General features: G+C 49.2%; 1 protein-coding gene across 1 annotated transcript; it reads left to right on the forward strand.

The window, feature by feature from the left end:
* The first annotated feature begins 643 nt into the window (after window positions 1-643).
* Window positions 644-52,557, forward strand: IRF5 (interferon regulatory factor 5). The gene is made up of 9 exons (XM_054989416.1): window positions 644-692; window positions 32,091-32,294; window positions 34,009-34,198; window positions 36,225-36,271; window positions 39,708-39,741; window positions 41,630-41,959; window positions 43,957-44,346; window positions 46,351-46,469; window positions 50,582-52,557. The coding sequence occupies exons 2-9, from the start codon at window positions 32,121-32,123 to the stop codon at window positions 50,819-50,821; spliced, it is 1,524 nt and encodes a 507-aa protein (XP_054845391.1). The 5' UTR covers window positions 644-692; window positions 32,091-32,120; the 3' UTR covers window positions 50,822-52,557.
* Window positions 52,558-60,389: the final 7,832 nt, after the last annotated feature.

Consider the following 60,389-nt stretch of genomic DNA (forward strand, 5'->3'; position numbering starts at 1 on the left):
GGTGAGAAAAACAATAATAAGTCACTCCTCCCAGCCCCAACTCCCCGGCTGTATTGTGGGGATAATAATAACGCTGTTCAGGGCTCTGAGCAGACACTCCTCTGTCTAGAAGAGCGCCTAATCCGCCTTGAGTCTCAGTGAGAAAGGCGGACTATAAGTAAGGTGCGGAAGAGAGTGCCCTCAAGTCATAGCTGACTTCTGGCAAGAGACTGAGGGAGGTACTTTGCCATTGCCCGCCTCTGCAACCCTGGAGTTCGTTGCAATAAATAAAATAAAAACAGAAGGACATCGTTGCTGCGGAAAAGAAGCATGGCCCACCAGAGGCTCAAGGCTGGCACAGGTGAGGGGGGCAGGCTCCACGGTGCAGGGGGGCCAATTGCTAGAAATTGGGGGGGGGCAGGTGAGGGCGCAGGTGACAGCTGGAGGAGGGCACCGGTTGGCACAGCCGCTCGGCCAGGGAGGAGCTCCGGGCAGGTGCGCGGCTCCGGGAGTGACGCAGGTGAGCCCCGGCCAGGCGGGACACCCCGCGGCGCAGGGCCCGGCGGCTGCCGACGGGCCGCCGCCGCCGCCCGGAAGGGAGGCACCTGCCCGCCCGCCCGCAGCCCGTCGGGGGCGGGCTGGCTCCTCCCCGCGGAAGCTTCAGTCGGACGCCCAGCCCGGAGCCAGCAGCGGCTGCCGCGACGGGGAGCCAGGTGAGACCGCAGGGGGACCGCCGGCCAGCGCCGCGCCCTGGAGGCGCCCGCGGGCGCCGCCGCCCAGCGGGGGGCAGCAGGCCGGAGAGGGTCGAGGGGTCCCCGCCCGCCCACCCGCCGAGACCCCTCGGGTAGGGCCGTCGAAGCAGGACTGGGGGGCAGGCAGAGGGAGGCCACGGGCTGCACCCTGCGCTGGAGGTGCCGAGGGGGCTTCTGTGCCCACTTGGGGCGGGGGGGTTGGAGCGCTTGGCAGGTCTCCCAGACTCCCGTTGGGATGTCCCCTCCCCTCCCCGCTCGGCCCAGATCCGGTGCGACGCAGACTTCTTAACTAGTCGAATCCAGGAGGTTGCAAGTTGGCGCCTTGCGGGCACCCTGCCTGGCACTCTTCCTTCCCCCACCCAAACCTGGGCTTTGCAGAGATTTTTGCTCTGCTCTGGGAAACTTCGTTGTTGATAGTGTTGCCAACCTCCAGGTGGTGGCTGGAGAGCTAGCTCTCAGAATTTCATCTGATCTGCAGGTGATAGAGATCAGTTCCCCTGGAAAAAATGGATGTCTTGGAAGGTGGGCTCTATGGCATTACACCCTGCTGAGGTCCCTCGCCTCCCCAAACTCCACCCTCTTCAGCCTCCACCCTTCCAAATCTCCAGGAATTTCCCAACCCAGAGCTGGCAACGCCATGTGTCATCAATATGCCAGTATAACTGTTATGCGTATAAATGCTAGTGTTTATTTTTCAAACCCTAAAGCAGCTGGGAGCCAGAGAGGGACTGAAAATAAAAAGGCAGGTATCGCCATGCCCTTGTATAAAGCTATGGTGGAGCTTCCTTTGGAAGACTGCCTGCAGTTGATGGATTGATTGATTGATTGGATTTCTAGCCCGCCCTCCCCACAAGCAGGCTCAGGACGGGTTACAATCATAGATAAATTACAACGACTAAAACCAGTAAAATACAACTCAGTACCAACATGGATTTCAACATTCCAGGTAGTGCTCCCTTCCCCTTTTCTGGTCACCGTATCTCAAAAAGGATATTGCAGAGCTGGAGGAAGTACAGAAGAGGGACACCAAGATGGTTAGGGAGTTGGGGCACCTTTCCTAGGAGGAAAGGTCGACGAGTCTGGGACTTTTCAGTTTAGAAAAAAAGATGATTAAAGGGGGACATGATAGAGGTTTATAAAATGATGCCTGGGGTGGACAAAGTGGATGTTCTCCCTCTTACATAATGCTAGAACTTGGAGGCACCCAGGGCTTTTTTTCAGCGGGAACACGGCGGAGCGGAGTTCTGGCACCTCTTGAAAATGGTCACATGGCCGGTAGCCCCGCCCCCTGATCTCCAGACAGAGGGGAGTTTAGATTGCCCTCCGTGCGTGCAGAGGGCAATCTAAACTCCCCTCTGTCTGGAGATCAGGGGGCGGGGCCACTGGCCATGTGACCATTTTTGCCAAGGGCAATTTAAACTTTAAAAATCATCCCCCTTGTTCTAGCTGACCCAAAGTGACGTCATTGTGCGGTCTTGAGTTCCACCACCTCTTTTCCCAGAAAAAAAAGCCCTGGAGGCACCTGATGTATTTGTTAAGAAATCGGTTTGGGACAAACTAAAGGAAATGCACATCATGGAGGAAAGGTCCATCGGCGGCCACTCGCCCTGGAGTTTGAAGGGGAGCCTCTTTCTACTGAGGCAGCAAATCCTTGAATCTTAGCGTTGGGAGGCAGCAGCATGGGAGGGCCCTGCAGGTTAACTGGTTGGCCGCTGGTTGGTGTCTGAAAAAGGGAACTCCCGCTTTCAAACGTTTTGATCTGAAAATCTTGTTGGTCTCTAAGGTGCCACCAGGCTCAAATCCTGGCCGGCTGTTGTGTAAGGCAGGACTTTGGATCAGGTGGATTGGTGGATTGATGCGCCAAGCTCTCTTTATGTTCTTACCCTTGTGTGTGTTATGTGCCATCGAGTCACCTCCGACCGATGGTGATTCTATGAATGAGAGACCTCCAAAACGTCCTATCATTAACGGACTTGCTCACATCCTGCAAACTGGAGGACGCGGCTTCTTTTTATTGCATCCAGCCATCTCATATTAGGTCTTCCTCTTTTCCTACTGCATTCCACTTTTCCTAGCATTATTGACTTTTCCAGAAAGTCTTGTCTTCTCATGATGTGACCAAAGTACAATAGCCTCGGTTTCCCCATTTTAGCTTCTAGGGAGAATTCAGGATTGATTTGATCTAATACCCACTTATTTGTCTTTTTGGCTGTCCTTAAGAATCAAATTTTATTTTATTTCGTCTATAGTCTGCCTTTCTCAAGACGGATTACAAAATTTAAAACAAAACAATAGAACAGTAGAATATATACAATAAGGGTCATTCATACTAGCCTGCCCAAATGTGAGACAGAACCCCTACTGTCTTTGCCTCCCAATCAGAGATACGGACGCAAGGAGCAGAGCCTGTTTGGTGGTGGTGCCTCTCCTGTAGAACGCAACGCTTGCTGCTGTTGGCCTGCTGCCTGCCCTTCTGAGACTGAGGGGCCAGCTGAAGACATTCCTATTTTCCTTGGTGTTTGGCAGCTAGTGGCTTGAGATAGTGCTTGGTTTTGAATTATGTTCTACTTTTACCCCAGTTTTAGATGTTGTAGGGCCAAGGTAGGCAAATGTGTTGGCCCAAGGGCTGCATGTGGCTTAGCTGGCATCCAACCCAGAGCTGGTCTCGGGAGTGGGATAACCCCCAGATGCGCCCCCCTTTCCTCTCTGTTGCTCTTAATAGCATTTAGCCCTTGAGCAGCATACCAGTTTTTCAGGAGTGCTGGCCCACTAGACAGTTCTGCAGTCTGGGCAAGCTTAACAAACTGTTAAGCAACATGAAGTCCAGATGAAAAACTTCCGTGGGCCAGTTGTGTGTGTGTGTGAAAATGTGTGTGTGTGTATGACTGTGAGAAACTGTGTGACCAGCGGAAATGAAAGGGGCCACGGACGGAATAGTCCAAGCCACATCCTCTTCTTTAAGAGCACAATCTGAGAAGCGTGCTTTCCGTTTTCAGCATATTTTTAGCTGTCTTTAACTTCCAACGAGCTTTGGAATGCTTGTGGCCATTGCCATTCTAAACCACTCGGCGAAGCTGGCCTCCACAATTCCCATTTTCCATTTGGGGATCCGAAACTGCAAAAGAGAGGCTTGTCCAAGTCACCTCAGAGGGGATTTTGAACCTCGGGGCTGCTCATATCTAAATCCAATTATTTGTCTTTTGGGCCCTATAATGAAGTTCCCTCTGGGTCTAAGTACCTGCTCCTCGACATCCCCAGTTCCTTCCTTCCTCTCCCCCCAATGCTAGCGTGGTCTTTGATGTTGCCTATCCGTGTTAATAATTATGGAATTCTTGATCCAATGTATCTTGTTTTAATCTGGAGGCAAAGGCAAGCTCAAGGGAAGCTTATCTCTCAAACGCTGGAAAGACAAACGTTGGGCTCATTTGTGGTTTCAGTACATCCATTCTCTACCGGTTTTGATAATACAGGCTAAGTAAACAGGCTAATGGGGGTGGGGGGCGCTTTCATCATGCATTGTATATTAGTGCACGTAACCCTGCGCATAAATCACTTATGGAGTTCACTGCTCCCAAGATGTGGTGAGGGTCACTGGCTTAGTCGGTTTCGAATTTAAGTGTATGGATAGGTTTGTTGATGGCTAAATGGAACCTCCATGTGTTGAAGCAGTGGGGCAAGGGAGAATTTTCATGCTTTGCTTGTGGGTTCCCAGGAGCTGGACTTCGGTGAATCCTTGTTACGTTCTTATATCAACAAGGACTTAAGAGGGCACGGATAGTGTCGCTTAAGCTGCGTCTCCGGAATTGCTTAGATTTGCAGAAAGCGCGAGAGGAAGGAAGGAGAAGCAAGCGTCTTCACGCAGTGTCCCTCATGAGATTTAGAAAGGAGGGCTGCTTGAAAATAGCAGAAGAGAAACTTTGTCGGAGTTGGCATGGAAACGGCAGCAAGAGCCCCCCCCCCACACACACACACACCGCTGTGGTGAAAGGAAGTCTCCCCTCTCAATGTTTGGGAGGTGGAGGAAAATCCTGCGTTTGGCCCCTGTAGAACATGGGGAGGTAATCTCTTTAAAGCTTATTCAGGTGAGTAGCCATGTTGGTCTGCAGTAGACAAGCAAGGTTCAAGTCCATTAGCGTCTTGAAGACCAAGATTTCCAGAGTATGGGATTTCTAGAGTCAAAGCTCTTTTAAGGTGCTACTGATCTTGGATCTTGCATTTAAAGCAGTGTGTCCCAAACTCCTGATCCAGAGGAGTTAGCCGTGTTTGTAGTAGCAAAATAGTAAAGAGTCCAGTAGCACCTTCAAGACTAACTAACTTTATTGTAGCATAAGCTTTCGAGAACCACAGCTCTCTTCGTCAGATTCATTGTCAGATGCATCTGATGAAGAGAGCTGTGGTTCTCAAAAGCTTATGCTACAGTAAAGTTGCATTTGATGAAGAGAGCTGTGGTTTTCGAAAGCTTATGCTACAGTAAAGTTGCATCTGATGAAGAGAGCTGTGGTTCTCGAAAGCTTATGCTACAATAAAGTTGCATCTGATGAAGAGAGCTGTGGTTCTCAAAAGCTTGTGCTACAATAAAGTTGGTTAGTCTTAAAGATGCTACTGGACTCTTTACTATTTTCTAAACTCCTGAGCCGATGCACACTTGGGTTTTGTGAATTAAATTTGAAGGTGTACTTTGTTTTGTTTTAGAGTGGTGCAGCTGCACCCTCCAAGCAGTTCTGAGATTACCCCCCCCCTCCACATACACACACCCCAGAACGTGTTCGGAACAAAAGGTAGCCATGCAGTTTAAAGGGGAGACTGGCCGTATTGGGGGGGGGGTCTTTCCCCTTGTTACAACCCCTTTTTTCTCTTGGGTAGATTTGGTCTTTAAGCCTTTTCTTACACCCTCTGGGTAGATTGCTGCCACCGGGTATATTATATTCCAAGATATTTTATTTAAATACCTCTTTTTAGTAATGTGCCCAAGGGTCAGGCTTTTTCATGGTACTATGTGGCCCTGAGGATAGGAATGGGATATAGGAATGACAGATACTCTGGGATATAAAAAAACCCCAAAATAAACTTTTATTTTTATAAGAAGTGTATCGGTTTCATATTATTTCTTAAGCTTGATGGTTTCCAAAGAGTAATTCTCAGTTCTTAAAGTTACTTTACTTAAACCCCGTCACACAGATCTTCTCTCAGGCTTCACACACAGCTTGCCTGCTTTTCATATTAATTTCTCTCTCAGTTACAAGTAAGGCCTTTTCTCAGGCACACACACAGTTTGCCTGCTTTTCCCTGACTGAATGTTCTTTCACAAACACAGTTCAGGCTTCCACATGGGTCATATTTCTCTCAGAACTGCTTAAAAATACTCGGGCTGCACACAGCTTGCTTGCTAAAACCGGACTCGATATTTTTCACAGAAATGCTTAAACATGCTAAGGCTGCACGCAGCTTGCCTCTCTTGCCCTGACTGAATCTTTTCTCTCCACTCTCAGGGCCAAGCTACAAGTGATGCCTGACACAGGTTGGACACTTGTCAGCTTCCCTCAAGTGTTGGTGGGAAATGTAGGCAATCCTGGTCTTGCAGCTTGGCTCCCTGACTGCTGTCCAATGGACTTTTCAACTGGCACTTGCCCAACATTCCGCCAAGCTGCCTACATTTCCCATCAAAACTTGAGGGAAGCTGACAAGTGTCCAACCTGTGTCAGGTGTCACTTGTAGCTTGGCCCTCAGTCTAAAACTGCCCTCACTCCGCCCACCCTCTCAGTCATCAACCAATCATCTCACTCACTCCTCCCTCTCTTTCACCCCCACTCTTCACTTATGCCACACCAAGCATTTAAAGACACATGCACACATTTACTTAAAATCATTACACCTTTTCTGTGTTGTGCCATAAATTGCTGGCCCCAAAGTTGCTTTTGCTATTTTGCAGGAAAAAATACCCATACATTTTTCTAGCAAGGATGAAAGCAGGAGGGAGTTTTTGGCAGGAAATCGGCAGGAGGGGAAAGGGTTAATTAGCGCCTCCCTCTCTCTGTTTAAATGAGAACGTGATAATCACAGAGTTAGAATAAGTGGAACTGCATGGAACATCTAGTATACTCTCATAGTTTGTAAGAGGGAAAATTCTCTGCATCTAGATGAGTCTCCTCTCCCTGGTGTTTCTGTATGAGTCATTGTTTGGGGTATGATTTCCCAGCTAGAATGTGGCAAAGGTAGAACAGAGATGCAGCAAGCAACGTCCTGGATACTTTGGGCTCTGTATGTGTGTGAGAGAGTGTGGGGGGGGGCACACGCCCCCATAATCCCTACTTTTGCAAGGCTGTCCTAAGCCGGGCCTGGAGGGCCACGGACTCCCTTGCACCAATCCAAAGCTACAATTTTCCCCAGGCCAGTTTGGCTAGGGATCCTGGCGGTGTTTTGCCATCTTCTGGGCATGGAGCAGGGGTCACGGGGTGTGTGGGGGAGGGGGGAGGTAGCTGTGAATTTCCTGCATTGTGCTGGGGGTTGGACTAGATGACCCTAGAGATCCCTTCCAACCCTAGGATTCTATGATACAGCCATCGAACATGACCATGGCGAAGGGAGTCCAAATGCAAGAGAACGTTTCAGGACTGAATAGCCCCACAATGCTGGGCATCTGGAACCGCAGGAATGGCTTTGACTTTAAAAAGCGGCAGGTGATACGGTTTGAGGTCAGGACCCCAGAGAACAAGGCTGACCCTGTTGATCATGAGAAGGAGGGCAGGAAGGGTTTCATGAATGCTTATTCTTCTGGCCCCTTCTTACACACCCAGTGTAATGCTGGTCGCCACTTCGGGGTCAGGATGCAATTTCCCCCAGGCCAGTTTGGCTGGGGATCCTGAGGGTGTTTTGCCATCTTCTGGACACGGAGTAGGTGTCCCTGGGAGTGTATGGGGGGAGGTAGTTGTGAATTTCTTGCGTTGTGCAGGGGTTGGACTAGATGACCCTGAAGGTCCCTTCCAACCCTATGATTCTCTGATTCTGTGACCCAGGACTGGTACATGGCACTTTGTTGTCCCAAGCAAGGCACACCCATCTTTTCCTGGGTTCCCACTGTCACTGGCCAGGGGGAGAATTGGCATCTGTCCTTTTTGTCTACTAGGACTAAAAAACCGAGGAGGCATTTTCAGTCAGGAAAATGGTGCAGCCAAGAGAGTTAAGGGTAACCTCAACGTGCAGCTCTGAGCTTTATCAAGTCCTGCCAGTGGCTGCTTTTTGCAGCTAAATTACACGATGGGGGATGCTTTGGGCTTGCAATGTCATGTGCATTTTGGATCCTCAATCCGCCCTCAGAGAACCTCAATATTTGGAAAAACTCCAGGGCATAATGCAAGATAACATAAACAGCCCTTTCCCTGCGCTTGCGTCTGATGTAGTCAGCTCTTTCTCCATCACGCTTTCACATGTGTTGTTAAATATGAGGACTAGGCACCTGCCTCTCAAAACAGATGCAGAAATCTTGCTTGTTGCCTTGCTCAACCCTGAAGCACCTTGGACTCTCTTTGGGTCTGGCCTCGCAATCCTCTGAGCGCGTGTCAGCTGTGATGTTCCATGAACCCTTTTTGATTTCCAGCTGTGACCTATGTGGAAATAGGGTTGCCAACTCTGGGTTGGGAAATTCCTGGAGATTTGGGGATGGATCCTGGGGAGTTTAGGGTTAGGGAGAGGAGGGACCTCAGTGGGGTATAATGCCCTAGAGTCCACCCTTCCAAGCAGCCATTTTCTCCAGGGGAAGTGACCACTGTAGCCTGGAGAGCAGTTGTAATTCCAGGAAATCCCCACCTGGATGTTGGCAACCCTTTCCTTTATTAACAGTTAAGTTTCTTCAGTCTGAGGTCTTGCACCAAACGCTGCAGTATTATAAAATCACAGATCATACATCAGTAACAAAGAACAACAAATAAAGGAAAGTTATATCATCAATACCTAATTATCCCATTAATATATAGCAAAGGATAGTCTCAGAGATACTACAATAGATAAAAATTTGGCCACAAGATCACATAACTATGGGGTTAACATCAGCCAGTAGAAGGGATACAGCTCAAGGTTCAATCATTTGGTATTTACTCAAACTGGGAAAGATCCAAAGATCCCGAAATGAAGAGTGATGTTCACAAAATAACAAAATGTGATTAACGGTTTCAATCGTTGTAGCTGGTGATTTTAATGCCCGTATGGGACTGGCAATGAGGCTCTCTTATCACCAGGGTTAGCTGATTTTTTCAACAAAATGAAACCCTCTTGCTGTTCTAGGCTGACGCGGCTGCAAGACAGCTGGAGAGGGCTGACAGCCACAAGGGAGTCGGCCCCAGATGGTGGTTGAGAGGCCTCCTGGAGCAGGTCCCATTGCTTTGCTTCGGCTCCAGGCTCTGGCAGTTGGAGGGATGGACGTTCTCCTTGCGTAACGTCATCCTGTCCAGCTCGCTGGCCCTGCCGATTACTGGCAAGGTATTTCTGACCCTCCACCACTCCTGACCAATGTTTATCTAACCTTTTATGATGCTTGGAATGAAACCTGGGGGGAGAAGAACTGAAGGGGGAGGTAACTGTAGCCCGAGGAGAAGACAATCGCCTGGGATCCAAGGGCTGTTTGCTTAACGCTAAGTGTGAGGATCACTCGAAGTGTTGGGTGGGATTGCCAACAGCTTAAAGACTAGATGTTTGCATCAAAGAACAGCGAGACAATTGAATAAGGGAGGCAGGCAATGCCATTGGCGGTTCATGGTATTTTGACACTTGAAGCAATGGCAGCCCCGATCCCCTCTGGGCACATGGGACTGCCAGCCAGGTCAAAGCCACAAGGTGCCAATCCCCTGTCATGCCGCTGGTAGCTGAAAGCAAATGGCATTCTTGCAATGCTCTTTGAGCCAAGCTAGAACTGACGGATCGAGTGGAGTGCAAGTGGAGCGCAAGTGAACAGGGAGGAATGCATGTGAGTCTGTTCACTTGCCATTCAAGTGTAATTCATCACTTCTAGCTTGGCCCTTTGTTATGCTCAGTGTCTGATGGAGAGACACTGCAGAGAGTCAAGACAGACTGGAGAAAGAGTACTGTGTGGCCCTTGGCCACACCTGGCTTTCTCCTGACCATGATCATAGTGACTGGTGGGCTGCTGTAACATAGAGGTTAAGTGGCTGGGTTGCAAATCAGCACTCTGCTAGTTCAACTCCCACTACTGCCACCAACTGTGCAGGTGGCATTGGGGAAGCCCCTCCTCTCATCCCAGCTCCTCAGCTGTATTGTGGGGATAATAACAACACTGACATTGTTCACCACTCTGAGCGTGGCACTAATCTGTCCAGAAGGACAGTATATAAGTACACTGTTATGAGTTGAGCAACCTTGCCCAGCCATGTTCCCCAGGCTCTAAGTTTAACAACAACAACAAATCAACTGTGCTTCTGTACTGCTCTTCTGGATAGATTAGTGTCCCACTCAGAACAGAGAATGAAGTCTGTGTTGTTACTATCTCCACAATAAAACTGGGGCTGAGAGCAGTGGCTTAGCCCAGGCCGCCTGCAGAGCTCACGGCAGGAGTGGGAGTCAAACCAGCAGAGTTCTGATTTGCAACCCAACCACTTAAACACTGTACTACAGCAGGCTTAGTGGGAGACCTCTTGAGGGCAGGTAACTCACTTTTTGTATCAGAGGAGACTATCTGGAAATATCACACACACAGCTTCCTGCTCTCCCCCCCCCATTTTCTTATTTTCTTATTTTCTTTCTATTTCCTTCTTTCAGCATATTATTTATGTTACTTAGTCCAACAACAACAACAACGTGTGCTTATATACTGCCCTTCTGGACAGATTAGTGCCAACTCAGGTTGCTAAACGAAGTCAGTGATGTTGTTATCCCCACAATCTAGCTGGGGAGCTGGGCTGAGAGGAGGGGCTTTCCCAAGATCACTTGCTGAGCTCATGGCAGGAGTGGGAGTCGAACCAGCAGAGTACTGAGTCACAGCCCAACCACTTAACCACTGTGCTGTCCAAGCAGCCGGCATACTCCACATGCAAACACAGCCCAGAATCTTTTCTAGCTGGAAAGAAGAGGGGGGGATGACAGCAATTTTAACCAAACTTTAAAGAAACAACTTCCTTCTTTAAGCATTCCAACGTAGTTCCTGCTACCCAGTTTTGTATCCCCCCCACAACAGAAAACGTATCCAGCTGCACATTAGAATTAGCTCAGGCTGATCTGGGCCTATCAGGTCATGACAGCTAAAGAGATTGTTGGGGTGGGGGAGTTTGGCCTCTGTGCCCCTTCTTGTGGTCCTTCTGGAAAACAGAAAGTGGGGCTTGGTCTGTGTGATTCACGCTTCTCATGTTCTTATCTGTTCTGGGGGAAAGGGTGTTCTCGATAAGATCACAGCTGCTTCATACTTCTGGAACCATTATTTCCCCCAGAGGCTGATCTCCAGAAGAGAGGAAAACAAATATTTCAGCTAAATGCAGTGAAGGTACTTCCATACATCTTTGCTTCCAAAAATATTAACATTTTCCTTTATCCACTGCTCATCGTTGTTGAGCTGGATTTTGTTGGACTGTTATTTCTTAAAATTGTAACTACCCAAAAGCCTACAGAAGCAGGAAAGAGGTTATTGAAAGAGAGGAGGAAAAAAAGGGGGCCTGGATTCGAATCCCAGGTTCCTTTTGCTGCTTATCCGTCGTGCCACTGCCTCGAAGCCTTGGGCCCAGATCTATAAAATGGAAAGAAGAGGGATGGCCTCAAAACTGTAAAGACTGAGATGTACTTTGCAGATAAGAAGCTCTGTAAAAAGGATTAGACCCAGAGGAGTTAGCCGTGTTAATCTGTAGTTGCAAAATAGTAAAGAGGCCAGTAGAACCTTTAAGACTAACCACCTTTATTGTAGCATAAGCTTTCGAGATGCCATCTGACGAAGAGAGCTGTGGTTCTTGAAAGCTTATGCTACAGTAAAGTTGGTTTGTCTTAAAGGTGCTACTGGACTCTTTTCAACACTGGAAGAAGTTGCCCAGTTGTAGCCGGGAATCTCTTTTCTTCAAGGCTGAAACAGTAAAGTCCAGAAAGCTGTAAAGTCCAGGTATCTGGGGGACGCAAAACTCGAAGTCGAGCTGGCCAAACTGGTTAAGGGGGATCAGGGCCTGAGGGCTGCTGTAAAGTTAAAAACTTTAGAATGCTGTTAAAGGGAGTCTGAGAGGCTGTGATTTAGAGTTTTGGGTTGAGAAGGATGTCAAGAATGCAAGGAGGTCATTTTGAGAAGGTCGTTCGAGCCCCTGGCTTAATTTGGTGGCAGTTTGACTGATGGCGAAGCAGGGAGAAGCAGCTCAGCATAGTCTCTTAAGGCAGCTGGGCATGGTATTGGCCTTTCTTGCTGCAGCATCACAAAGCTGGATTGCCTTCGCTTTGATTTTCTGCATCACCTGGAACTCTTTTCTCACCTTCTGAGATCAAAGGAATTTTTGCTTTAGTAACGCATCACACGTGTTCTCTCATTTTCTAGACTGGATGTGGATGTAACATTTTCCTTTTCAGTGGTTCATAAGTTTTAGGCCATGGAGGTAGCCACGAATGGAAGTGGGCAGAGTAGAATTGGGACACTGAGCCAAGAAAGCTTTTTCCCCAGTAGGAGACTTTTAAAAGCCTTACCTACACTACAAATATCTTTTGATGGTATATGACTTTATCTGGCCTGGCTCCTACCCTGCTAAGCCCTAAGACTTTTCTACTAGAGATTGTCGACCCCCTTCCTTTGTGGGGTGACAGTTCTTGGGGCTCTCTGGGAATAAGGCATGACTGACCGTTGGGTTTGTTGGACAGGAAACATCTTATTTTTCAATGGGTGAGTTTTGCTCTGTTCTCAAAGTCTAGCAAATAAATTGCAATGCTGGTGGGGGGGTGGGAGGTTCCCTCGTGTTCACCTTAGTAGAGCAGTGAGGGAAGAATTGCATGAACACCCCTAATAGCAGCTTGGTGTGAGAAAATGTGCAGGGGGGTTGGAACCAGCAAAGCAGCTGCAAGCTAAGGAAGTGTCCCCCAGCCAGGAATGTGTGGCCTTTGCAAGAAACCCTGGGCTTTGCACACCTAAGCATTATTGCGTTCCCTGAAAGAAATAGGAGCATATTTTAAAAATAGGGAACCGGCTTGTATCTCCTTCCTTCTCATCCTGTCAATAGTTGAAGGCCCCATTCTGTGCTCTGCTGAGCAGCCATGTGTCCCCCTGTTTAAAAGCCAAGGCAGTGTTTTTTCCATCTTTCCATAAAAGATCTTTTAGGAACGCCATAACCGTTTGTAGTTTTGCTACCCCAGTTCAGAATTGGTCTTTGTATCTACAGAATGTGACATGCGCTGCTTGGCGCCTTACCGTTCACGTGCATGAATATATGGCATGTGCACTAGAAACTGGCATCTCCCTCCCCCTTCTCAGAAATGGTAACTTATAGAGAGCTGGGGAAGCGAACTGAACCTTGAAAGAAGGACACTGAGAGCAACTGGAATCAAGGAAATGTGAATGAGGGCATTCCCCATAGGCCAAATAGGAGAATAACGTTCCAGAGACAGATAGCCCAAGCTAGGGACTGTTCTTGGTAAATACGCACACTTGTGCATGTTATAGTTCTGAGGCTCCAAAAGCCTCAGAATACCCACAATCCAGTTGGGGAGCTGGGGCAGAGAGGAGTGGCTGACCCAAGGCCACCTGCTGAGCTCATGGCAGTCACGGGAACTGAACTAGCAGAGTGCTGATCCACAGCCCAACCACTTAACCACTTTGCTGCAGATTCATGGCGTAGGGTGCATGAGGAGCAGGCTGGTCTAGATTGCCTTTCAGAAGACCACTCCCGCTGTGGGCAGAGCATTGGCTGCAGAGTTACACAATACTTTATGGGCAAGATTGGGCCTGATACACTGAGGTGGAAGAGTTTTGGGTACTGTAGAAGCGTGTGGGTTTTTATCCAGCAGAAGACCTACCATCCCTGCCTTCCAGAAAGTGTTCGGTGTAGCAGAAAAGAGCAAGAGTCCAGTAGCACCTATAAGACGAACAACATTTGTGGTAGGGTATGAGCTTTCGTGAGTCACAGCTCACTTCTTCAGAGTATCTGAAGAAGTGAGCTGTGTGACTCTTTTCTGCTGCTCTAGACAGACTAACAAGCTACCCATCTTGACTCATCTAAGGTAGCCAGCTTGATAGAGTTGCAGATGTTGGACTGACCATTTTGAAGATTCAATCCAGCTAATTTTCCTCCGCTGCGCTTGATGCGGATTTCGCACCTAAATTGGGATTCAGCTCCTTTCTGTAGCAATTAATATCTATAGCAAGTATAAAGCAGAAGGGGAGGGATTTTTGTACTAACGGAGAAAGATTTGAAGCCAGTATACAATATGGAGTCTTATCTTGTTAAATGAAGATTATATGCATGAAAACACATCAGATGTTGTACATATATTTTTTTAAAGGAGGTATTTTACCCAAAAGATTTTGTATATTACTTGTAATGCGTATTTGTAATTTTCCTTTGGATCTTTGCCTTGCTCGTGTACTGTCTCTTTTGACAATCCATTTCTCCTAGAAGGTTGCCAACTCTGGCTTGGAAAATTCCTGGAGATTTGGGGGTGGAGTCTGGAGAGGCTGAGGTTTGGATGTGGGAGGGGCCTCAGCGGGGTTTAGTGTCATACAGTCCGCTTTGCTAAGCAGCCATTTTCCCAGAGAGAAACTGATCTCGGCTTCCTAGAATGGTGCCGATGCTCCTGACAAATTATTAAACAGTTTGAGGGACTTCTGGTCAGCTCCGGTGAGCTGGTTGGGGGCCCCAGAGCTCAACTTGCCTACCTCTGTCCTAGACCCTCTTTTTTCCCCTAGCCCTGCACGGAATCCTTTATAACTTGTCAACGCACTCCTTCAGTTCCGGTGCTCAGAAATGAACACCCTTTTCTAAATGAGGTGTTGCTTTGAAAGGCTTGGGAGAGAAATGCTCCTGTTTTGTCCAGCCAAAAATGACGTTGGCTGTTTGTGCTGCAGCATCACAATACTGGCTCATTCTCTGTTTATTTCCCCCTGTGACCTCCAGACCCTCTTCTTATGAAATGTCTAGGCAGTGCTCTTGCTCTCTCTTCTCTAACCAGGGCTCACCCAAGGCTGTACACACCCCAGGCTGGCCAGCCCGAGGGGGTTGGGGCTCATTTGTCTGCTCATGTCAGTCGCTGCAGCAGGAGAAGGGAGGGATTGCATCTGAACACAGAAGTGATGTCACTTACACCCAACGGTAAAGACCATAGTCACTTACACTCTATGGTAAAGACCATAGAGATTTGGCAAGGGTGTCCTAGAGCAACACTTATCTCTTCTAGTTCTGGACATAACTCCCTCTGCAGTCTCCCACAGAGCTGCTCAGCACCGACAACCAAGTGAGCTGCTTGCCCACCAGCCTGGCAACCTGGACAGCAGTGCTCTGAGGATGCTCACCATTGGTGCCCTTGGCACTGCCCCCCCCAAACTCTCTGGCACTCTAGGCAATTTCCTACCTACTGGGTGGGCCACCTCTGTCTCTAACTATACTTTCTGTGCAAAAGCATGTAAATAAATTCATTCCTCACCCTTCCCCTGAAAAATCTGCTTCTAGAAGTGGCAGCTGGAGCCATGGATGTGATTTTGAAGTAGACAGTGCTTTAGTTTAAAGGTTAAAACCTGGCCCTCGACTTTTGCACAGAAAAACAGCTGCTCTGCCCCATTCTGCTCCAGTGGGAGGCTCTGGGCAGTCTTCAAGGGTGGCCCCACAGGCAGAAGACTTTGCACATGACTTATTCTTTGTCCTGTCTTTTGGGGAGCTGGTTTCGTTTCTTCACTGCTCAGCCTCTTTCCTCATTTCAAGAACTAGCCCTTGCACAATGACTCACGCCTCTGGGGAGAACAAAAATCAAGCCCAGCAGACACGCTGGCGGGACTTTCAGTTCCTGCAGCCACCTCAAGAGGCGGAACACTGAGGGGCACATAGGGAACAGCCTCTCCTTTATGGCTCCGGGCACTGGCTTTCCCCATGGCTGGCTCTTTAGGAAGGTGAGGTGCGGTGGTGGGCCTCAGGGCAGGAGATCTGGATGGGGCCTTCCCCTGCTGTCCTCACCTGCCCTTGGGAGTAAGAGCCTGGGAAGCCTTATTGAGCCTGTGCAGGTTGCCCCACCCCAGAATTTAACAACGCTTGGAGAGTGAAGACAGGAAAAGGGCTGTGTGTTGTGCGCACAACACCATGGCTCAGTTGTAGAGCATGCAGAAGATCTCGAGTTCAATCCCCATCATTGCCAGGTAAAAACCCCAAGCCCCAAAACAGGGACTCCTCCGAAGTAAACCAAAAACAAAAGGCAAAAAGGCAATGCCTGTCGTAGGGAAACAACAATCTATAATTTATATATTTTTTTGTTTTAATTTATATAAAGTGCAAAAGGTGCTCAGTAGTGCAAATTGTCACAGTTATGATTCAATTCAATAAATATTCTTAATTTCATCAATATTACAAGCAATAAATAGAAGAGGTTACAGAATTAGAATCAATCATACACCATTGGTAAAAAGTAGGTAAGTATGCAGTCCTCAATAAATATTCAGAAAAATATTATTCTTTTTCCTTTCAGTTGCTTGGAAAGTACTATTGTCGGGTATTCACAAGAAGATATATTCTTCCTTCTTGCCAAGATGTGCATGAAGTCAATAAAGCCTTAGTTCACCAAACTGGTTGCATTTTGAATTTTCCAAAAAACTGGGCAGAGCGAACATTATCACAAACAGTTTCCAAATTGTGTAGCTTTCGACGCAAATTTCCATTGAAAGCTACACCATTTGGAAACTGTTTGTGATAATGTTCATTAAATTGTCATGGTTATAATAAGCCTTTGAAAAAGAGTTAATCACGAAACGGGAATATAATGCTGGCACGCCCCTGTCAGGCTCCGCCCAGTTTTTTGGAAAATTCGAAATGCAACCAGTTTTGTGAACTAAGGCTTTATTGACTTCATGCACATCATGGCAAGAAGGAAGAATACGTTGGGCCTCTTGTGAATTCCCGACAGTAGAAGTACTTTCTAAGCAACTGAAAGGAAAAAGAATAATATTTTTGTGAATATTTATTGAGGACTGCATACTTACCTACTTTTTAGTATGATTGATACTAATTCTGTAACCTCTAATATTTATTGCTTGTAATATTGATGAAATTAAGAATATTTATTGAATTGAATCATAACTGTGACGATTTGCACTCTTGAGCACCTTTTGCACTTTATATAAATTAAAACAAAAATATATGTAAATTATAGATTGTTGTTTCCCTCTGATAGGCATTGCCTTTTTCCCTGCTCTTTTAGGTAAAAACCCCAGGCAGTAGGTGATGTGAAAGACTAACACCCTGAGACTCTTTAGAGCAGCTGCCCATCTTCTTTTTTAAAAATTTTTTTTATTGTACTGATGTATGCATTATATTACCTCCACATACAATCTGTACTTCATGTACATATACATATAGAATAAATGCAACTATCCATACATCCGATACAGACTTGTTTTCCCCCTTTTCTCTTCCCCCCCCCCCCCCGCAGAGGAATGACCATAAGAATCATCTGCTTTATATCTTTAACCATGAGCACACTCTTTGGAGTTTCATTAATATAACATGGTTGGTCCCTCCTCCTCTTACCCATCTTATGTATCTAGACCATTTCTTCCTTATCATTAACGTCTTATTTTCCCATGTCTTATCCTGTTTTAGTATCGATAGAATGTCTGATTGAATCCATTAGTATAAATACCAATTCCATCTTTCCAAAGTCCATTTAGAGGCATCTTTCCATCCATACGCTATTACAGCATGGGCAGCTATGATCATGGCTTTTAACAGGTGCCGTGTGTTACTGTACTTTATTATTCCCCCAGATGCCCATAAATAGGATCTCACTATTTAAATTTATCTCAACATCGCAAAGCTCCTTCTCCTTTTCCAGTATCATTTGCCAGAAGACTGTTGCTTTAGAGCACTCCCACCACAAATGAGCATAATAGCCTTTTATTCTATTACAGTGCCAACAATCCGATTTCATTCCCTTGATCATATACGATAATTGGAAGGGAGTTCTATACCATTTCAGTATTACTTTCATCTCCAGTTCTTTAAATTTTTCCATTTTTATTACCCTTATATCTTTCATTAATTTATCTATCTTCTGATCTGTTAATTTTAGCTCTTTCAGAGCAGCTGCCCATCTGAGTAATCAACGCCTGCCTCAATGGACCAAGAATCTGACCCTTTATAAGCTTCTTGGGTGTTCAAAAGGGTTCTCTCTTCTGACCCTTATCATCAGTGCAGTGATGATAAGAAGGTGCCTCTCGGGGGCTTCACTCTTTTCCAGCCTTTTCTGGCTCCTCCGCGCTTTATTTATTTTATTAAATTTATATTCCCAAGGCTCAGAGCGGATCACAACAGCATCATAGATACAATAAAATTATGATGGCCTAAATTAAAGCATCGATTAGCTTCTAGCTGCAGTTGGCAAGAATGGACAGGCGGGAAGGTGCCTGAGAAATCCGCGAGCGTCCCCAGAGTGCTGTATTGATAACCAAGCCAGTCAAACCCTCAGTCGCAGGCACTTAAAATGTACTGAAACTGCAAAGTCGCATTGAGGGATGGAGCGTGCAGTGTTTGGGGTTTGTCCAGTCTGTCTAGACATTTTAATGATGGTGGCGTGCTCCGTAATTCTTTCAGGGAAAAAAAGACGGTTAGGATACAGCAGAGGAAAGGTATCTTTGTAGCTGTTCTAAGAAACATTGACTCACACTTCTTAGGAACTCCGAATGATGGTTTCTTTCTCAGAGTAGAACCCAATCTCAATCTCAGAGTAGGAACCAATCCACGGGATCCAAGTTAGGGATGCCAACTCCAGCCTAGGGAATTCCAGGATATTTGGGGGCAGTGCCTGTGGAGGGGGAGATTTAAGGATGGATTTCACCTAGAATATATGGAATACTATGGAGTCCGCCCTCATTTTCTCCAGGAGAACTAATGACTTTAAGTCTGGAAATCATTTGGAATTCCGGGAGAACCCAGTCCCCATCCGGGGATCAGCAACCCTGACTCAGCCCGGGTCTGATGCACTTCTGGCAGCCCAATTAGCCAGAAACTCCCTGGATGACGCACTGGGAGGGAGTGTCCGTCATCTTTCCATTCCAAAGGAGAGATCAGAATGGCACCGGCCCAGATGGAGGATGGACTGCAAGCAGGGTCCCTGAGAGAAGCATTGCAAAGTGGGCTCTGGGCAGGCCAAAGGGGGAGAGAGAGGAAGGCCAAGCCCCAGGAAGTATTCAGTAATGATTGCAAAGGAGTTCCACTCCAGTCTGCTTGAACAAAATAAAGGTTTTGCTTCCCAGGCACCAAAAAGCCTAACCTTTCTTTCCTTATGGGCTTTTGTGAGTCACAGCCCGCTTTGTCAAGTAAACCTGAGCTGTGAATCACGAAAACTCATAGGGAAAGAAATGTAGTTAGTCTTTCTGGTGCCCTTTAACTTTTATTTTGCCATTCAACAACCTTCCCTATTCTGGGACATCGTCGCACAGGATTCCTTTCTTGGTATGGCTGCAGGTGCCCTCCCCGGTGAGAGCAGAGATACATCTGACAGCTCTGGCTGCGTTTCGGTCCAGGGCGACTTCCCGTTCAATAAGAGGCGCCTCTCCTACGTCTGCCCGGCTGAGAGAGGTGGAAGGGCTGGCCATTTGCCGCTCTAGGCAAGGCTGCGCTCGCTCAACCCAAACGGAGAGGCTCACCCTTCTGTGCTCATCCCACAACATGGAAGGCCTGGGAAGCCTTGGTTTCCAACCTTGGCTGGAGCTGGGGTACGGTTGCCAACCTGCAGGTGGGGCCTGGAGCGCTCCTGGAATTGCAACGGATCTGCAGAGTACAGAGATCAGTTCCCCTGGAGAAAATGGCAGCTTCGGCGGGTGGACTCTAGGGCATTTACTAAGGGCCTCCCCCTCCTCAGGATCCACCCTCAAATCTCCAGGAATTCCCTGATCTAGAGGTGGCAAACCAAACACAAGGCCTTGAGTTCCAGAAACAGTACCTCAGAGCTCATGTCAGGGAGGCTGTAAGGTTATGGGGAGTGGTGGACAAGATGGCTTCCCTTGGTGAACCTTAGGGTTGCCAGGTCTACCCTCCCGCCGGGAGGGTTGGGGACCCAGCTCTTACCTCATACCAGCAGCGTGTCGATCTTCGCACGTGCACTCCGGAGCCGGTGTGCTGATGTCACTTCCAGAAGTGATGTCACCACACCACCTGTGACAGCACTCCTGCGCTCCTCACAGGGCCATTCGGCCCATTTGGGGCCCAACCTGGCCCCAAACAAAGCGCGGGAATGCTCCCACGGCTGGCACGATGATATCACTTCTGGAACTGACACCGCCACACTGATTGGGAGCGTGCGCACAGTGTGGGTTCCTGAGGTGCCTGCTGATGGCGGGCAACCTCCGGAAGCTTGCTTCCTCCTGCCAATCACTGGGCGATCAGTGAATGAAGGGGCAGATCCCTGGGAGTTACCCCCCACCACCGGGCACCTGGGAGTTCTAGCTGAGCCTCCCCCATGCATATGTTTAGGTGCATGCACACACATGCGCACCCCTTCCAGCAGGAGGGGCACAGTGTGAATTGTCCCCCTTGACTTCCTGTTGGGGTATGAAAGCTCTCCCAACAGCAGGCCTTCCTCTGAGCCAGGAGCCACATCTTAACGAATTTGGTGCTAAACAATTCCAAAGATTTCGTTCCGAACAGACTCAGTCCATGGTTTGAAAACCACAGGCCTAAAGGTGGGCACCTTAGTTGACTGGAATCATAATTTTTAAAAGGATGAGGCGGGGGGCAGCTTTGGCCTTTGCTGAGAGGTGTGTCGGAGGAGGCCGCCCTTTCTTGTGAGGGTTGCCCAAGCATGTGTGCAGGCCAAAGCATGGCACCCTGAGAAGCCGAGGGGCCCGCATCCGACGGCCTAAGAGGAAAAAGCAGCTTGGATGCCGGTGTGGAAAAATCCCAGGCCTGTGTAATAAGTAGCCAGCGTGACTAAATCTGAAGGTTAAGGGCTTCTTAAGCCCGGCTGGCCCTCCTGGAATTCCTCGGCCTAAGGAGCAGCTATTTCCTGCTCGCCTAACCAGTCTCGGAGCAGCGGCAAAAGCTCCTGGCTGCGTGTGAATCCCTAGCAGCCAGATAAGCAGCATCTCCTCAGGTCTGTTGCAAACAGGCGCCACGTGAGCAGAGTTGCCAACTCTGGGGTGGGAAATTCCTGGAGATTTGGAGGTGAAGCCTAGGGAGGGTGGAGTTTGAGGAAGAAGGGACCTCCGTGGGATATAATGCCGTAGATTCTACCCTACAAAGCTGCTATTTTCTCCAGGGGAACTGATTTCTCTTGCCTGGAGACCAATTGTAAGACGGTGAGATCTTCAGAGACCACTTGGAGGGTGGCAACCCTTAGTGGAATCCTGTGCCACGTTCTCCTACTTTAAGTGTATATTCTTACCTGGCTTCTTTCTGCTATCAGACCTGCTCGGTCACCCCTCCCTCGCCAATGGGCATCGGCCCCTCCTGTCATATGCTGGTGTGCTAGAATTGGTGACTTTTGCGGCTGTAGCAAAGGAACTGAGTGGGGGTATGTTTGGGAGCAGGGCTTTTTTTCAGCTGGAACGTGGTGGAATGGAGTTCCGGCACCTCTTGAAAATGGTCACATGGCTGGTGGCCCCGCCCCCTGATCTCCAGACAGAGGGGAGTTTAGATTGCCTTCCACGCCGTGGCGCAGAGGACAATCTAAACTCCCCTCTGTCTGGAGATCAGTGGGCGGGGCCACCGGCCATGTGACCATTTTCACCGAGGGCGATTTAAACTTTTTAAAAACTCCCCCCTTGTTCCAGCTGACCTAAAGTGACGTCATTGCGCGGTCCTAAAAGTGTGTGCACACTTTGTGTGTGCGCATGTGGTGCCAGGGCACCACTTCCTGCCAGGCAACCCACTGAGTTCCACCACCTCTTTTCCCAGGAAAGAAAGCCCTGCTTGGGAGGATCCAAAGATCCTCTCAAGGGATTCAGCTCCCTGAGTGCTCAGAAGTCCACCAGACGCTCTGCAACTCCAGATAAGCCATGTGTTTTAGCCGTTGTGGCTAATAACAGATTGGTCTGTGAAGCTGTTGCGTTCACCCTGAAAGCCCCCCAAGTGAGTGCCCTTCGATACTTCCTGTGGCAGTCATTGCAAACTTCTCACCTAGGGTTTCCAGCTCCAACTTGGGAAATTCCTGGAGATCTGGAGGGTGAAACCTGGAGAAAGTGGGGTTTGGGGAGGGAAAGGACCTTGGCATGGCATAACTCCATAGAGTCCACCCCCACCCCCAAAGTAGCCATTTTCTCCAGGTGAACTGATCTCTGTGGTTTGGAGACCAGTTGTCATTCCAGGAGATCTCCAGCCACTACCTGCAGACTGGTAACCCTATTCTCACCGGGGCCTGGCAATATCTCAATTGATTTCCAGCCTACAAAGATCAGTTCCCCTGGAGGAAATGGCAGCTTTGTAGGGTGGAGTCTTTGGCATCCCATTCCACTGAGGCCCCTCCCTTTCCCAGGCACCACCCCCAAATCTCAGCTTCTCCACCCGTAGCTAGCAACCCTGCGTGGCAGAGAGTCCCCCGGCTGAAGGTAGCACCTGTAGTCATATGCAGGCACAATGTTTCTTTCCTGGTTTGTACCAAGCAGCTGTAATTAGTTTTGGCTGTAAGTCTCCTTGGAAGCAACCTTAAGCCGGTCTACTGAGCACCCCACTCTGGTCTACTCAGTGGGGCTTACTCCAAGGAAAGTGTTCTGAAGGGGGCTCTCCTAGCGTGAGGTGCGTTTAGTAGTGCTTGCTGTTTTCTTTTTGCAGTCATAGGCAGCCTGGAATGCATGGAGTTTGATGAGAGGGCTGCATGTGTGAACCAGTTGTTAGGGTTTGGTGCTAGAAGCACCAAGAGGCTGTAGACTGCAAGGGCAGTCCTGGTATAAAAAAGGAGAGTTCAACATGTTCCCAAGCTGTGAGCCAGATTTCATTCTGATCACAAAGGACAGCACCTTTAAGACTAACCAACTTTATTGTAGCATCAGCTTTCGAGAACCACAGCTCTGTTCGTCAGATGCATCATCAGCTTTTGAGAACCACAGCTCTCTTCGTCAGATGCATCTGACAAAGAGAGCTGTGGTTCTCTAAAGCTTCTGCTTACAATGAAGTTGGTTAGTCTTAAAGGTGCCACTGGATTCTTTACTATTTTGCAACCACAGACTAACACAGCTAACTCCTCTGGATCTAGTTTTCAGCAGCATTCAATAGAGAGCCCTCAAAAACAACCAGAGGCCTGGCAGGAACACACCCTCTCCCACCCAAAGTCTGCTTAGCTATTTCTCTGCTATATGGACCTGCTAACCAAAGTTGCAGTCCTATCAGCTAACGCTTCCAGTAAATTGCTAAGCACCATTGGGGTCAGGAGAAAAACTTGTCCAGGCTGGCCTGGAGTTGGCTCCCAGGCCCCCACCTTTACTTTATCACAATGCCTAGATGCAATCTGTCTTGCGTCTCAGTTGTTCCTGTGCCCCTCGAAGTTTGTGGGGTTTCACCTTCTAAAAAAGAATTCTGGCCCATTCAGAAAACTTTCCTTGGTCATTTAGAAGCTTTGTCTACTTCGTTAAAGTCCTTGGCTCCTCTTCCCCAGGCCTCAAGATGACCCATGTCCCCAGCATGTTTTTCTTTTGGGGGGGGGGCAAAGGCAATATGTCATTTAGACAAGAGCAAGAGTCCAGGAGCACTTATAAGACTAACAACATTTGTGATAGAATATGAGCTTTCGTGAGTCACAAAGCACTTCTTTAGGTATCTGGAGAAGAGAGCTGTGACTCTCGAAAGCTCATACCCTTCCACAAATGTTGTTAGTCTTATAGGTGCTCCCGGACTCTTGTTCTTTTCTGTTGTTACAGACAGGCTAACATGGCTACCCATCTTGAGATATATCACCTAGTGAGTTTGTGGCTGAGATGTGAACTGGGCAGCCAGCTGTCATGCTATGATTTGGGTTGCCAACCTCTAGGTGGGGCCTGGAGATTGGGTATCACCTTCAGAGATCAGCTCCCCTGGCGGAAATGGCTGCTTTGGAGGGGGGGACAATATGGCTTTATACCCCACTGAGGTCCCTCTCCTCCCAAAACCATGCCATCCCCAAGCTCCACCTCCCAAATCTCCAGGAATTTCCCAACCTGGAGCTGGCAACCATAGCCACATTAGGTCTTGTTCACTGATCAGAAGGTTTGACCTTAGTATAGAGCTTGCATGGGGAACCCGGTGGCCTTGTCAAAGCGTCGCCTACTACCCTGGTCATAGATCCAGAAGAGTTAGCCATGTTAGTCTGTAGTTGCAAAATAGTAAAGAATCCAGTAGCACCTTTAAGACTAACCAACTTTATTGTAGCATAAGCTTTCGAGAACCACAGCTCTCTTCGTCAGATGCATTGTTACCTTTCGAGAACCACAGCTCTCTGACAAATCTGACAAAGAGAGCTGTGGTTCTTGGAAACTGACGATGCATCTGATGTAGTTCTTGAAAGCTTATGCTACAATAAAGTTGGTTAGTCTTAAAGGTGCTACTGGATTCTTTACTATTTTGCAACTACAGATTAACATGGCTAACTCTTCTGGATCTATGACCAGGGTAGTAGGCGACGCTTTGACAAGGCCACCGGGTTCCCCATGCAAGCTCTATACTAAGGTCAAACCTTCTGATCAGTGAACAAGACCTAATGTGGCTATGGTTGCCAGCTCCAGGTTGGGAAATTCCTGGAGATTTGGGAGGTGGAGCTTGGGGATGGCATGGTTTTGGGAGGAGTTGGTTAGTCTTAGAGGTGCTACTGGACTCTTTACTATTTTGCTACTACCCTGGGTGTGACATGCAATGGTTGCGTGGCCCCAAGGGAGGCTTTTCAAGGTGGGAAAAGCAGCCCAGCTCACCAGCTGCCAAGTCTTCAGAAGGCACAAGAGAAATGTGGGCGGCAACTAAATATGTGGGGCTTGGGCTAAATTTGCCCTGGCGTGTGCGAGGCAGCAGCTGAGTCTCGGGGACTGCCCCGCTGCCTGCTAGAGTGGTGCAGTCACACCTGCGGAACCAGAATTTGGAGGTTTTGAGTCATCCCAGAAGATTAGAGAAGGCTGTGAGTGAAACAAAAAAGTGTGGGATGCCTGAGAGAGCCTGCAGAGAGACTGAGACGGGCAGAAAAAGGAACCATTTTCGGTGGCATTAAACAAAGGCTTGGATAGAAATCGTAACGCTCCCCTCGACCTTTGTAGACTCTTGTTTTCCGGGCACAGCCTATTGAGGGAGGCGTTGGTAAGTTCCTGAACCAGCACCTCGCAAACAGCTGAGAACAGATTGAGACTGGATATCGGAAGGTGCGTCATAGTAAGAAAAGGGACAGGGCTTCTGTGAGGGTTGCCAACTTCAGTTTGGGAAGTACCTGGAGATTTAGGGGTGTGCCTTAGGGAGGGTGGAGTTTGAGGTAGGGAGAGAGTTGAGTGGAGACGTGGTGCCGTGGAGTCCATTCTCCAAAGCTGCCGTTTTCTTCAGGGGGATTGAGCTCGGTAGTCTGGAGATCGGTTGTAATTTTGGGAGATCCTCAGGACCCACCCGGGGGTTGGTAAACCAAGTTTCTGCTGCGCAGCTTAGCTGGCTCCGTCGATTCAAACTGCTGGACCTTCTGCTTCTTGAGTGCACAATTTTGAAGCTTTTTTATGGTCAGGAGAGTAAAGAGGCAAACCTGCTTGTGGAAGATACCCTGAAATCACCTTGCCACCACCAAAAAGGCCGTGTTTCTGCTCTGGTAGCTGCTCACCTCACCTACGACAGGAGGGGCATCTGGGGCACAGCCTTGGCTGAGGATTTCAGGGGATGGGTGAAGCCAGTCCTTTGAAAATCTAGGTGAGTCTTGTCTAGAGCTGTGGCTTTGGGATTCAAGGGCAGAGGGAGTTACAGAAGTGGGGAAGGTTGCCCCACTTAGGAAGGTTGCCAACCTTCAGGTGGGGTCTGGAGTACTCCTGGAATTCCAAGTGATCGCTAGACTACAGAGAGCTGTTCCTATGGAAAACACGGCAGCTTTGGAGGGCACATTCTATGACATTAGATCTCCTCTGAGCTCCTTCCCCCCCCCCTTTTCCCAGGCCTCGCCTCCAATTCTGCAAGTATTTTCTAATCTGGAATTGGCATCTATTAAAAAAATGGTTAAATGTGTCTCAGTGTTTCACTGTTTGGCATTTCTTGCCATCAGTGTTTGACTTCTATCATAGGGTTGCCAGCTCCAGGGAGGGAAATTCTTGGAGATTGTGGGGGAGGGTGGGGTTTGGGCCGGGGAGGGACCTCAGCTGGGTATAAGTCCACCTTCCAAGGCAGCCATTTCCTCCAGGGGAACTGAGCTCTGTTGCCTGGCAATCAGTTGCAATTCCAGGAGATCACCAGCCACCACCTGGAGGTTGGCAACCATATCATATCCTCACAGCTTCATTTTCAGCCTCACTTGCAGCTCTTTGATTCTACAGCTTGGCGGCCTAGCCCCAAAGGGCTTTTTTTCAGCAGGAACGCAGTGGAACGGAGTTCCGGCACCTGTTAAAAATGGTCACATGGGCGGTGGCCCCGCCCCCGATCTCCAGACAGAGGGGAGTTTAGATGGCCCTCCGCGCAGTGGCGCAGAGGGCCATCTAAACTCCCCTCTGTCTGGAGATCAGGGGGCGGGGGCAGGGCCCATGTGACCATTTTCGCCAAGGGCAATTTAAACTTTCAAAAACTCCCCCCTTGTTCCAGCTGACCCAAAGTGACGTCATTGTGCGGTCCCAGAAGTGTGTGCGCACTTTGCGTGTGCGCATGTGGTACCAGGGCACCATTCCCACCTGGATGTGCCCCCTGTGCTGGCAACCCACTGAGTTCCACCACCTCTTTTCCCAGAAAAAAAGCCCTGTTTATATCTAATGCTTCGCTTATACCACAAACTTCATAGCTTCGTCACAGCATCCTTATGTTACGAATTGCTTAGGTTCTGTTATCTGGGCACGTCCCATCATGGCATTAGAGAAGTGAGGAATTACTTTGTTCGACTGGCATTGTAGACTGCTGCTGTTTGGGGAGGCTCTTGACAAAGCATATCCGAAACAGGAGCGTAGCTGGCATCCCTGTTGAGCTCTTCACAGCGTGGGGATTCTTCCTGGCGGAATTGGGGGTCCCTTCCTGACCACAGTTGGGAAGTCATCTGTGCTGGAACCACCTAAGCAAAGAACAATCAAGAGTGAAGTAAAGATTCAGAATTACATGGGATGGATCCAGGAACTTTTGGGACTCCCATCCTTGGCCAGTTTGTTCATCTAACTGATTGTAAATGTTTCTACTTCCACTGTTATGGTTTGTTAGTGGATATGAACGAATAACCATCATCTATGGAAAGCATTAGTTATTTTTGTAATGAATATAATTTGTAATTTAACAGATTGACTGTGCTATTGTGCTCTTTAAATTGTTGAATTTCTTTATCAGGTTGTTGTAACCGCGGCAGGTTCTTTTTCTCCTTTAGGTTCTGTTTCAGCATTTCTTCAACTCTGTGTTGGATTCTTGCTCATGCTCTGTCTTTTTAAAACTTGTATTTATTTACTCTATGGCATTCTGTATGGAAATGTTCCTGATACTGATTGTACTGATCTCTCACTGTGTAATCCGCCTTGTGTCTCAGTAAGAAAGACGGACTGAAAATGACATGTGTGTGTGTTTGGGGGGGTGCCCTCAAGTCATAGCTGACTTATGGCGACCCCTGCTGGAGTTTTCATGGCAAGAGACTATCAGAGACGGTTTGCCATTGCCTGCCTCTGTAACCCTGGTCTTCCTTGGAGGTCTCCCGTCCAATTACTAACCAAGGCTGACCCTACTTAGCTTCTGAGATCTGATGAGAACAGGCTCACCTGTGCTATTCAGGTCAGGGCATAAATGACATAAATTAAATAAATTAAATACATCTTTGGGACTGTCATTCCATGCACCCGCTACTAGCCAAGGGCTTGTCCCCCAGTTCTTGGTGAGTGAGTTGAAGCGCAAACTCAAATTTCGTTTAAATTGTTGTTATACCTTTTTGATGTTTTGCTGTAGTTGTTTGATGTTTTGGGGGTTTTGTCCCTGTGAAATGCTTTGGGGTTTCATGGCAGGTAGCCGTGCTCACCTGTAGTAGAAGAACAAGATTCAGGTCCAGTAGCACCTTAGAGACCAACTAGATATCCCGGCTAAGAGCTTTTGAGAGTCAGCGCTCCCTTCATCAGCTTGGAGGAGAGTGCAGCTAAAAAGGCAGAGTGTGAATAATGACCTGCCAAGGACTTCATTTGGGAAGGAGGCAATCGTGATCCGTCTCTCTCCAAAGCTGGCAACTGGATTGAAACCTTCCTGGGCTCACAGCCAGGCAGCTCCTGCCGCCTCTCGTCCACTGGCAGGCCTGGTGTCCCTCCCTCCCACTCTGGGGCACAAACCTGCACAGCCGGAGCCTCTGCCAAGATCCCTGCGTGGGCATGAGCGGCGGGCAGGCCACGAGCCTCTCCCAGCCAAGCGGAAGGAAGCGCCTGCCCTGTATTCTGGCCCACGCTTGGATGCCTGATGGTGGCCTATGCAAGCGAGGCCACAGGGGAAGGCGTGCTGTCTTAGAGCTGGTGTGGGATACGGTGTGTGCTGTGAGCCAGGAAAAGGAAGATCCTGAGACTATAGGCTCAGTGGCAGAACCCATGCCATGTAGAAAGTCCAGGAGTTCTGTCGGGTAGAGAGGATCATGGAGAACAAGACAGCCTCTCCCCATATATTCCCCGGAGGACTCTCCGATCAGGGGACAAACAGCTGTTGGTGGTCCCTGGCCCCAAGGAGGCCCGCCTAGCCTCAACTAGAGCCAGGGCCTTTTCAGTCCTGGCTCCCACCTGGTGGAACGCTCCATCTGCCGAGAACAGGGCCCGGCAGGACCTACTATCCTTTCACCGGGCCTGCAAGACTGAGTTGTTCCGCCAGGCATATGGCTGAGGCTGGGCTTCTGCCGGCCTGAAAAAAAAGGGGTGTATAAAATCTTAACCCTCCCTGTGAAGGCTGTCCACCATCCTGTTTTAAATGTGTATTAATAGAAATACACTGCTGTTTTAATGTCGATGAATTTTTATTGTATTTTAATACGTTGTTATCCACCCTAAGCCCACCCGCAGGGAGGGCGGAATAGAAATTTGAAATAAATAAATAAATAAATAAAATAGCAAATGCCCTTGGACAGCATATCTGACCAAGGGAGCTCTGACTCTCAAAAGCTCATACCCTGGGCATCTTTAAGGTGCTACCGGACACGAATCTTGCCCTTGGAGAGCAGTTTCAGTGGACGCTACTGGGCTAGTGGGTCCCATTGCCTGACTCAGTCGAAGGCAATTTAACTTTTATGAACGTGTATCCCCCATCTCAATGAAAACGTTTCCGAGGCACGTGTTCCTAAATGCATCCACTGTGTCACTGAGGCCTGCCTGCCCCTTTTGGCTAACAGCATCAACTCCTTGGGACGTCCTGCTGGTATCTGCAAACAGCTGGGCTTTCTTAAGCGCTCTCCCTTCAGGGTGGGACAGTCTGCTCAAGACAGCCTGCTGGGGCTCCTTTTGGCTGGTTGTTCATGAAGCCTGCCTGACTCTGTGAGTTATTTTTCTTAAGATCTCAGTATAGACAATTGCATTTCAGGTCAGATTTATTTTTTGGACTTGGATTTTAGAATCTTGGGTTTTGGTGAAGTCTCTAAAGTTGTGACAAGCACTGGCTTGAATCATAAAGCACCCCCCCCCTTTTTACACAAAGGGGGTTTGCTTTATGATTTTTTTTCTTTTCGGTTTTTAGGAGGGGTGGGATAAAAATGTTTGAAATGAATAAAGTGCCCCTAGGCGAGCTGCAGGCTTGGATCCAAAGAAGTCCCAGCAGAACTTAATAGCAGGAACAGACATTTCCCACCTCCCCTCGCCCACTGCACCCCCTCCGTCCCCAGGGTTGCAGGCGATGTGGGAGTCTGCCCTCCGCAGCAAGAACCAGGTTGAAATCAAAGCCCTTATCTCGGAGCCATTCCCCTCGTCTCTAAAATGGCGATAATTCCAGTCAGCCTTCCGGCATTATTCTAGGTATATCCAGAATCAGGTGTGTGCTCAATTGCCGTGTGCTATATACCTTACACTGTCTTTGGATGGTGTGTATTATAATGTGGTCGTAGATCCAGAGGAGTTAGCTGGAGTTGCAAAATAGTAAAGAGTCCAGTAGCACCTTTAAGACTAACCCACTTTATTGTAGCCTAAGCTTTCGAGAACCACAGCTCTCTTCATCGGAGGCATCGTCAGCTTTCGAGAACCACAGCTCTCTTCGTCAGATGCGTCTGACGAAAAGAGCTGATGAAGAGAGCATCTGACAAAGAGAGCTGTGATTCTCGAAAGCTGATGATGCCTCTGATGAAGAGAGCTGTGGTTCTTGAAAGCTAAGGATGCCTCTGATAAAGAGAGCTGTAGTTCTCAAAAGCTGACGATGCATCTGACAAAGAGAGCTGTGGTTTTCAAAAGCTGACGATGCCTCTGACGAAGAGAGCTGTGGTTCTCAAAAGCTGACGATGCCTCTGACGAAGAGAGCTGTGGTTTTCAAAAGCTGACAATGCATCTGACGAAGAGAGCTGTGGTTCTCAAAAGCTGACGATGCCTCTGACGAAGAGAGCTGTGGTTCTCAAAAGCTGACGATGCATCTGACGAAGAGAGCTGTGGTTCTCAAAAGCTGACGATGCCTCTGACGAAGAGAGCTGTGGTTCTCAAAAGCTTATGCTACAATAAAATGGGTTCATCTTAAAGGTGCTACTAGACTCTTTGCTATTATAATGTGAGAATTCTCCTCTGCTGGGACATTGGGATGAACATCTGGAGAGCTAGAAAACCCTCCAGTTTTTATTTCGTATCGGAGTGGTGAAATTTACTAGACAAGGGTTGGATCCCAGAGATACGTTCTGCGAGCGGAGGTGCTTTTTCCTCCCTTGGAAAGGGTTCGCCAATGCAAGAGGAAGGCTGCTTTATTTCCATCAAGGGAAGAAAGCACTTCCTAAATCCAAAAAAAGGCTTGGGGTGGTGGTGGTGCTGTGAAGTATCTCTGTACTGATTCACATCCTCGTTTTTTTAAAAACATAAACCATGTGCATGAATAGAGGTGCACATTTTGCTTTGTGGTGAAATGATTTGCATCTGGAAGACCTGTGGGGGGACACAACATTTGCCCCCTTTAACCCAGGCCCTGAGGAGGACAGCAAGGTCTTGGGGGGTTGGGGGTGGAGGCGAGTGTGTTTTCTCCCCCCCCCACCCTCCGCCGGGTGTTTGGATTGCAGCTTCTGTCTCAGTACTGAAATGGTGGATTTCAGTTCATGCCATGCTTTGCAAAGAAGGAAGGGTGCACCTTTCTTGAGCAACAGAAATCACTTCTGGCTTGGCTGAATCAGCTTCAGTTCACCTACAGGAGGAGGAAGAAATTACCTCTCTCACCCTGTCAGCAACCATGCAAAACACCATGTGCCAAAAATTACCGCCTGATAACCGTCTCCATCTGTCGACTACCTTCTTTTGGACTGTGTGGTGAGGCTGCTGCCAGGTGTCCTTCGTGCACAATCCGCTCCTCTTGCCCTTAGGAGACAATTTATTTCCTTTTTATTCACCTCTCCCTGCATGGCTCACTCTTCCTTTACTTTATCTTCACAACACCCCTGTGAGGTAGGTTAGGCTGGGAGAGGCTGATTGGCCCAAGGTAGGCCCACAAGATTCATGGCAGAGTCCAGCTTTGGAGCCAGATCTCCCAAGGCCTAGGCAGACAATCTAGCTGCTACTGGCTCTGAGGGCCAAACTACAAGTGACGCCTGACACTAGTTGGACACTTGTCAGCTTCCTTCAAGTTTTGATGGGAAATGTAGGCAATCCTGGTCTTGCAGCTTGGCTCTCTGACTGCTGTCCAACGGACTTTTCAACTGTCACTTGTCCTACATTCCGCCAAGCTGCCTACATTTCCCATCAAAACTTGAGGGAAGCTGACAAGGGTCCAACCTGTGTCAGGCATCACTTGTAGTTTGGCCCTCAGTCAGCAGCCACAACTTGGCAGCTCTTCTCTCTCAAAGGTCAGCTAGTCCAGCAACCTTCCATACATACAAGCTGAGAAAGGCAGAGAGCATTGCAGAAGAGCTGCACCCGACTTCTTGCACTGTTTGGCCACATTTGTGTGTTCTGACGTTCCCCCCCCCTTTTCTTTTCAGGTTGGGGTCCCGGCAGCCAGCCGCGTCGCCATGAGCTCCCAACCTCGTCGCATTCGTCTGAAGCCCTGGTTAGTGGCGCAAGTGAACAGTGGTCAATACCCGGGTCTGTACTGGGTGGAACCTGAGCGGAAACGCTTCTGCATCCCCTGGCGCCATGCCACGCGGCACATCCCCAGCCAAGAAGACGAGAACACCATTTTCAAGGTCTGTGAGGTCCGGGAGGGCCTGGGCCAGGAAGGAAAGGGGGCACGGTCTTGCTGCTCAGTCTCCCCCCCACACACACACACACACAGTCTCTCTATGCGAGAACTCTTACACGAGGACACTCAAGTGAAGAGATATGCAATGTTAGCCGGGAAGCGTAGTTCAAAAAGACAGAGACAAAGGCTCTGACAATTTCCCCTCTCTACAGAACTGCAAAGATTGTTCCCCTGCGGGTTTGTTAATTTCATCTTTGCCTGGGGAAGGGGAGGTGCAGGGCTTTTTTTCAGCTGGAACGCATGGAACGGAGTTCCAGCACCTCTTGAAAATGGTCACATGGCTGGTGGCCCCGCCCCCTGATCTCCAGACAGAGGGGAGTTGAGATTGCCCTCTGCGCCACCGCACGGAGGGCAATCTAAATTCCCCTCTGTCTGGAGATCAGGGGGTGGGGCCACCAGCCATGTGACCATTTTCGCCTAGGGTGATTTAAACTTTAAAAAACTCCCCCCTTGTTCCAGCTGCCCCAAAGTGATGTCATTGTGCGGTCCTGAGTTAAACCACCTCTTTTCCCAGAAAAAAAAACCTGCAGGTGAAATTGACAGAGCCTTGGAGGAGGCAAAAGGAAATTAACAAACCCTCTGAGCAGTGATCTTTGCCTGCTTTGTAGAGAGGGGAAATTGACAGAGCCTTTGCCTCTTGTCTTTTTGAACTACGCTTCCCGACTAACATTGCGTCTCCCTTCACTTGAGCGTCCTCGTGTAAGAGGTCTCGTGTGGAAAGACTAACAGTATCCTGCAAACAGCTGCCCAATGGCTCTTTCCCAATGGGCGATGCTTGTGAATTCCACCACAGTCAGAACCGTGGGTCCAGTCTGCCGGGTCCGTCTGTTGCAGCCAAAACAACCTATTGGTGCCTGAAGAGTTTGCACCAAATTTTGGCATGCCGAAGCTTATGCCAGAATAGGTTTGTTAGTTTTCTTTAAAAAATTGTTGGCTCTGGAGTTTCAACCAGACTAGAACAAACTGGAAATGGAGCCACACCAGATTCCACTATGTCAGAGCTTCGTTCAGCATCATAGGACCCTGTGCGCATTGAACATGGCGGGCGCCAGGAATGGGGTTTCTGGGACCTTTGATCTGGGTTCACAGAGGCAGGAGGAGCCTGCTTCTGATAGCAGAGGATTTACTGGGGAGGAATTCTACAAAACTGGAGCCATTGCAAAAAAGCAGGAGCTGTTTAAGGTTGCTTCCACGTGGGGGCAATTCCCTGTTTTGTCCATGGAATCCCCTCACCTCTGTCATCCTCCCCCCCCCCCCAGGATGCAAAGAGGAAATTAGCAATCCCTCTGAACAGCCATCTCCTGGGCTCTGTAGAGAGGGGAAATTGACAAAGTCTTCCGATTTCTTTTAAAACTCCGCTTCCCATCTAACTCCCTTCACGTGCGTGTCCTTGTGTAGTTCGTCTTTTGTAGCTTAGCTCTCAGTTCCAGTTTGTAGAAGAGCAGGCGATCTTTTTACTCTCCATGGCTAAGCGGTGTGTTTATCAGTGGCTCCTGAAGATGCTGTTTTTACTACCTTCTCAGGATGTAAATTATTGTTTTAGAGTCTCTTCAAATGAAGCAAGTTTGGGGGAAAAAATGCCTTGCTTCTATATTTGGGTTGGGAGCCTTGCCGGGGGTGGAAAGGTGGTATATAAATGAGTTCCCTGCCTCTTGCAGGCCTGGGCCAAAGAGACCGGTAAGTTCAATGAAGGAGTGGACGAACCGGATCCTGCCAAGTGGAAAGCCAACTTGCGCTGTGCCCTCAACAAGAGCCGCGAGTTCAACCTCATCTACGATGGGACCAAGGACACCCCCATGCAGCCTTACAAGATCTACGAGGTTTGCGACGTGCCGCAGCCCAACGGAGGTAACCAGCCAGCCCGTGAAGACTCAGTGCCGTTTCTTTGCAGATGCTCTCTCTCCTTTCTGGGGCTTCCCTTCTGGCTGCTTCTCACAGTCTTTTGGGGAGGGATGAGGGAGCGCCCTGTGCAGGGAGTAAAATATTGAAGCCGGTATCCAGTCGGACAAAAATGGCTTTCCATCCTTTTTCTCCAGAGAGTTGCAGAGGCTGTATGTTTCGATTCCTGGGGCTGAATCCTGTAGATCCATTCTGCTATAGGTTGATGCTTTCCCTAACTTAAGAGGCCTTTTGAATAAGGGGAAGCTCCATCTGCCAAAGATGGCACTTTCCCCCAGCTCCACGGATCCTCAGGAACCAACCCATTATTTCTTTTTTAATTTTTTTTTAATTCATAGAATTAAAAGTCCAATAAAAAGGGCAGAAAGCAAAAATTTAAAAAAGGATAGTAAAAAACTTACAAGAAGAAGAAGAGAAAACAGCTTAGAAACAAAAGAAAACAATAATACATATTTCATTTCCATTCTTCTCTACAACACTTATCTCTTTTAACAAACATCGTACTTAAAATTTAACCTCTCCAAAATTTTCTTTCCCACTACTTCCTCCCTTCTATTTGTTTTTTCCCAGATTTATCTTCTCAAAAATCAAAGCCTCCGATCATCAAATAATTTTTCCTTGTCTCATGCAGAAAGTCAATAAGGGAATTCCCGTTAGCCAAAAAAGTAGACAATGGCCATTTCTACACGGCTTATCTGCTTGAGTTATGTCTGGGCAGATCGTGCAAAAAACGTGGTAGATCGCGTTTTTTCACGCGAGATTTGCGCGACGTCATGTGACGTCATGTAACCACTATACCAAAGTTAAACATCTGGGTGAGTGGATACGGAGCCAGATTGGTGAAGTGGTTAAGAGCGGCAGGACTCTAATCTGGAGAGCCAGGTTTGATTCCCCACTCCTCTGCTTGAAGCCAGCTGGGTGACCTTGGGGCTTTCACAGCTCTCTCAGAGCTCTCTCAGCCTCACCCACCTCACAGGGTGATTGTTGTGGGGATAATAGTAACACACTTTGTAAACCGCTCTGAGTGGGCATTAAGTCATCCTGAAGGGCAGTATATAAATAGAATGTTGTCCTTACTACTACTACTACTACCATCATCATCATCATCATCATCATGATTCAGTGTGGTTGTAAAGATAAAATGGAGGCAAGGAGAACTCTAAACTTCTCAGAAGAAAGGTGGAATAAAAATGGGATGGCTTTTATTTCCTTCAACTCTCTGGGGGTGGGGGGAATCTCTCTCTCTCTCTCTCTCTCTCTCTCTCTGGGCTTTCTCTCGCTTAAGGAACCCACTTCCTCCTTGCTGGCCTTCTGTCCTGCCACATATTTTCTATCCTTTCAAGCCAAAGCACATCTTTGGGGACAGCCCAAGGGCACAAATGCTTGAAGCAGTCTCATTATAGACCTCAGCAAAGACAGTGTGGTGTAGTGGTTAGAGGGCTGAACTAGGCCTGAAGAACCCCAGATTCGAATTTCTGCTCGGTCCCAATGCTCACTGGATAACTTTGGGTCTACCCCCCACCCCATGTCAGCCTAATGCACCTCACAAGGTTGTCATGAGAATATAATGGAGGAAAGGGAGCCCAAATGAGATCTGGGAGGCAAACCCCCTGGATCATATGCCGTTCCACAAAGGACTCTGAGGCCCAACGTTTGTCTTTCTGTCCCACCCCTTGCTGTCCTGTCAACCTCCTGCTAAAGTTTTGATGCAGCTCACGTTCCTAGTTCCTCGTATTCAATCTTCCCATCTCTCTGCACTGATTCTGGGCGTTCCCAACTGCCAGTCGAACATCCTTTCTGCGACATAAAAGAGCAGATGTTAGTCTCCTGGAAAATCATTTTTTCCCCCTCCCCATAGAGCGTCCCGAGCACATTGTGGAAAGAGGTTGTGAGAGTATCGGTTGGAGATGCTTCCAGTAACGAGCAACGCTTGGCCTTTGCTGTTTCTTACCTTTTCCTGCTCTTTATCTTTCAGAGACTTTTGTCGGAGATGAACCTGCTGGAGGTGAAGAAGAGGAGGAGGTGAGCGTTGGTGTCTCAGCAGCAGCTGGAACGCGGGGGAATGGAGTTCCGGCACCTCTAGAAAATGGTCACATGGCCGGTGGCCCCGCCCCCTGATCTCCAGACAGAGGGGAGTTTAGATTGCCCTCTGTGCCAGCGGCACAGAGGGCAATGTCAACTTCCCTCTGTCTGGAGATCAGGGGGCAGGGCCACTGGCCATGTGACCATTTTCAACAAGGGTGATTTAAACTTTAAAAAACTCCCCCCTTGTTCCAGCTGACCCAAAGTGACGTCATTGTGCGGTCCTGAATTCCACCACTGAGTTCCACCACCTCTTTTCCCAGAAAAAAAGCCCTGGCGACAGGACATGTTTGTAAGCAGGATTACAGTACCAAATAGTAGAGTGGCTTGTGAGAAGAAGCAGGAAAGCCGCTTGATGGGGCCAGCCACAGACAAGCCCAGGGCTTATACATACTCGAGGGACTCTCCAGATAAGCAGGGGGGAAAGTCCTTGTAGATCATCTCAAAGCAAAAGCACCCTGCTTTCTCCCCAGTACAGCCAGATGAGGACTGTGCACGCTTTAAGAGGCATAGACTGTTGAAAGTGGTGGAGAGGGAGGGGAGACGGAAATCAGGTTGTTCAAGTCCCTGAATCCAGGGAGATTTTGGAGATGGGGGTGAGATTTCTCAGCAGTCTTACTTATTTATGTTATTCATAGTCCACCTTTCTCACTGAGACTCAAGGTGGATTACACAGGGTCTCTCTAAATGAGACATCTGACACGTGAAGAACGTGTCAGGAGATGCAATGGTAGCCGAGAAGGGTAGTTTAAAAAGTCAGAGCCGGTGGCAGGGCAAAGGCTTTGCTATACACTGGGGCTGTGTGAAGGGGCTGTGAAATGCAAGAAGGGAAACTTCAGCCCATTAGAACCTCTCTAGGTCCAAATCCAGCTCTGGAAGGCAGCTCCAGCCCATTTCCATTCCTTGCTGCCCTCTGGCTGCCATCCCACCCAGTTTTAGACTAGAGCGGTGAAATTGACAGAGCCTTTGGGGAGGCAAAACTGAAATTAACAAACCCTCTGAGCAGCACCAGCCTTGTATTGTCGAAGGCTTTCACGGCCGGAGAACGATGGTTGTTGGGGGTTTTCCGGGCTGTATTGCCGTGGTCTTGGACAAGGCACCAGCCTTGTCTTTTTAAACTACGCTTCCTGGCTAACGCTGCATCTCCTTACACTTAACGAACACGCGCCGAGGATTCTCATATAGACAGACTCTAGTGTGGGACAGTACAGCCATTTTCAAAGACTTTTCAATACACATGCAATAAGGTGCAAACATGCAAATTTGCAAAGATTTAAAGCCAGCAGAAATCCAATAGAGAGTTGAAGAAATGCTGAAATAGAGCATTTCTTTAAATATTTGAGCATCTCTTGAAATATTTGAAAGGCTGTCATTTGGAGGAGGGCAAGGAGCTGTTGCAGTTGGCAGCAGAGGGTAGGACCCGAAGCAACAGGCTTAAATTACATGCACAAAGGTACCGGCTGGATATTAGGAAAAACTTTTTCACGGTCAGAGTAGTTCAAAAGTGGAATCAGCTGCCTAGGGAGGTGGTGAGCTCCCCCTCACTGGCAGTTTTCAAGAAGAGGCTGGATGAATATTTGTCAGAGATACTTTAGGCTGATCCTGCACTGGGCAGGGGGTTGGACTAGATGATCTGTATGGCCCCTTCCAACTCTATGATTCTATGATTCATTAGCAATTTTTAAGATTGACATAGTAAACAACATAGAACTACCCAAGAGGATTATATTTACAGTGATAGCAGTAATTTCTATAGTCACTCCCTATCCCTTTACCGATGCATCTCTTTGAGTCAGCTTCCCTTGATTTCTTGTGCCCTACCAAACTTGTCAGTCCTTCCAGTTGCTGCCTGAGTAGCTGACCCCAAAGGTGGGCCATCCACAGAGATGGCCAAGGTTTTACTTGGCTGGAAGTGAAGAAGAGGAAACGAGGGCTCTGGCCTCCTCACCCGCCCTCCCACGAACTGACAATATCGTAGAGAGTGAGATTGGGGTCGAGGGGATTTCTCAGGGATTCAAAAGCCCCTGTGATTCTTCGCAGGCCTCCAATCTGTCCCTACATTCAGTGAAGCAATGGATTTTCTCTCCCCTAAAGGGCTGTAATGTTGTCAGGCTTTCAAGCCTTAAGACATGAGGGCCGTTTCATCCAGTCTTGTGTTTCCATTGGAGGCCTCCCAAATCGTGGCAAAGTCCTCCCCTTGGCTCTTAGGTAGACTGTCTCTGCCTGTGGAAGTTCCGTTCTCTGGCTACTAGGTATCGAGTGTGCATTATGACAAACTGGTTCCAACAAACCCAGTAGTGGGTGGTTCCAAACTATAAGCCCTTTGAGCTGATTTTGTGCACGCATCCCTTTGTGCAGTGCTGTAGCGCCCTCCCCTGCAACAGCGACTGACTGCAGCTACAGAGGAAGCTGGGCAGGGGCAGAATGCTGTCAGATGCAATAATGCTTTGATTGCGATTGCATTCAGGGAAGCAGAAGAGTGAAAAGTGGAATGCAGGCATTCCACTTTTCCTCAGACCTGCCTGAGGAGGTCAGGAAAGCCCCCACCCTCCTGGCTTTCCGCAAACGATGGAAAACCGAACTATTCAAAAAGGCTTTTTACTCAGATGGGAGGGCTGTATTGTAGGGAGGGGGTCTCAGATGCTTCACTTAGGGACCGTAGACTTCATCACTATATTGCCTTACATATTGTGGGTTGCTTTAAATATGTACTCCTATATACCACCTGTGCTCCATGTTGTCTAATGTCAGTCCTATAATTGATTATGTTCTGCTTCAGTATTTTTTTTTCTACTCTGCACTGGATTCTTACTAATACTATGTCTTTTAAACTTGTATCTATTTACCCTATGGCATTGTTTATGGAACTGTCCTTGATACTGCATTGAAATGTACTTGATACTGATTGTACTAATCGCATGCTGTGTAATCCTCCTTGAGTCTCAGTGAGAAAAGCGGACTATAAATGACGTCAATAAAATAAATAAATAAAATAAATGTGCCAGGAGCTTTGTCAGGATTCTCTGTTAAAGGTAAAATAGAAAAGAGTCCAGTAGCACCTTTAAGGCGAACCAACTTAACTGTAGCATAAGCTTTCGGGAACCACAGCTCTCTTCGTGCATCTGACAAAGAGAGCTGTGGTTCTCGAAAGCTTATGCTACAGTAAAGTTGGTTCGTCTTAAAGATGCTACTGGACTCTTTTCTATTATGCTACTACAGACTAACACAGCTAACTCCTCTGGATCTGTTAAAAGTGGGATTTACAAATAATAGCCGTTCCAGACAAAAGGGCTAGCGTGGAAGCACTTAAAGGCGCCGGCTGCTCTTTGTGGTCTTCCTTTCTGCCTATCACTAACATCAATTACCTGATTTACAGTTACAGAAGATGATGCCCACGTTGAGGATTGCAGGTGGGTGTTGGAACTGCTGGAGGGAGGGGAGGAGACTGTGGCTGTGGGGCAGGAAGAATCAAGGGGGGGGGATGCTGTCCTGTTTGGGCGGGGTTCTTGGTGCCCTGCACCTTCCCATCTCTAGAGACGCCCCCGAATTTTTGTCTTGGATGAGCAACACTATAGAAGCCCTTCCTGGAGGAAGCATGGGCCGTTTCCACACTATTCTCCTTCATCCGGAACGGGGTGCAACGTCGCAAAACAACCGCGGAAGATAGCGTCTTCCTGCGCGAGTTTTGCGCAATGTTGCGCCCCATTTCAGATGAAGGTGAGTAGTGTGGAAACAGCCATGGTGAGGCTGGAAGTGAAATCCATAAATATGATGCCACAAACATGGTACAACCAATATGCTGGTCCTGAGCCAACAGAAATTATGTGTAACTCCTTCAGCTTTCAGTGGAATGTAGTCGTGACCAACTATAACTGGATGGGGGCCAAAGCTTAGGCAGGGCTTTTTTTCAGTGGGAATGTGGTGGAACGGAGTTCCGGAACCTCTTGAAAACGGTCACATGGGTGGTGGCCCCGCCCCCTGCTCTCCAGGCAGAGGGGAGGTTAGATTGCCCTCTGTGCCGCTTGGCGGCTTGGAGGGCAATCTCAACTCCCCTCTGTCTGGAGATCAGGGGGCGGGGCCACCACCCATGTGACCGTTTTCTCCGAGGGCAACCCACTGAGTACCACCACCTCTTTTCCCAGAAAAAAAGGCCTGAGCTTAGGTATTATAAATGTATTGTATGAGAATATGAATATAACACATATTGGGCTCTTTGTTTCAGTTGTACTTTCGCAGAAAAACTGCACACTGGGTTGTGCCCATAAGCATTCATGCTGTTTCTTTGCCAACTCAAATTTTATTTATTTAACAAATTAAATTTATATTCCGCTCTCCCTGCAAGCAGGCTCAGAGCAGAATCACAGTCATGTAATGGACACAATCAAAACATGGTAGCATACATTAAAACATCAGCCAGTATAATAATCCGTTAAAACAGCCGCGCACATATTGCAAACGATTCTGTGTTTGCAAAATGATCTGTAGGAAATGCCTGTTCTGGTTACCTTCAAGAATTCCAGAAATCTCTAGGCAGGTCTCTTGGGTAATGTTGGGGCGGGTGAATGTGGCTAGCGTGAGGGGTCGGGACAAAGAGCGGCATATTGAGCTCTTCAAGAAAAGTCATGTCGTTTGGCTGAGACCATTAGGGACCACTGCCTAACTATTGTCCCTAACTAGGACAATATATGCAGCAGCCTGTCAAAGCAGACCTGGTCAGTCTCCAGATGGCGAGGCCTCCCCCGGAGCAGCCCCACACAGGCCACTTTGAACTTCCTAATATGGAAGACGTAAACCCAAATGAAAGGAAATGAGAATTGGAGGTTAATACATTTATAGTTTTGTTAATATTTTCATTTCAGTATGGAATAAGTCATGTTTTCAAAATGGCAGGTGGAAATCCAGCTTGCCCAGAGGCTCAGTAAGAGCAGCTGGTCAGGTGGAGCAGCGCCGCGCACCCTCTCTTAGGCCGGAGGCGTAATTCTGTAAAGCCCGTTTAGGAGCTGAATCCTGCTTAGGGTGATGGAGCGCAAATTTAAGACGCTGACAGGCAGCCAGCCAGTAGGTTTTTGCACACCAGCTTTGTGTAGGAGCAGTCTACCTGCACAGTGTGAACATGGAATTTTGGCAGCTCCACCAGTGGGTGCAAAGTGTGTTTGTGTGTAGCAGTGACTCAATAAAACTCTGCTGCTCCCTTCTTTAGTCTTTTGTGGTCAAGGTTGTATACGTGGATGGAGCGGGGGGGGGGCTCCCAGGTCCGCTGTTGCTGTATCATCCCTGGCTTGACTCGCTTCTCTGCAGACTCTGGCCACGGCGTGGAGCCGCTCCCTCCCTACCCGTGGCTGAAGCAAGAGATCCCCTACTCCAGCTCTTGCGGCAACGGGTCTTTCCCACACTTGGGGCCTCCAGATGTCCCCGGCATGTCTCCGCCTCCTCCCCCCGTCGGACCTCCCTCGGCATTCGCAGTAGGACGGGAGCCCACAGCGCCAAACTTTGCCGAAACTGCCGACCAGATGCGGCTAGCATCCCTCGTCCCTGGGGCTGTGGAGCCTTTGCCCCAGGCCGCCTGCCCTGTGGCACCCATGGAGCAGTTCATTCCCAGCTTGCTGATCAGCCCCCACATGCTACCACGTAAGACTTCTTATGGGGAGGCTTGGTCCGTGGTCTTGAGGTGGGCAGAAATGTGGAAAGTTGAGATGCCGTGGAGTCACAGGTCTGACATGCAGTTTCCCCCAAGAAAAAGTGTGACATTATTCCCCCAACTCCCCAGCAAATGTGTGAACATCTCTTGAGCTGGTTTGATTGATGATATCTTTGTGGGGTTAACAGTGCTGGGCCAGTTCTCCCAAGTGACTTTTGGGGCGGCACAATTAGGGGGGATGGATCCTCTGCAGGGGATCTGTGGCACCAGAATGGACTGGCATCCACTCCTGGACCCACAACAGGCCTACAAAGGGATGGGGGAACCAGTACCTTGCCCGTCCCTGTGACAATGATCCTCAAGCAGTTATCAAGGGCTTCTAGATCAGGGATCCCCAACCTTTTTAAGCCTGCAGGCGCATTTGGAATTTTGAGAGGGGTAGTGATAGGGTTGCCAACCTCCAGGTGGTGGCTGGAAATCTCCTGGAATTACAACTGATCTCCAGGCCACAGAAGTCAATTCTCCAGGAGAAAATGGCAGCTTTGGAGGAAGGACTCTATGGGATTATATCCTGCTGAGTTTCTTCCCCTCCTCAAACTCTGCCCTCTCCAGGCTCTACCCTCCAAATCTCCAGGAATTTCCCAACCTGGAGTTGGCAAACCTAGGCGGTGAGCACCATCCCAAAATAGCTGCCCCAGGAGGCAGAGCTGAATGGAACAGCTCGCTCTGTCACACCTCCTGTGAATAAGGACAGCCAGCAGGGGAAATGGAGCCACACGACGATGGAGGAAAGCCCAGGTGCTTTACCAGTCCTGATCCACCAGTGGAAAGCCCACTTATTTGAATGAGGGCAGCCTGCCATACAGTGGTCTCTCCCACTTTCTGAAAGGTGTGGTGGGGGGCCAAGGGAAGTACTGGAACCTGCGGGAACCACATTGGCGAATCCTGTTCTATAGAGATCTACAGTGCCTGCCAGTGGGGGGCAATCTCCCAGCAGTTTACCTTCTTGCCCACCAGTTGCTGGTTACCGGTGGGAGATTTTGGACCACCTGGTGATCACCCGCCACCAGGCATGCCGGGAATGTGTGTGGCGTGCACGCTCCTGGGGGGGCATGACGTCACTTCCTGATGTGATGTCATTGCACTGGCCACAGGCATGCTCCCGCACTTCGTTGGGGCCAAATTTGGCCCCAAACAGGCCAGAATTAGCTCCACACAAAGTGTGGGAGCACACTTGTGGGCAGCGTGATGATGTCACTTCCTGGAAGTGAGATCATCACATAAGTGCCGGGAGCATGCACAAAGCACGAGCATAGATGAGGCACGTGATAAGTGCCACGTCCCCCCCTCCCACGGGGAGGGTATAGGGACCTGGCAACCTTACCCTTATAGATGCTTAGAACACCCTGAATCTGTTACCTTTTCAAAACCCTTGGACAGGGGGGGTGGGCAATTGTTTTGGCTCGGGGGCCACTTTGTGGGAGCGGAGGTTAGCGGAGGGCCGCACCTTTTAAAATGATTGCATTCATTAGTTAACTTTGCATTTCAGAAAAGGTATAAATTGTATCATAAAAATCAATAAATATAAATTAAATAAAATAGTGGTAGTTTTATTCTATTTATTTATTGTGCTAATTTCATATCATCTATAGCTGCAAGCACATTTAATTTGTTCTGACTGTCTTGGCGGGCCACAAAAAACTCTGTAGCGTGCTGCATGTGGCCCGCGGGCCGCAATTTGCCCACCCCTGCCCTGGGAGGTAGGCTGTTCTGCTAGCTCTTATGTTGCGGGGATGCGTGTGTGTGAAGCTTAAAATGAGGGCGTTGCCTAAGGCCACAGAGTGAGAGGCGAGACTCGAACCAGGGACTCCCCCACTTAGCCACTTCACCAGCTCTCAAGATGGGGATGCAAAGGGGGGCAGGATGAGGGGGGAGTTTTGAGGTTTGCAGTAATGGTGAAACCGCCTCTGCTGCCCTTCTCCCCCAGTGACGGACCTCGACATCAAGTTCCAGTACCGGGGCCGCTCCGTGGGCAACCTGACGATCAGCAACCCGCACGGCTGCCGCCTTTTCTACAGCAACTTGGAGCCTACTCAGGAGCAGGTGGACCTCTTTGGGCCGTTGACGCTGGAGCAGGTGCGCTTCCCCAGCACGGAGGCCGTGCCCAGCGAGAAGCAGCGCTTCTACACCAACCAGCTGCTGGACGTCTTGGATCGGGGCCTCATCCTGGAGCTGCAGGGCCAGGACATTTACGCCATCCGCCTGTGCCAGTGCAAAGTGTTCTGGACCGGGCCGTGTGCCGGGGAGCTGGCCGGCCCCAACCCCATCGAGCGCGAGAAGAAAATCAAGCTCTTCAGCTTGGAGAGTTTCCTCAACGGTGAGAGAGGACGTCGGCACTCCACGCCCCACACCGAGGATCCTAGCCGTACCCACAAATCTGCCCCCTCCCTGGTCACTGACGCCTCGCTGGAGGAGGGAGGTCAAAATGCAGTCAAGGCTGTGACATTCTGCACATGCTCAGAGGCATTCTCTTTCAGTTCCCGGCTGAGTGTCCCTCTAACTTCTGGAAACGACTCCTGAGCTAGACAGCTAGAGTCCTCCTCTACTTTTATAGGGCAACTTTGGGCAGGTCTCTTTTGCTGATTGCTTCACAGCCATGGGGGAAAGTGGGAGGGGGTTGACTCATGCTTTTTGATCAGTCTCCCCCATTTCTATATAGGAGGGGGATTTTGACTGAGAAAAGGGCTGAGGCAGAAAGAGTGTAGCACCTGTATCCCCCCAAACAGGTGTATTGAACTAAAAAACCATTACTGCTAAGGGACACTCCACATCCCATTCAGTTTGATCCTTACAACAGCCCCTGTAACTTCAGAGGAGTTAGCCGTGTTAATCTGTAGTTGCAAAATAGTAAAGAGTCCAGTAGCACCTTTAAGACTAACCAGCTTTATTGTAGCATAAGCTTTCGAGAAACACATCTCTGTCAGATCTTTTGGGTGGGATTTAAACTTCAAATTTGTTGCAGCTTTCAAGGGTCCATGGAATATCTCCCCTGTTCATGAACCACTTTGCCATGTCTGCTCCTTTCCTTTGTTGTCCTCCCCCCGTCCTCAAAACTGAGGTGATGAGCCCCCTGGAACAGGGACCTGGGACTTGTTTTAGCCAAGGGTATCAGCTGCAGTGACTCTTAACACCACTGGTGTTTCAGTTGCCTTGCCCTCTAAAAGTAGAGGAAGACTCTAGCTGTCTAGCTCAGGAGTCTTTTCTAGAAGTTAGAGGTCCAGAGGAGTTAGCCGTGTTAGTCTGTAGTAGCAAAATAGTTGCACCTTTAAGACTAACCAACTTTACTGTAGCATAAGCTTTCGAGAATCACAGTTCTCTTCGTCAGATGCAACAAGAAGTTAGAGGGACACTCAGCAGGGAACTGAAAGAGAATGCCTCTGAGCATGTGCAGAATGTCACAGCCTTGCCTGTGACTGATTGCACTTTGACCCCATCCTCCTCCATCCCATGTGTTGGGGTCTCTGCTGAAATGAATGGACAGCTTTTGCAAACGGGGAACCCCATGTATGTACTAGTGTTACTCTACGTGCTTTGGAATCTCTGGTGTGGGTAACCCAAGTGTGTTCTTTTCCATCAGCTTGTGGTCACATCACCCCTGCCCAGCCCAGACCCTTGTCCCCCACATTTTTCTCTCGCCACACCTGCCATTTTCAAACATTATTACATATAATCATATATTAACAAATCATAACAAACAAGCCTGTAATTTCTGCCTGCTTAATGTTTTAAATTACATCTTTCCGTTGTGAAGAGTGCCTTCAAGTTATAATTGACTTATGGCAACCCCTGGCACGGGGTTTTCATGGCAAGAGAGTTACAGTAGTTTGCCACTGCCTGCCTCTGCAACCCTGGTCTTCGGTGGAGGTCTCCCATCCAGTTACTAACCAAGGCCGACCGTGCTTAGCTTGAGATCTGACAAGATCAGACTCACCTGGGCTATGCAGGTGTGGGCATATCTTTTTTATAGACTCCTTATGGTGGAAGATGAAGAGTTATTGAGTGTTAAATAGCAAAAGATATAAATGGATTCCATGTGGCATCAGAAGCATCCACGCTCACTTGATTTGTTTTGCTAATTTAATCTGATGAATTAATTTTTCCAACAGAGTTATATTCCACCGGTGTTTGACCAACATAGTAGTTTTTGTTGTGGATTTCCATTGTTTAGCTTTGACAGAACTTACTGTTTTTTAAAAAAACATTGATTACTGTTTTTTTGTGCTGATTTCTGGTTTTCTTTTGAGAATTAATTTAATCCACCATTTTCTTTGCCTCTTTTCTCTCTTCAATTTCTGCTGTTCCCTTTTTCTGGCTTCTGCAGGACTCATCATGTTCCAGAAAGGACAGAGCACCGTGCCTCCACCCTATGAGATTTTCTTCTGTTTTGGAGAAGAATGGCCGGACCACAAGCCAAAGGAAAAGAAGCTGATCACAGTCCAGGTGTGTGTGTCTGTGTGTGTGTGTAGGGGGATGAGGCCTCTGTCAGATCTTTTTTTAAAAAATAAATTTTATTAAACTTAAATTTCAATGCATCTATCAAAGCATCAGAATGACAGTAAATACACACCACAGTAAAACAGCAGCATTGGAACCCCAACAGACAAAAACAACATAACAAAAAACCAAAGAAAATGACAACCAAACACCAGACGGAATAAACACCGGCAATCCCAGGTAGACCTCACGGGGAATCATATTCCAGAATGGTGGTGCTACAACCGTGGAGGCCCTGCTCTAAAGCCCAGAGGAGACTCTGGAGCAGATTTCAGAGGATGGGCAGGCCCCACACAGGTACAAAAAGCCTGATAAGGGACTATTTGATAGGATTCTAGCAAATAAAGGGAAAGCGAATCCAAAGACAGCAATTGGGTTGCCTTTCAAGGTAAAAGTGATCTGTCAATAAGCAGTAGAAAAGAGCAAGAGTCCAGTAGCACCTATAAGACTAACAAAATTTGTGGCAGGGTATAAGCTTTCGTGAGCTACAGCTCTGTATCTGAAGAAATGAGCTGTGGCTCACGAAAGCTCACACCCTTCCACAAATTTTGTTAGTCTCACAGGTGCTACTGGACTCTTGCTCTTTTTTACTGCTACAGACAGACTAACGTGGCTACCCATCTTGATCTATCAATAAGCAGTACAAGCAAACGAAGCTATCAGTATCCAAGTGAAATTAGAGGGCTGGTCTTGCCTCTAGCTGGGGCAATGGAAGTGTTTGCTTTCTATGAAGGAATACTTTTGCAAGCCCTGTTCCCTCTTGGTCTGGAAGCTCAGAAAAATCCCGGGGCCATGTCAGGTCTCAGCCTTGTGCTGCCACTCCTTTCCCTTACTCCCGGGGTGTACCAACTTCTGTCTTGAAAGCAACTGCTGCCTCCCAAAAATCTGAAAGATCTCCTGCTAGACGGATTTGTACCTCTGCCACTCTGGCTGTTTCCACACGTCCTTAAAGGGACACCCCACTCACTGAACGCCACCGGCTTTTCCCCTTCACTCCACACGTCTCCGATTTCAAAACGGTAGCAAGCTGTTTGGCTTCCGTTTTTTTGGCACCTTTTCTGACAACGCACTTTCCCACGGTCCCCGAAAAGGCATCGACAAAACAGAAGCCAAATAGCCTGCTACCATTTTGAAATCGGAGACGTGTGGTGTGAAGGGGAAAAGCCGGCGGCGTTCAGTGAGTATCTGCATTTCCATTTAAAGGATCCTCCTAGTTGCCACATCTCCTGCTTCGCTTATACTGGCTAGCATGGGTACAGTCTTTCGCACTTCCACACATTTGTGCCTTAGGGATGGAGAGCTCATCTACTTCCCTCTTGTTCACTGCTGTTTGAAAAGTAGAACCAAATAGGCATGGCATATTTACAGAGATCAGGGCCTGAGCTTTCAAAATATAAGGGAGTTTAATAAACAAGAATATAAAGAGCATACATGGCCACTTCAATTATCGAGCTGAGCAAGGATATAAAGAAAAGGTGTGTTCGGTGGGTGGCCACGTTGGTCTGCAGTAGAACACAGGATTTGAGTCCAGTGGCACCTTAGAGACCAACAAGATTTTTAGAGTGTAAGCTTTCGAGATTTAGAGCTCCCTTCTTCAGACCAAAGTGAAAACACACAGTCCTCTAAATCCTAAACTCTGTTCTTAAACTAAGCAATGTTTAATGGGGACAGGCTCTTGAAGCTGCAGCATTTAAAAGTCCATCATTTCCTTAAATCGCAGAGTTGGGACTTCTCTCCATTGTCCCTCGACACATGGACAAGATGGAGTCTCTAGATAAAGATTTACCTTGCAATCCTATGAAGAATTACTCCAGTCTAAGGCCATTGACTTCAATGGGCTTAGACTGGAGTAAGTCTGCATAGGATTGCACTATTAGTCCAGCATGGCTTGGGCCTATCCCAGGAAGATAAACAAAGAGAAGAAAGCATAAGAGGACTTCTCTCTCATGTCCCGAGATTATATAAACTTTCCTGGGGTATCCATCCTATTTTGGGATTCATTCTGGCCCTTGTACCCAAAAAGAAAAGCACAAAAGCCTTTTGGCTTTTCCGCTCTCTGTTCTTTAGATGTGACATTCTAGCAGAGGTATTAAATGGTAAACCTTTTGTCTCACTCGCCAGATCCAATTTTACCTGTAAGCCTTGAAGAGTTTCCTCCTCGGGGTTAGATGACTCATGCCACACACACCCCTCCATCTTTCTTTTCTGCTAGCTACAAATTTGCAAACCAAAGAGTGGAAAACCACACCTCAAGGGACCCTGAATAACATTCAAAGCTGTGACAAAATGTGAAGGTGACACCACACCCGAAAAAAAAGAGAACTATTTGTATTATGCTTTAACAAGCAATAAGATTGTATAATATCAGTATGAATTTGTCTGTCACTTGGCTGTTTGTCTATTAATCGACTGTTGTTTCACTGTATATCCTTGCATTTTATAGTGTGCATTATTAGTGTATGAATTGTGTAAGTATTTTTGCATGAGATTGTAAATTATTTATCGTTACTATATGCACGAGGTCACTTTAAATTCTAAAAATATACTTTAAAAGATCCTTCACGTTCTGTCACCAAGGGTCCCTTGGGTGTGGTTTTCCACTCTTTGGTTTGCTGTTATTTCTAAGGACGCTTCTGTTATTTATTAAGATACAAACTTGCAGCCGGGCTCCAGTACACAGAGTTCAGTACCAACTTTTGGGAATATCCATGTGAATATGGAGGGCATTTCTACACACTTCGAATTTTTAAAAAGGTTTCTAGCCATCTTTATTAAAAAGGAAATCCCAAAGCAATAAGAACAGTTTTGCTTAAGGTCTGAAAAATCGGAAGTTGGGGGTTATTTGGAGGGGAAGGAGATGGACCTTTCTCCTGGCACATTTTTGTTTTGTTTTTTAATATATTTTTTATTTTAAGAAAAAAAGTTAGAGAATAGAGGGGATACAGAAAAGAAAAAAGAGGATTATATAACGTGATTGTATAGCTCTAAAATAATTATATATAACAGAACAAGGCTTTTTTTCTGGGAAAAGTGGTGGTGGAACTCAGTGGGTTGCCCTCGGCGAAAATGGTCACATGGCCAGTGGCCCCGCCCCCTGATCTCCAGACAGAGAGGAGTTTAGATTGCCCTCCACACCAATCCAACGGCGTGGAGGGCCATCTCAACTCCCCTCTGTCTGGAGATCAGGGGGCGGGGCCACCGGCCATGTGACCATTTTCAAGAGGTTCCGGAACTCCGTTCCACCGCATTCCAGCTGAAAAAAAGCCCTGTAACAGAATATATAAAACAGGAAATGTTTCTTCCCAACAGCTTCCTGGTCAATTGTTGAGATCTTTCCTCTTGCTTTGCCAGTAAAATATTAGAGATCCAGGAAAGGTCACAATTAGGGCTGGAAAGCGATGACCATTAGGGAGGACAATTCTACCCCTAACTCTGGATTGTGTGATTCCAAATCTTTTGCACAATAGCCACAACTTTACCGCACCCTTTTCTAGTTCTTTTTATGGACTCACTGTGGTGTACTGTGGCAATGAGTTACTTAGGTCACGGAAAGCATCAAGCAGAGATTTTATTTAAGCCAAGGGGAGAGCCCCATACAATCATAGAGCCCCATACAATCATAGATCCAGAGGAGTTAGACATGTTAGTCTGTAGTTGCAAAATAGTAGAGTCCAGTAGCATCTTTAAGACTAACCAACTTTATTGTAGTGTAAGCTTTCAAGAAAAACAGCTCTGTGTTTCTCGAAAGCTTACACTACAATAAAGTTGCATCTGACAGAGAGCTGTGGTTCTCGAAAGCTTATGCTACAATAAATTTGGTTAGTCTTAAAGGTGCTGCTGGACTCTTTACTACTGTACAATCATGTAGGTCAACCCTCATACCCATTCCTAATCAAGAATGTAATGTCTCCCCCACAGCTCATTCCAGTTGCTTTTTTGGGTTTGCAGAGGTAATGCTAATGAAAAATGAACTTTTGTGGAGTGTGAGTTTGCAGGAGGGGACAAGGAAAGAGTTGGAGCTTATTCTTTCTTCTCTGACTCTCCTCCCTCAACCGTAGGTGGTCCCGGTAGCTGCCCGCCTTCTCTTGGAAATGTTCTCTGGGGAACTGTCCTGGTCAGCTGACAGCGTCCACCTCCAAATCTCGCACCCGGATCTCAAGGACAAGATGGTGAAGCAGTTCAAGGAACTGCACCAGCTCTGGCAAACGCAGCAGAACATCCAGCTCCAGGCCTTAGAGCCGACAGGGCCAGACACGTGGCCGATGCAGACCAACGCCGCTGACCAGATGCACCACTGAAGGGCACACGGGGCAGTCTTGCAGTCACCAGCATGGCACTGGGGCATCCTGTGGTTAGGCTGGACTCGGCAGGAACCCCCTCTTCTGAGCCGCGCACAGTGAAGCCATTTGACAGAAGCTGTAGGCCGAGGGCTGAAGTGCTATTTCCAGCTATTCTAAAAGGATAAAAGAGGCAGCTGGAAGGGGGGAAGGGAGAAGCAGGAGAAACTTGTGGGAGCCGGTAGGCTGGTCTTGTGCTCAGAACTGCACAGCCCATCCCTTACCCTGCTGTCTCCTAAAAGCAGACAAGTTTGCTAGATGTCAAAATTGCCATGTTGGACTATTCCTCTGCTTCCAAGAGGGGACAGCCAGGTGGTCCAAGGAAGCCCTTGAGGAGGACTTGAAGGCGAGAGCTCATTCTAGCGACGTGAGAAGCAGAAACCTCGCGGAGGGCAGCAGCTGGACTTGCTTGCCGAGGAGGAGCTCGTGCCCAGGGGCTGCTGCCGTCCCTAGTTTGTGTTACAGAGTGACTAAAAAGCCTGGATAGAAAGGAGGCTGGGGGAGAGGGACTTCAGAAGCCACGCGGCCTTCAGCCCTCTTCTCCCTGCCCCCCTCCTTCGGTTGGTGCAGGCAGCAGCCCCCTCCCACCCCTTTTGGAGACACTGACCCTGCAAACTGTCTAAAGTAGCCCACCCCTCTGGCCCAGACCTCGATGTGCCCACGGACTCCCTGCACAACAGGCGCCGAATGAACGTTTGGAAACAAAAACCACCACGTTGCTAGTCCTTATGAATGGGAGGAAGCTGTGCTTGCCAAAGTAGAGCACGCTGGAATTTTACGAGTCAGGGAGGCCTTTGAGGAGCTATTGAGCAGTCAGGTGTGGAGGGGGGGGGGCAGTTCATTCACTCTCGTTTTCAACCAGTGTTTGCCAGAGGGGATCTGACTCTTGCCTCCTCCCCTGCCTCCAGTGGTTTTCTTACAGACCAATACTGCTTTTGGAAGTGGATTAAGATGCTTTGGAGCAGAACAGTGTTATAAGGCAAGACAGCTGTGTGGTTTTATCCCCAACTGTGTATAGTCTATTTGAAGGACAAAGACAGACACACACCCCTTCCCTACCCTACGTAGTTATGGATGTGGATACTCCGTCCTATCACGGTCGGTCTGCCCGCCCGCCCTCTGCGACCTCTTTCCCTGCCTGGTGTCACTAGATTATGCTGTGGAATGTATAACGTGTGCAAATGGGAGCACTTCCGAGTGCAGAAATTCAGGGCTTCTTTTGCAGGCTGGGGAGTCACAGCGGTGCACCGAAGGAGAAAGGACAGCCTGCTGCTATTCTTCAAGCTTGGGGATTGTGGCCCAAGAATGGAGAAGGCTGCTCATGGCCGGGGATTTGAGCAGTCTGGTGCAGAGGCTGTGAATTCTCTCGCTCTTACATGCAGCTGCCTCAATGCACAGGGCTGAAGGGAAGATTACAGCTCTAACCCCCTGTCCCTGCTAGAGTCAGACTGCAAATTCCACCAGGCCCAGCACGGAGGGCAGGGCAGCGGCACCCTGATTTTTCCCCTTGGACATTCTGGGTCAGGCCCAGCCGAAACACGCCACCCTCAGCCACAGAAGCCAGGAGGGCCAAGGTTCCCTCCACCCACCGACAGATTCAGGCAGCTGCCACCAATAGCTACAGAACTCGAGTTCCGCCTGGACTCAGGCCTGGAGCATGCTGGCCTTATCTGTGAAATAAAAGCAATGACTACTTTGCCAGTGGCCAAGCACCTGTTTTTTCCATTAGCAACCAAGGCGCTAGGAGAAAAACCAGGCAGGGCTTGCCTTTCCAGGTACACAAACTTCGTTCCTTGCAAGCAAGACAGCATGGAAGGGGGGGGGAGCACAGCATTGGTGGCACTAGTAGCCCTGTTACCGCCCCCGCCCCCCCCCCCCGGTGTGTGAGCCCCAACTTGTTACTGTGGGTGATGCAGGACAGAGAATGCTGTTGCCTTAAACTGAGTCAGACTATTGATTTGATCTATCAAGTTCTGGCTTACTTATTTTTTTATGTCATTTATATTCCACCTTTCTCACTGAGATTCAAGGCTATGCTGATGGGGAGTGGCTCTCTGGGGTCTCAGACAGCGCTGCCCCAGCACCTACTTTCTTGTCCTTTCAACGGGAGATGCCAGGGAATGTAAAGCCACGGCGTCCTCCAGGCGCCCAGCGGCAGGACTGGGGATTCAGGCAACGGGTGCCCCCACCCACCTTAAGATCACACACACACACACACACACTGAAACGCCAAATTCCATCACGAGCTAAAAAGCTCATGAACCCTGGTGACAAAAAGGGCTTTGGCACAGCAGACCCGGGTTCCCTTTCCGTCACCTGCTCCCACTCCGGCTATTCCGAGCTGCCTTCAGTGCCTGCAGCAATGGCTTCTAGCCAAGTGCGGAGTTTCTCACAGGGGCAGGGCTGGAAGCAAGGTTGATGGGCCCAGCCCTGGTTGAAGTTCTTCGCTCCATTAAAAACAAAAGCCGAGGGAGGTCCTCGTAGTGGCCAAGCTACAGAAGAGGGTGCAAGTAAGGAAAGAGATGCCTGGCGAAGGAGCCCACATCAGCCCAAGTGGGATTACTCTGAGAGTAAACACCTTCTGCCTCCTCTCAGGCTACCTGGAGAAAGTTTCTCCCCCTTAAGCATGATGAACAGCTTCCATGTCAGTGATTGCTCAGAATCCAGGAAAAGGGGCTTCAACGAACGCTTGGATCTCTCTCCGCTGCTCAGCTCCCCCCCTTCTGTGCCCTAGATGTAAACACAAGACACTCCCTCCTCCTCCGTGCCCCCTGCCTCCTGGGGCATAACCCTCCCCCTCTTCCCCACGAGCTCTGTGGTTAGCGAGCTTCCCTCCCTGGTTCCGGACTCAGCCCTCCACTACATGCAAGGTTCCCCCTTCCGTTTTATTCTCATACCCACCCCATAAAGTAGCTTAAAGCAGAGAGGCGGTGCCTGCCCAGTGAGCCTGAGGCCGGGGCCAAAGCTTGGCTCTATAACCCTGCTGCTGCAGTGGACAACCACGGGTGCTATCTACGAGCTGAGAGGACGCTTGCTGCCTTCCACCAAAATCAGCTCCTTGGTCCCGCTGGGCTTCAGCCTGCCTTGAACTGGAGGCAACTCTCCAAGGCGTTCCCTTTGCTGAAATCTGACAAGCCAGGCGCTCTGCCACTGAGCCAGCACAGAAGTGTCTGCCGCACGGGAACCGAGGAAAGGTGGTCCCAGGTGCCAGACAGGACAAAGGAAGAATTTAATGCCTGCCTCCCTGATTGGATGGTGGAAATCACCCAAGATGTTCTCCGCCTCAGAGGGAGAAGATCAAAGTAAAGCCAGGATGGCTGCTCGGGGTAGAAAATTGGGTTTTCTGGCTCACGTGACAGCCATTTCTTCCCCCCAGGACAAGGAGCTTTTTATTTTTTTAAAAAAAATGGCATTAGAATATTGTTGCATCAATACACCTTTTTCTTTATATTTCCACAAAGGAAAGGGCTACAGCCTTACTTAAAAAAAAATCTGGGAATTCAGCAAACCTGATACAGCGATCACAATAATGATGTATCGATGTAACAATACTTTAGTGCCTATTTTTTTTTAAAAAAATGCAAAAGCACTTTTGGCCCAGAGGAGGGGGAAGGTGGCCATTTAATATTATTAATTAATTTATTATTAATTAATATATTAGATTTTTAGTCCGTCCTCCCCACTGAATGGGATCAGGGCAGAGCGCAACATTTTAATTTACATAAAAACACATAAAAGCAGGTAAAACATTACAACAAAATTTAAAACACTACATACTATAAAAAAACTTCCCCTGAGATGGCGATAGAAGAGTTACTTCATTTCAGACTTGGCCCATATATCCATATCTATAGATATATATAGGGTGGTGGACAGATCTTTTCAAGTCAAGTCATGTATGGCCGGTGGGGGCCCAGCCCAGCCTCCCCCATATGCCTGGCGGAACATCTGTGTCTTACAGGCCGGGTGGAAGGGTAATAAATCCTGTCCGGCCCTGGTTTCATCAGATAGAGAGTTCCACCAGGCCGGTGCCAGGACAGAAAAGGCCCCGGCTCTGGTCGAGGCCAGGCGAGCCTCCCTAGGACCGGGGACCACCAAAAGTTTTTTGTGTGTAGAACAAAGTGTTCATCTTCGTTCTTCTGTGCCTCCACACATGGGTACTGCGCACGCGCAGGCCAGCCGCCGGAAGATTTTTTTATCGCTTTCCCAGCTCCGAAGGGGCCGTTTGCCGCGCGCCTCAGCGACCGTTTCCCGCCCAAACGGTCACATGCTCCTCAGCGGCCAACGGCCCCTTCCCTCAGTTCTCCCTTGCCGCCGCTCAACCAACACACAGAGCCATAGCCCCGATAAGACTAGAGCCATAGCCCAGTTCTCTTCTTGCCGCCGCTTGAGGAGAACGTTCGCTTGTAGCTCCGTGTTTTTTCCTGTGCCTTTGGATTGCTTTCTCGTGCTTGACTTGGATTCTGAACTTGACCTTTCTTCTGCTTCGTGATTTGGACTGACTGATTTGGTAGTGTATCGATCCGGACTGTATTTGACTTCGCGTTTTGGCTTGCCCCTCGGAATGGCTTCTACAGCCCTGTTTAAGCACTGTGCCCAGTGCCGTGCTAAAATGGCCCAAACGGATGGGCATAGCCTTTGCCTGCTTTGTCTGGGGGAGGAACATGTAGTCCCCACTTGTAAGATCTGCCAGGGCTTTACGCATAAAGCCAGGCAGGAGCGGTCTGCCCGCCTCAAGGCTTCACTGTGGCAGCGGGTCTTGGACGCCCCTGGGCCCTCCGAGGCGGAGAAACCTGGGGCCGCGGAGAAGGCTGGCCGAACCTCCACCCATGTCGGGAGCCGGTCGCGAGCGGGCTCTGTAGCCTCTTCAAAATCGGTGGCTACATCCCGCCCGGCGGACAAGCCTGCATCGAGGGCAAGCTCGGTGGCGAGGTCTGCGAAGTCCCCGCACAAGTCGGCGTCGGTGAGGTCGGAACCGGGGAGGTCGACTCCGAGGCCGGAACCTGGAGAGTCGGAACCGATACGATCAGCCCCGGCGTCGATCGAAAGGCCTGCGTCAGTCCCGGGACCGGAGACTGCGCGAAAGGCGTCAATCAAGAGGACATCGGTTCCGAAAGCTTCCTCCGATTCGGTGCCGAAGAAGAAGGCTAAGAAGACCAAACATCGTTCTCGGTCCCCTCGGCGCCGGCCTGCAGAGGAGGTGGTCCTGGTGTCTCCACCTACGCCGTCGCCTCACCTAGACTCCCCTGACCGTCCCCTCCTTGAGGAAGAGGTGCCGGATCCCGGGGCCTATGTGGTCCTGTCGAGTGGGCGGCGTTCGCCAACACCGGAATCGAGCCCGGCTCCGCGTCGTCGGATCCGAGAGGCGACCAGGGATCCTTCGCCTGCACAGTCTGCCCGTAGTCAGCGGTACTGGTCGGAGGGGAGTGTCGGATCCGAGCGAGTCGGATCCGAACGGTCTGTGGCTGCGCGTCATCGACAGGCTACAGATCTACCTGAGGCCTTTCGGTGCCAGTGGAAAGGGGCTCCGCCTGGCTTCAGATCGTCGGATCCGGGGCCGTCGTCGTCTAGCCGTCGTGAGTGGTTGCCCCCACCCTTCCCAGGAGACGAAGTATCAGCTCTTCCGTCTGATGAGGATGACGAGGATGTGGGGTCCGGCTACCGCTCTGAGTCGTTCTCTGAACCATCCCCAGACGACAATGTTGGTCCATCCACCAGCTCTCCCTTCGAGGACCTGCGGATTTATGCAGACCAAATGGCCCGCATGTCCAAGGCCTTGGAGATTGACGTATCTTCCGTGGTCCCGAAGACGAAAGACAAGCTGCTGTGCAGAATCTATGGAGAGAACCCGGCTACAGTAGGTTTTCCTATGTTGGAGGGCTTGGAGGAGATCATCGACAAGGTCTGGAAGTCACCATCTGACCTGCCTGCCACGTCCAAACGCATCGAACAGATGTATAAGATCAAACAAGGGACGTGGCAGTCTCTCATCAAGCACCCTCCACCATCATCCTTGATAGCCGAGGAGATTCAGCACAAGAAGTCGGGGTCCTCCTCCGTACCACCGGATAAGGAGGGAAAGAAAATGGACGCACTGGGTAGGCGTCAGTACTCAGTCGCTGCTTTAGCCCTCCGGATAGCCAACTATCAAACAATTATGGCGGGCTATCAGCTCTACCTATGGGAGAAGCTAGCCAACTATGTCACTGACCTCCCTGCTGACAAGAAGGCGGTGGTGTCGTTGCTGCAGACGGAGGCAGTACGATTATCAAAACAACAGATGAATGCTGGAAGTCATGCAGCTGACACGGCGGCTCGGGGTATGGCATCAGCAGTGCTTCTGAGGAGACACTCGTGGTTGCGGTCAACTGCCCTCCCGCAGGAGGTGAGGGCCAAGATTGAACGTCTGCCCTTCGAGGGTGACTCCCTCTTCTCTACCACCACCGACGAGGCGCTTAAGAAGAAGAAGGAGGACCGGCAAACAGCTCGCTCCCTGGGGGTCACTCCGGCGGACAGGTCCACGTTCAAATCTCGGTACTCGTCGAGGTATAATCCCTACCAGTACCGCAGCAGATACCAACCCCGTCCGTACTATCCGCAGTATCCTACTTCGCAGCGCCAGTATACCCCAGCTCAACACCAAGGCAGGAGGCGTAGGCCGTTCAAGCCCCGCTCGTCTCAACCTCCACCCCAGCAGAAAGATCCGCAAGGGGCTGGAAGGCAGTTCTGAAGACCCGGCCCTGCGGCAGCCCTGAACTTTTCGGACAGACTCAGTCCTTTTTTGTCTGAATGGGAGTCAATAACATCTGACTCATGGGTCTTAACAATTGTTGATAAGGGGTACGGGCTGGAATTCACTGAACTGCCGATGTGTACTTCACCGCTGAGTGCGGTGAATAATACCTTGGTTGAGCTGGAGGATGAAATTCGGTCCCTCTTGGCTAAGGGTGCTGTGGAAGAGGTGCCCTTTGTGGAATCTGTGAGGGGTTTCTTTTCCCGGTTCTTCCTAGTCCCTAAGAAGGATGGGGGTCTACGTCCAATTTTGGATCTTAGGGGCCTAAATGCCTTTCTAAGGGTCACCAAGTTTAAAATGATCACACTGCCTGCTATAATTGCCCTTTTGAGGAAGGGGGATTGGTTCGCTGTCCTGGATTTAAAGGACGCGTATTTCCACGTGGGGATCTTGGAGGAGCACAGGAAATTTCTGTGCTTCGTTTACAAGCAGCGGGTATTCCGTTACAAGGTTCTCCCCTTCGGCCTTTCCACAGCCCCACGTGTGTTTACTAAGTGCGTGGCTCCTGTGGTTTCCTTTCTTCGAGAGCAGGGCTGTACCATCTATCCCTATCTCGACGATTGGCTCATAACGGCGAGCTCGGAGGCTAAGCTTCTGCAAGATGTGGCATTGGTGCTAGACACTTGCGAACGATTAGGCCTCCTGGTTAACTTTGAAAAATCTAAGCTGACACCTAGCCGTGTTGTGCCTTATATTGGGGCAGTGTTCGACTCAGGGGAGGCCAAGGCTTTATTGCCTCCAGAGCGGGCACGTTCTTTGAAGAGACTGGTAACCCTGTTTAGACGGAATCGCTATCAGCCAGTGCGCATGATTCAATGCTTGTTAGGGCATATGGCTGCTGCGACTCCGGTGGTCCCTTTTGCGAGGCTGCGGATGCGCCCGCTTCAGAATTGGTTTGTGAGGAGATACAATGCTTTACAGCATCCTCCGACTGCTAAATTCTCTGTTCCCAGAGCCGTTATATCCTCTCTGAACTGGTGGTTGTCGGATGTTAATTTGTTTAAGGGGACCCCATTTGGTTTCCATCATCCCGAGTTCTCCGTAACCACGGACGCCTCTCTGCAGGGGTGGGGGGCTTTCTGTGGGGAGCTGTGTGTTCAGGATGTTTGGTCTGAGAGAGAAAGGGGTCTCCATATTAATGTGCTTGAACTGAGGGCTGTTCGTTTTGCACTTATGTCGTTCACAGCAATCTTGCAGAACCATCAGGTGCTGGTGCAGACGGACAACACTACCGCTATGTATTACCTGAACCAACAGGGCGGCACGGTGTCCATGATCCTCTGCAGGGAGGCCACGCTCATTTGGGAATGGGCAATCAGGAATGGGGTGACGCTTCGCGCCATTCATGTAGCTGGGTCGGACAATGTGCAGGCGGACACTCTCAGCAGGGTGCACATGCTGAATCACGAATGGGGGCTCAACGCAAAGTACGCTGGGCCGATCTTTCGGAAGTGGGGTCGCCCGAGCATAGACGTGTTTGCGACGTCGTCAAACACCAAGGCCGAGGTCTTTTGTTCTCGGGCAGGGAGCGATCCCCTCTCTATTGGGGATGCCTTCCAATTTACTTGGGCCCGGGGACTACATTACATGTTTCCGCCCGTCCCTCTCATACCCAGGGTGCTGTGCAAGGTGGAGAGGGACAACACGGACTGCATCTTAGTGGCTCCGTTCTGGCCACGGCAGCTCTGGTTCCCGAAGCTGCTGGAGATGTCCGGCCGAACTTACGTGGCCCTTCCGCCCCGGAGGGATCTCCTCCTACACGGGGAGCTCTTTCACCACGAGCCCAGGAAACTACACCTGACCGCTTGGCGGATTCGGCCCCGTCCCTAGGTTTCTCTGAGCCCGTCAGGAAGGTCCTACTGAACGCTAGGAAGCCCTCCACACGGCATGCCTACAAGGCAAAGTGGAGTAGGTTTGAGGCTTGGGCTGCCTCTAGGAAGGTGGCGCCTATGGATAGCCCCTTGGGGATGGTCTTAGACTATCTTTGCGAGCTGAAAGACCAGGGCCTTAGTGTAGCATCTCTGAAGGTGCACCTTGCGGCCATCTCTGCATTCCATGATCGGGTGGATGGCTGCACGGTTTTCTCTCACCATAAGTCTCGCCAGTTTTTGAAGGGGATGCTTAATCTTTACCCGCCTGTGTCGCCCCCTGTGCCCCAGTGGTCTCTCTCACTAGTCCTGGCCAGGTTGATGTTGCCCCCTTTTGAGCCTTTGGCTACGTGCCCTCTGGACTTGCTCTCCTACAAGGTGGCATTCCTCGTGGCGATCACTTCTGCCAGACGGGTCAGCGAGCTGGCTGCTCTTAGGGCAGACCCCCCGTTCCTTCGCTTTCATGCGAATAAGGTGGTCTCGCGACCGTGTCTTTCGTTCCTGCCCAAGGTGGTGTCAACCTTCCACCTTTCACAAGAGATTTCTCTGCCTGTATTTTTCCCTGAAGCTTCAACTAAAGGGGAAAAGGCCCTCCACAGTTTGGATCTGCGGAGGGCTTTGGCTTTCTATTTGGAGAGGACAAGGGTGTTCAGGAACAGTCCCTACCTTTTTGTGTGTTTCGGGGCGAAGGACAAGGGCCGCAGGGCGTCTGCACAGACGGTGTCCCGTTGGATTGTGACAGCCATTGTGAAGGCCTATGCCACGGCTAAGGTGGACTGTCCTTTGGGTGTCAGGGCTCACTCCACACGGTCCCAGGCGACGTCTTCGGCACTGCTCAAGGGTATACCTTTAGCTAATATTTGCAGGG

This window comes from Eublepharis macularius, chromosome 9 (assembly GCF_028583425.1).
Source record: "Eublepharis macularius isolate TG4126 chromosome 9, MPM_Emac_v1.0, whole genome shotgun sequence".
Classification (NCBI taxonomy): domain Eukaryota; kingdom Metazoa; phylum Chordata; class Lepidosauria; order Squamata; family Eublepharidae; genus Eublepharis; species Eublepharis macularius.

Coding starts and splice junctions, on each gene's coding strand:
- IRF5 (XM_054989416.1), top strand. CDS start 32,121: ATGAGCTCCCAACCTCGTCGCATTCGTCTGAAGCCCTGGTTAGTGGCG. Junction 36,272..39,707: donor GAGGTGAAGAAGAGGAGGAG/GTGAGCGTTGGT, acceptor CCTGATTTACAG/TTACAGAAGATGATGCCCAC. Junction 44,347..46,350: donor CTTGGAGAGTTTCCTCAACG/GTGAGAGAGGAC, acceptor TGGCTTCTGCAG/GACTCATCATGTTCCAGAAA.